The sequence below is a fragment of the Podarcis raffonei genome, chromosome 3 (genome assembly GCF_027172205.1).
Source record: "Podarcis raffonei isolate rPodRaf1 chromosome 3, rPodRaf1.pri, whole genome shotgun sequence".
Taxonomy (NCBI): Eukaryota; Metazoa; Chordata; class Lepidosauria; order Squamata; family Lacertidae; genus Podarcis; species Podarcis raffonei.
This window is the reverse complement of record NC_070604.1, coordinates 51155387-51220726: the sequence shown is the minus strand read 5'-3', so window position 1 is coordinate 51220726 and position 65340 is coordinate 51155387. Positions and strand designations below refer to the sequence as shown.

General features: G+C 40.5%; 1 protein-coding gene across 3 annotated transcripts; it reads left to right on the top strand.

Moving 5' to 3' along the window:
• Positions 1-4870: 4870 nt before the first annotated feature.
• On the top strand, positions 4871-38204 carry HACE1 (HECT domain and ankyrin repeat containing E3 ubiquitin protein ligase 1). Of its 3 annotated transcripts, none has more exons than XM_053381548.1 (24): positions 4872-5136; positions 6287-6341; positions 7133-7222; positions 8162-8266; positions 8777-8852; positions 10398-10529; positions 11232-11314; positions 12627-12723; positions 14307-14408; positions 15129-15235; positions 15778-15928; positions 17617-17954; positions 19503-19571; positions 20005-20092; positions 20912-21023; positions 21111-21208; positions 21919-22006; positions 23183-23332; positions 23859-24055; positions 29450-29581; positions 30170-30268; positions 30505-30575; positions 36393-36506; positions 37049-38204. In XM_053381548.1, the coding sequence occupies exons 1-24, from the start codon at positions 5061-5063 to the stop codon at positions 37149-37151; spliced, it is 2733 nt and encodes a 910-aa protein (XP_053237523.1). In that variant the 5' UTR covers positions 4872-5060; the 3' UTR covers positions 37152-38204. The 3 variants fall into 3 exon arrangements, with proteins under 3 accessions (XP_053237521.1, XP_053237523.1, XP_053237522.1); XM_053381547.1 differs by having other exon boundaries at positions 15778-16024; XM_053381546.1 differs by having other exon boundaries at positions 4871-5136; positions 15778-16024; positions 20912-21208.
• Positions 38205-65340: the final 27136 nt, after the last annotated feature.

The window sequence follows — 65340 nt, the reverse complement described above, 5'->3', positions numbered from 1 at the left end:
GATCAAATTGCAATTAGCAGGATCCATTGACACAAACATAGTCCATATGAATTGTTAATTGTGTAGAAAGGTCCCATTGACTTTGGAGTGAAATTGCATTGATTGTATTTCAGGCAAATCGATTTCTAGGTGGGCTAAACAAAAAGAAAAAAGAGCTGAACTTGCATTTTTCAGATTGTCAATACTATTGACAGCAAGATTAAAGGCAGATTTTGAAGGAAACCCATCTGGAAGAACAAAGAATTGCATAACAATTCTGTTTATCTAGTTTATATAAAAAAAACACAAACTTATATAGGTCTATGAAGAAGCTTTAGAAGATAGCAACAGAAGTACCCAAACATAGTCTACTGATAGAATTCTTGCTAATATCAAGTGATCATCAGATTTTACATGCCCCTCCCATTGAAAAGGTTTTTCATAAAATGCTGGACACACACACACACACACACACCCCACAGGCCAATAGATAATCCATGAATTGAAGGGGTGGAATATTCTTCCAAGACATTGTTTATGGAAGAATAGCTCACCATAAAATCAGTTTACAGATACTTAGCAAGATATCCTCTCAGTGACTTGGATAATTTTATATTTTTTCTACTGTCCTATTATTTTCCAGTGCTTAAATTGGATATGATATGAATCTGTAATTTGAGAGAGACTGTAGACTTTTCAGTCTGACAAGATTGTGTGGGTTGTGTAGATTGGTGATGCCCATAGGCAGTAAACCAAAATCAGGCTATATATAGCCTTTCTAACTCCATACCAGTCCTATTGCCAAGGCCAGATGCGGTCTTCTCTCTGAAAAATTGCTATATTAAAGGGGTAGCTCTGTAGCTTGGAGTTCTGCTCCTTGTTATTAGAATGGCAGTTCCTCATGGGGTTCAGGCAGTATTCAGTGTGATCTGGGTTTCCGCTATTGGGACCTGGTGTGGTATCAACCAAGGGGCTATTCTATATTGGGATCATATGGACGAGAGAGTGGTGTCAGATCAGATCAAAGGCCCAGATGGTTCAGGATCTTGTTTCCCACACTGGTCAACCACTTGCCTATGGCAAACACACAACTGCACATACATTCAATGGCTCTCCCCTGTTTTTTCTCTCCAGCAACTATTATTCAGAGGCATAGTAAGGTAGTATAGAGCCATCATGACGCATAGCCCCTGATAACTTTATTCTTAGTGAATGTGTGTAAAATAAGTCATGATCATCTAAGTTTGTGGCCATTGTTGCACTGACACATTGTCGTGTCAATTAATTCCATGGTTTAATCAGCCGTTGAAAGAATTTAGGGGAGGAAACTCATTCATTTAAAAGATCCTATTACTGGTAATTTCATTGTTCCTTTTCTACTGGAAAGTCAAACTAAAAGAAAATGAAATACGTCTCCTTCAACTTGCTTAATATAGGATTTTAATTTTTATTAAACTGAAACAGTGACTTTTTATAGATGTGAAGTCATCATGGGACAAATGTGTGTTTTGATGCAAATATTGCAGAAACAGATTCACTTTGTCTTGGTTCACCCATCCCACAACAATAATGAATAATTCACTTCCAGTGACTCTCAGTCTCATATACATTCAAAAGCCTGCCAAGTCAGGCTACATCCACTTACCTAGGATTAAGTCTCATTGAATTAATTCTTATTTCTGAGAAGACATATATAAGATTGAGCTGTTAGTTTTGTCTTTGGTATTAAATTGATAGATTGGGATCTTCTGGTAGATTTCTGTGTGATCTGAAGTACGTCAGCAAGTATTTCAAGTTGTTTTGTGTCTCCCCACCCACATACTGTGTTATACTGCTGAAGTGAAGAAATTGGAGCACAGTAACTAGGAGACAGTTTCTGTATGGCAAGACTGTGACCTCAGTTCATTTCTGATATTTAGAAGTCTTACTTTGTCTGTTGCACAGGGCTATAGTTGGTGGATCTTGGATTCTAGTAACAAATTACGGTATTTTTCGTCCCATAGGACGCTCTGTCCCATAGGACGCACCTAGTTTTTTGGGGGGGAAATAAAGGAACCGACCCCTCTCGCTCTCCAAGCTTCAGCGAAAGCCTGCATTCGCCCCATAGGACGCACCCAGATTTCCCCTTCATTTTTGGAGGGGAAAAAGTGCGTCCTATAGGGCGAAAAATACAGCAGATAGCACAAATTTCCCCGCCCTGATCTTAATTCAGATGCTCAAAGTGAAGAAGAACTCTTTCTTTTTTCTTTTCTTTATAAATATTCAAAATTTCACAGCTATGTGTATGTTTTTAATACAGTATTCCCCAACAACAATTTCTTTTTATAAAGCAAGGGTGATCCATTACAGTGAATTTCTGCAGCTGTTAAGTCCGAATAAGGGACATACCACGAGCAAATTCCAGAGGGGTATTCATGATGGTCTGTTGTAGTAAAGACACAAGTCTTGTACCATCTTAAAGACTAACAAGTTTATTGTGGCATGAGATATCATGGACTAAGCAAACTTCATTTTCTTATGTCAAAATAAATCATAAATATTTATGATGGCATAAAGTTTTTTTTTTACATTTTAAACATATTAGCAGATGGCAAGCACCTTCAAAATCTTAATAATTAGATTTTGGATCAGGATGTGACTGTGAATTTGCATTAGAATGGCAATGGCTTATCTACCTGTGTTATTCAAAGAGTTTTAGGTCCATTAGCAGAACTGAATTATGAAACTTATCTGCAAGGCAAGATAGAGGATTATGTATTGACATTACATTGTTCATTATTTTTGAGCAGACTGTACAGGTTAGGATTTGCTATTTAATTCTCAACAGTACTGGATGCTTTATTGAAAGGTCATTGAATTACTTGCATGAACATGCAGTGCAATCTTTTATATATTTCAAAATTCAATAAACAAATGTGGATGAAGGCAAGTAGATTACAGTGTATAAGCATGATGATGTTTGAAATAATCAAAATATTCCTAAAAAGGAAACCTCAACCCAAATGTTAAATGTCATGTGGGTCGGATAATAGAAATAGCAGCATGAAATGGATGAAAGGGTGTGGGAAATCTACCACGGCATCATCTCTATGTTTGATTATCCTATGTGCAAGCAGGGAACTACATTGTTCATTTGTGACCAGTGCAGTTACTTTGGGATGAAGCAGCTATAATATAAAATCCCTCCGTGATACAGTGGACCCTGGCTTTCTCCTGGTTTTGCAAGTGAAATAGCAGACATGCATACCAACAAATTGAAAATTGGCAACCAATCATGCCTTTCCCCAATGGCTTTTGTAGTTTTAAAATAACCGCATGACTGCCCATATGGTTCTCCATTTATCATTGTCTGCTAATGCATAAAGAAAAGGAAAAGCTTTTTTAAATGGACAAACCTGTTCCAAGAATAAGGAGTGGGGGCAGGTTTTCTGGGTGCCGTAGGAGGATCAAGCCTATCTGTACCATGTACAGCTGCTTTCTGCTTGAAGCTAGAAGAACCCTTTCTACTCCCTCCCATCCAATCCCTCTAGTGAAGAGAACTGAATGTTTGGGTAGAGAACGCCAAAGATGTTTCCAGAGCAGCCCCACTGCTTTAGAAACATTCTTATAGGTGTGCGCACAGGGTGTGCCAGGTGAACCCAAGTACACCCTAATGTTGTCTGGAGTGGCAACCCAACTGCCTCAGCTGTCACAACCCTATGTAGAATGGAGGAGGGTGGAAGAAGGTAAGAGAGATACACAGGCAGAATGGAAGGAATAGAGCTGCAGTCTCTGCCTGCATCTGTCTATGGTGGTGAATGGGGCATGGGCCACAAGCTGAAATAATAAGAGTGGAGGAATGCGTCTGTATTTTTTATTTTTTATGTAAAGTTTAGTTGTTAATTTAAAAAATTAAGCTTTGTTTGAATAATAAAAACAATGCTCTCTTTGATTGTGCATTCAACCACTTTAAAAGAAAAAATCCCTGAGTGCACACCCTAATGAATATCAATGATGATGGTATATATTTTAAGAAATAACTGTTGAAATACAGTACAGTACCAAGAATGTGAAACAGAAGGGTGGAGGAGTAATCCAGGGGAAGGACAATCTATCTATCTATCTATCTATCTATCTATCTATCTATCTATCTATCTATCTTGTCAAGTCCCGACCACTGTTGTGAGTCGCAAAACAGTGGAAGAATAACAAGACTGAAACAACCCGTCCCCGTCCCCCCATGGATGGAAGCATGGGCGTAGCCAATGGGGAACTGCGCCCCCCATCAAGTGAAACAATAGAAATACTCAACTAACTGACCAATCACGTCGGTTCTGCCCCTCCCCCCACAAAAGTCCTGGGTACGTCCATGTATGCAAGTTAATATTCCAATCGCCCCCGCACACACATTCGGACCCATTTGCAATATAAAGCCCCTTATTCTCTGAGTAGACGTGTACTGTAATAGGATTGTGCTGATAAAATACTTTTCAACCCAAAAATAGTTTTCTGTTGCATTGCATTGTTCTTTAAAGATACTGTAGAGCCTGGGCATTTTGTAAACTGCTCCATCATATACCTGAAACATAGCTGTCAACTTTTCCCCTTTCTTGCGAGGAATCCTATTCGAAAAAAGGGAAACGTTGACAGCTATGACCTGGAAACCAGTATATAGAGGTTAAAATAAGGAAGAAGTGCCTTCAGCATGGCGCAATTGCGGGGCCGGGCAGCGGTGGCAAGCGGGAGTGTGTTGAGGCAGTCAATACGCCAGCGCAATAAAAATCAAACTCGGAAAGTATTGGCAAGCGAAGGGCATAAGCTTCCGCCGAGCGTCGTCTCCCGTCTGAGCATGCGCGCTTCCCGCGGCGCTTCATGTCCGTTTCCCCCTTCGCTCTGTGGCCTGCTTCGGGAGACTGGCGCATGCGTGCTGAAGAGGAAGCGATTCATCCCCACGGTTCCAGGAGCGGGACCCGGACCGGGTGCGGCCCCGCCGCTGGGGCGATGGGCTGAGCCTGAGCTGGGGAAGTCCGCAGTTGCCGGCGGGCAACGGGCGGCCAGGCGTCGGCGGCGTCGGCGTCTCCTCCTCGTCCTCCTGTCCGAGGATGGAGAGAGCCATGGAGCAGCTCAACCGCCTCACCAGGTCCCTGCGCCGCGCCCGCACCGTCGAGCTGCCCGAAGGTGAGCGGAGGGGGGCGGCAGGGACGGGGGATTGGCGGATACCGGGGAGCAAGCGCTGGGTGGAAGGCGGCGAGCGGTGACCTCGATGAGGGCTGGCAGCTTGGATAGGAGGAAGCATCCCCTGGGGAGAAGAGAAAGGACGAGGGGACACTTCCTCAGTCCAGGAGCCTCGAGGCTTTACGGGGCAAAAGTTGTGGCCTCTAGCCTCGGAGCCCTTTCCTCCTAATCCCGGGTGTACATGTAGGGAGCCTACTCTCGCCGGCGTTGCTTCTTTAGGAGGGGGATGCACTCTGTGCGTGCTCAGAGGCGCTCTGGCGACTGTTCCCGGGTTCCAGCCGGTGGTGATCTCTTGAGAGCGAGCCCAGAGCAGAGCTGGAAGCATGTGTGTGTGTGCGTGCGAGATGGATCTGTTTCCAGAGGGTTTCTCTTCGAGAGCGGCCGGAGTGTCGCTCCAAGAATCAGGGTTTCAACAGGGGATGTGTTTCTGGTGCCAGGTTTCAGGGCTAGTGGCACATGTGTGGTATATACAGTAAGGTTTTTGGGTCCGGTCCTTGCTGTTTTTTCAGACGAGGGTGGACAGACTTCAGGCATGCCAGATCTGCTTGGTTTGTTTTTGTACTAAAAACCCAGGACCTACCAAACAGTTAGGCGCAGAAGACAAGCAGTTCTACATAAAGAACAGAGTGCCTCTGAGCATATTCTGAACCTAGGAATTTTCTTTCCGTATCAGAATGGGACTGAGTTTAGTCCTTTCACATACATTCCAACCCTAGTTTGTTTTCTTCATTTCAGTAGCCTAGTGAAAATGTGTTTTATTAATGCTGCTGGGAAACAGTGTTGTTAAAGGGCTTCCTAATCTGCCTACAAAGTATAAGCATCATCCTAGCAACTGTGAGCAACTGTTTTCCAGGGCATGCAGGGAATAGGAGTATGTAAGGATGCAGTCTGGGTTTCTTCTAGTAATCAATATTTAATAGTATGACTATTGACAAAAATCATGCTGATGTGTTCTATGAGTTACAAGCTTGAGTAATGGTCAGGTGGTGGTATGGGATGTTAGAAGGCAAGTGAAAGGTGGAATTAAGAGTAGAATATTTTGCTAAGTTTGTGCCTCCATATGTGACATAATTATAATTTAATTTCTACACAGATAACGAAACTGCTGTTTACACTTTAATGCCAATGGTAATGGCTGACCAACATAGGTGAGTCTTCATATCTAAACAGTGGATCTACAGTAGCACCATTTTTTTATAGTGTGGTATATATATACACATTTGTTTCATTTTGAAATCAGGTCAGTTTCCCCCCCCCTAATAGTACCAGGCCTGAAACTTACTGTTTTTCATGAGCAAGCATAAACAAGCTGGATGAAAGGCTTTTTGGCCAAGCTGAGTTCAGAAGAAACACACATGTTAAATCAACTGTGTTTCTCTAGTGATATTTCTCCCAAAGCAGAGCAATTCTTTCTTAGTAACTACACACACGGGGTCAGTGTATAGCCCTTGCCCAATTCCCTAGTACAGGATACAATTTACACAAGGATGATTCGAACTCATTTCCAAATAATAAGTACCTATTCGATTTGAGGGAGAAGAAAGAAATTGAAGAAGAAATAGGAAACTAAATTAGAAATAATAATTTTCTAGTGAATACTTATGTTGTACAAATTGACTCACTTTTTTTAGGATTGATGTTTAAACTTCAGAGGCTTAACAGGTAATGCATTCAATAGTGACATGAAAATAGATTGTTTTCTTTTTAGAAAGTCAATTTTCCTAATTTCTATGTGCAGCTATGGGAGCATAAATTCTCTTGAAGTATTTCTACTGAAGCTATTTGAATTTGGCTGGGTACCTGTGTTTATATTGTGTAGTAGGTTGGAGTTTCTGTTTTCTTCTTCAGTGATGTGGCACACACAGCAGACATCTGCCCGCTATTACGAGTAGTTGAAAACACAGATATTTTGCTAAATAAAATGAACTTTTTGCTTTAGATCTGTTTCAGAGTTGCTGTCAAATTCGAAGTTTGATGTCAATTATGCATTTGGACGTGTGAAGAGGAGCTTGCTTCATATTGCAGCTAAGTAAGCCAACTTTCCAAAGCCCGGGGAATGTTACAGTGTAAAAGGCAGATTTACATTAGTTTTCTAGATTGCTGTTTCTTGCTTTCAGTTTATTACTATTTTTGCCTGTCATGTTGAATGTGCTTGGCTTGGCAGTAATGGTGCATATAAAACATAAGAAAGAACCCTGTTGTTGCCATAACAAATGCTTATCTAGTACAGCACTTTGTGATCCCAGCAGCTGGTATTCAGGACTAATCCAGCTATCATTCCTAGTAGCTATAGATGGTGTTACCGTCCATGGATTTGTCTAATCCCTAAAACCACAGAGCCTAGGACTTGCCAATCAGAAGGTCAGCGGTTCGAATTCCCGCGATGGGGTGAGCTCCCGTTGCTCAGTCCCTGCTCCTGCCAACCTAGCAGTTCAAAAGCACGTCAAAGTGCAAGTAGATAAATAGGTACTGCTCCGGCGGGAAGGTAAACGCCATTTCCGTGCGCTGCTCTGGTTCGCCAGAAGCGGCTTAGTCATCCTGGCCACATGATTCGGAAGCTGTACGCCGTCTCCCTCGGCCAGTAAAGCAAGATGAGCGCCGCAACCCCAGAGTTGTCCACGACTGGACCTAACAGCCAGGGGTCCCTTTACCTTTAAAGGCTACAGTGTGTGGTTCATCTTTTCCACTATATAGATTAGTTTCCCCCAACTTGGTGCTCTCCAGACAGTTTTGGACTATGGTAATTGATTAGAGATTATGGGAGTTGGGCTATAATTCCCATCATCCCTCACCATTGGTGAGGTAGATGGGAGGTGACTGCGGTAGATGGGAATTGTAGTTCAACCTTGGCAGGGCCACAGGTTAACATTGATTCTGCTTTACATAATGCTGTTTGTATTGGAAGTTATCTTTTTCTAGTCAAGCTGCTTTAACCTTTTGTTAAAACCTTTCTAACCTCTTTCCACAGCTGTGGATCAGTTGAATGCCTAGTTCTGCTGTTAAAGAAAGGTGCAAACCCTAACTATCAAGACATTTCAGGGTGCACGTCACTTCATTTGGCTGCTAGAAATGGGTAAGAGATGCAGCTTTTTACATTTAGCTTTTTATTCCTAAATTGAATAGTCTTTCAATAATAGTAGTTCTTCTGTCATACAGAAGCTCTGTAGCCAAGCAAAAGCCACATTTGTTTCATTGCTCCACAGACTGAATTGGGAGTCACAAGTGGCTTTTGTGGCTATGAGTGCTTATGCCCAGCTATGGTTAGCTGTTTGGACCAGGAGAGCCTGGTCTTAGTTGTTTATGCTCTAGTTATCTTTTGCCCTGATATACATTTAATAAACAACATAAGTTCAGTTTGTGTAATTTTTTTTAAAATGAAAAGAATAATGAAAGTCAGGTCTCCAGGTACACAAACCACCCTACGGAATGCCTAGCTTGCAAAATATGTAATTTGCTTTTTAAGGGGGCACTCGCTAATCATGCCATGTGCAATAAATTTCCAGCCCTAAGAAACTAGGGAGGAAGCTGAGGAAGTCTTGTTCTATTGGGCTTGTGGCCAATATGTAATTTGTTTTCCGCACAGCCAGAAGAAATGTATGAGCAAGCTGCTAGAGTACAGCGCTGATGTCAACATTTGTAATAATGAGGGCCTGACAGCAGTAAGTCGTGCAATTTTGTTCCTATTACCCTTCACTTAAATATTGCCATTCTATGATCATCCCTAAACTTGCTTATTTCACTGCTTGACCTTCTTCCGATAATCAAGAAATGTAATGAGCTGTACTTACAGACCTTGGTAGTTAATGGAAATAATACATCTTGTGTTCTGAAAATTGTATTTCTGGCTGGTGATGCTGAATTGCTGTTTAATCTGTAAAATATGTTCATGTGCGCCGGGTTGTACTATTTAAAAATGCAGCCTTCTGCAGTGAAGCTTAACTGCTACTGGGCAAAGGCTCTTGAATGGCCTTTGCCCAATGATGCTTGGGCAAGAAGTTTCTCTGTGTGACTTCTCTATTACACTGCCCCCTCGTCTTCAGCAGCAGTCTCTCTTGGCAGAATCCAGGAGAGAGTGGCGGAGAGGATGGGGGGAGCAGTGGATTGGCAGAATCTTCTGGTCCCAATAAGCAGTAACACCACTGTAAGCAACAGTGCAGTGCTCAACCTCCTGCATTGTGACTACAAGCGAGCCTCTCCCACTGTCCCTTTCTGGTCTGGAGCTGGAAAGGTTGATGGCTGGGCCTTTTCCTGGTCTGGCTGCCAAGCTCCAGCCTTCCTCCCGATCTCGGAACTGCAGAGGTGGCGGGGATAACTGTTGCAATGATTTCCATCCAACTCTGCAGCTTTAAAGTTGGGTAAAGTTTGCTCATCATTCTCCCCTGCCTTAGCACTGCTAAGGAATAGAATAGGCATGCTGCTGAATATTAGTTTCCTTGGGTGGGGTAGCAAGCATTGTTGGAACAGCTGGGCTAGGTAGATGTTCGGTTTTACCTAGCAAGGACTCTGTATAAAGACAGACAAGGGCAACTGCAGAAGTTGGATGTCATTAAACTCTTGCTATTCATTCTAGATGAAAAGAGTTTGCAATGTGAGTATGGGCATTCAAAGAGCCTGTGTGGCATACTGGATAGCGTGTTGGACTTGGGAGAAGCTCACATGAAGTTCACTAGGCCAGTGATCTTAGGCTAGTCACTGTGCCAGCCTAACCTAACTCATGTTACTGTAGTGTTCATAAAATATTGTGCTTGTGTAGAGAATACCATGTACAGCAGGTTTGGAGAAAGGTGGGATATAAAATTAAGGTAATTTAAAAAACAACCCAATAGTGTTCCTGGAGTATCCCCTCTTTCATCGGGTATGTCTTAGATTGCAACCCTCTGCATGCATGTTGGAATCTGGATGTCCTGTGTTTCTGGTATATTCGTTTTCCTAAAGGAAGAGGAAAATGTGTTCCTTGCCTGGTGCAGGTTTCTGTGAGTCCCTCTTTCATGCATTGTTGGAAATTTCAAGTTATTCAGAGTGCTTGTTTATTCAGTACTCATGAATATTAAGCCATTGATTGGCACCTAAACCCCTTTTATAGGATTGCAAATAACATTAATACTAATATTTCCCTTTCCCTCAAATTTCATTATTTAGATTTATTGAATTTACTTGCTGAATGTATTTCTCTCCCTGGTTGACGTTTTGTTTTTCATATCCAGATCCATTGGCTTGCTGTGAATGGGCGAACAGAATTGCTTCATGATCTTGTACAGCATGTTACCAATGTAGATGTTGAAGATGCGATGGGGCAGACAGCACTTCACGTGGCTTGCCAAAATGGCCACAAGACGGTAGGCTGATGAGCAAAACTTTCAATTTTAAGGGCTTGCAATGTAAGTATTTTGTGGCAAAGAGGCCCATTAACAGGAAACATCAAGTGTTTGGACTCTCAGCTGATGGTACACCTAAGGAATTGCTTGTTCTTGTAGTTCTTTTGTTTCTGCTTAGAAACGGCTTTATAGTGCAGCTGGTTCCGTAGTAGGCTAATGAGTTACTTAGGAGATGACATATTTTTCTGCAGCGTTGTTCCATGAATGCTTTTTACAAAAGTTAATTAATTGGGACCAGTCTAATAATTAGGAATACATAGTTAATTTTAATAGGCTTTGGTTGGAAACTAGATTTATACACATACTTAATGACGTATTCAACAAATTCAGTTGGGTGAAATTCAGTTCCTAATTCAGAATTGGTCCCCTTGAAATTAGTGAATAATAAATCTCTGCTGTTAAACTTGAATATGTAGGTGGGAGAGAAATTAAATCTGTAAGCTTAACTTTTTTAAAAAAATATGCCGATGTAAATGATATTTTTTCTGCTTTTTTGGGGGGGTAACTTAAAGAAGTAACAGTACAATCCTAGATGTGTATACTTGGAAGTAAGTTGCATTGAATTCCCCAGGGCTTAATCCTAAATAAATAGGATAGGAATGCAGCTCAATACTGCATATTTGTAGTTTAACTTCATTCAGGTTTTTTTTCCCTTCCCAAAAGACAGTTCAGTGTCTTCTGGATAGCGGTGCAGATATCAACAGGCCCAATGTTTCGGGAGCAACTCCACTCTACTTTGCTTGCAGGTGCAGTTTGTTTTTGTTTTTAAATTATTTTATTAAATGTTGGAAGTTCATAATATCTGAGGAAATCAGGGGAATGTTGCTTTAGGTTTGCAAAATCTGTTTTTCACCACGAGGATCACTGAGTAACCTTGCATTAATCACCCCCTCGGCCTTCTTGAACCTGTTAATCTTGCATGGTACTGAATCAGGCTGGTGGCACACATAGCCTGGTAGTGGATGCTCTGACTGATGCAGGGGTCATTCTTGGCCTTGCTAACAGAGGTTCTTTCAAATGGAGATGCCAGGGTTTGCTGCTGGGACCTTGTACATGCCAACCAGGTGCTCTGCCACTGAGTTAACTGAACTATGGTTCTTCTTGGCTGGAGTTTAATTTTTTATTTAATGCCATAATCAAAGTATGATGTAGACCATGGGTAGACAAACTAAGGGCCGCGGCCCGGATCAGGCCCAATTGCCTTCTGGATCTGACCCATGGATCTGACCCGCGTGGCTTGCCAGTGCATGCGTTCTTTACCTCTCCCTCATGCTGGTGCCTCCTCCCTCCCTCCTCCCGGCTTCTCTCCGCCCTGCCTAGAGGAGGAAGGGGGCTGGGCTTTGTTGGTGCCACCAGCAGCAGCACTTGAGCGGCTGCCATTTTAAGCAGCCCCTCTCCGGAGCCCTTTTGTGAGCCGCTCATCGTCCCTCCGCTGCTGCCAGCCCCTGCCGCTTGCAAGACACAGGTACACAGACACCGGGGCTCATGGTGCTCTTGCATCACCCCCCACCCAAAATATAGTCCGGCCCACCACAAGGTTTGAGGGACAGTGGACCAGCCCCCTGCTGAAAAAGTTTGCTGACCGCTGATGTAGACCATTACTGAGGATTTATAAATATTATAAACATTGAATCAGTGCTCACTCAGTGTTTTTCATTGTATTCTCTTCAAATGCAATAAACTTCTTAGGGGCTGCAGGGGTGGAATATGGTATCTTCTTTCCCTCAGTCCAAGGTTTAAACATCCCAAGAAAATCATATCTAGGACGTCTTGAAGCCTTATGTTTTCTTCTTTTGAAAATATTTATTTCCCCTTCCTTTTGGTTATAAGTACCATTTATATTTGAAAGCGAGACAGAATTTATAAACACCTTGCTTCTATTTGCTGATCCAAACAATTCCCTTCCTGCTTCTGATTTATATTTAGAAAATCTTGAACATCCTTCAGTCAAGTGCCCTTAATACTTCTTTCATTTTTGAAATACTGCGTGGATTCAGGAAGGAAGGCTAATAGAACATGCACTGAATGAATCTTATAACTTCTTTATGATTTATTTAGCCACGGCCAAAGAGACACTGCACAGATCCTTTTGATGAGAGGAGCCAAATATTTGCCAGACAAAAACGGGGTCACACCACTTGATCTCTGTGTACAGGTACAAATTTGCTTCAGGTTTACATATCTTGCTTAAAACTACTGTTGAGTGCCATTGTAACCTTTTCCTGTTAATTGAAGGGTGTTGTTGGAGGGTGGTGTTGTGCGTGGCTGTTGTTTCCTGTTTCTGTGCAACAGTAAAAATTATGTCTCTTCTCCGCTTTCCCCTTTGCCCAAGCAGAATGTGTAGGTTTCTGATGCAAGAGGAGCATATTCATTGTACCACATGTACACATGCATGACTTGCCCTCCATGTATTACTTTGGGCCTGGAAACATGGAAAGAGGATTCATGAGTCACTTGTGCATCATGTGTCATTTCCACATCCTAATATACAAAGCCCTAATTAGATTATATGCCTCCAGTTAGAGGCTTCTGTGTTCTGTGCACTGCCTGTGATATTAATAAATCTAAGCAGATGCTAAATTCTTATGAAGTAACTCTTAGAACTCAAATCTGAACGCTGGGAGTAATTGTGTGCAGAGTTCTGCCTTGAATGATATTTCATCTAATCCTAGTCAATGAAATAAATGATTACATGGAAATCAGGTCCCCCCACCAATGCTGAATTCAGCCATTAATGTATTCATTAAAAAATGCCACACTGGAGTTTTAAGTCCAACATTTTATATTAATTAAGCTTTTTATTATTTTAAGGCATTTATACTGCTTTACATATACACAATATCCAAAGTGGTGTACAGTCGTACCTCGGAAGTCAGAACAGAATCCGTTCCGGAAGTCCGTTCGACTTCCAAAACATTCGGAAATCAAAGCATGGCCTGCAAAATTAGTTCACAAACCGGAACAGTCACTTCCGGGTTTGTGGCATTCGGGAGCCAAAACGTTCGAGAACTAAGCTGTTTGAAAACCAAGGTACGACTTTATAGCACTATTAAGATGTAGCATAATCAATAAAATCATGTAAAATCTTAGTACAACCACAATCACAATAGTAATCACCATAAAACAAAATCTTCAGTATCCTCTAGTTGGCAAATGCCTGGATCAACAAGCATGTTTTTAGCATGTGTAGAAAACATAGACATCATCTGCTGTATCTCCTTAGGAAGGCTGCTCCACATTTCCTAGGTGTTCTGGAGATGAATTTCTAAGGGTTGTGGTACCACCAAGAGGGCCACACCTGCTTATCTCAGTGCGCAAGCAGGTCTATAAGTAAGGTGTGTTTTCTTTGGGGAGCCAAGTTGTTTAGCTTTCACAATAGAAAGTTCTATAAGGTAGAAGTAGAAGTTATTTATGTGGTAGGAAACAAGCACAAATTGTGCTAATGGGTCCTTGCCTCCTCTTCCCACCCTAAAATACATTATTTGATCTGCGCCTCTGTATTCTCTCACACAAATGGACTTCCCTAAGAATTGAAAAGGGAAGCTTCAATATTGAGATGTGAGTCTAGAACACTTACCCCTATTTTTCACTTCTATTGTTTTTTTTTAATTGATCTTGCTTCCTTGCAGCATACCCCTTTAAAATTGTATTTATGTTTGCATTTCATTTAATAATGTATTTCAGTTATGAAGGATGTAATTTAAATTATTGCTTAAATAAAAATCCTCTCTTTTTCAGGGTGGCTATGGAGAGACTTGCGAAATCCTGATACAGCATCATCCTAGACTTTTCCAAACAATTATTCAAATGACACAGAATGAAGAACTTAGAGAAAACATGGTGAATTCAGTTATCTTCTGATGTTTAGTCTCCAACCCAATGTGTTAATCAGTTAGGTTTTACAAATTACAGCAGTTTTTTTAATTAAAAAAAAGGTTTAATGGTTTTTAAACAAATACAAAAACAAGAACTATTAACCACTTATCCAGTATTACATCTAATAGTGTTTGCTCTATCCATTGACTTTAGACATAAGCTTACAGATTCAGTGTCCAAACATATTACCGTATTTTTCGCTCTATAACACGCACCCGACCATAACACGCACATAGTTTTTAGAGGAGGAAAATCCGTAGGCATGCCACCCGTAGGTATTCCCTCCATAACACGCACAGACATTTCCCCTTACTTTCTAGGAGGAAAAAAGTGAGTGTTATGGTGCAAAAAATACGGTACTTATTGTAACCTCTCCACCAGGAGGATTGAGCAGTTGGTATAATAGGTCTTGATTTTGGTCGTTAACATAGTTAAAGAAAGAGGTCCACAGTTCTTGGAAGATGTCTCTTTTAGTTATGCATTTAATTGCCCTCGTGTGTCTGGTGAGATGCTCAAACATTGCCGCATCCCATATAATACTTTAAAAACTATAGCAGTTTGGTGATAGCCCTACTTGTGTTAGAAATTATTGGTTGACATTGGTTGGTTGATTTAACATTTTAAGTTACTGTCTGGTGTGTTCAAAAAATTTGTGACTGTTCCCCCCCCCCACCCTGTATCTAGTTACGGCAAGTCCTAGAACACTTGTCTCAGCAGAATGAAAACCAGTACCTTAAAATTTTGACTAGTCTTGCTGAGGTGGCTACAACAAATGGTCACAAACTACTCAGGTAAGTTGGGCCCTCACCACAAATAATTTATTCTCTTATGTTTCCTCTATGTGTGTGTGTGGTTTTTCTCCTGCGACAGAATATTTTAACTCCCACCAAAGCACATTTACTTAAACATAGGTTGAAAGGTGCTAACTAACTTGCTTAACCTTCTTAAGTCTTTGCTGCTGTCAGCCAGAAGAAACAAACCATGCCCACCGAATGTGCAACTACATTGGTGGCATTTGTGTACGTGGATACGTAAGATGTACCGTTTATGCCTGTGTCACTCCCCCTGCCCCATGGTCATTTGGAAAGGGAAAATAGTATGGCAGTTCATTGGGTGGCCTGCTCCCATGACCTAAATTCCCTGTTTATAAAATGCGGAGTTGAGGGAACAAAACAAGACGTCTAAACAATTGATAGGCTGAAGAGCAGAGCTGCGGTGCTGTGCCAGTGGAGAATTGACGGGTCTGTGGCTGTAGCTATTTTGAAGATTTTGATTTGGGTCATAAGGAAGTCTCTCCATTATACTGAAGCATTTCGTGGCTTGTGCTTTCCAGCTTGTCAAGTAATTACGAAGCTCAAATGAAGAGCCTGCTGAGAATCGTGAGGATATTTTGTCATGTCTTTCGACTTGGGCCATCCACTCCAAATAATGGAAATGACATGGGGTACAATGGAAATAAAACTCCAAGAAGCCAAGTGTTCAAGGTCAGAAAAGTAGTTGACGTTATTAGGAAGATAGACCTTAAAGAGATGAATTTCACAAAGCATGCATTCATTAATCAGGCATCTCATGAGGAGGACGTAAGTTTATTGATACCCATTTTAAGTTGGGACCACTTGCTTTTTCTTTATAATCAATGCTTAACTTAACTGATTGCCATATATTTCAAAATGTTTCTCATTTTATTTCCCTCAAGATCATCCTGTGTAGCATGATACGGAGTGTCCTAGAAATTGCATACCCCAGTCCTAATTTTATAAATATCATTGCTTCTGCTGAAGTGTGATTGATATGATAGCCTTACTTTAGGAAACACTTGGAATTTTGTGTGCTTGATTTTTCTGAAAACCCCTCATGTTGTGTTTATAGAGAGACTGAAGAAGTGGGTCTACTGAGGTCATGACCTTGTTGCTAAACTGTAGACCTTTTTAGTTATGGATCTCTTTTTCCCCTTTACATAAAATCTAAGGTCGTTTTCTCGCACATGTATGAGTGGAAGGAGAGCTGCTGCTCTTTGCAGCGTCTGAGAGATGTGTGGGTACCACAGCCACATGGACAATCTTTATCACAAGAGTTTTCTTACTCAATAGGCTTCAAATACTGTCCCCATATTTGCTATGGTGGAAGTCAATCCTCTTTTTGCCTCTTTCCCTGTTATATTTAGTGACACATAAGATACAAGTATGGCAACTGCAATATTTCTTCATACAACCGTTAATATGGATATAATTATAGGCCACCAAAACCTGTTGCCAAATTTGTCTATGGGGACTACACAGTTTTTGAGCACACTCAAAACATATGAACTGCTATGTTAGTTAGTATTACATAGGAATAAGCTTATCATTAGGTCAGCAAGACTCACGGGTGGCAGATTATCTTGTCTGCGAGTTTAAAATCTTAGGGGGGGAAAGAGAAAAAACCAGCAAGGGAGGGAGAAAGTAAATGTAAAAAGTTACACCGTGCAAAACTATAGGAAAACAAGAGGAATAGGCAAAAATAACTTTCTCCTAGAAACACAATTGGATAGGAATTCGATAAAAAAATGGTCTTTTCACATAAAAAATTAGAATTTTGTTTAGGAGTGAATACCGAAGAAATCTGAAGTATAAAATAAGGAAGCTTACATTCCCCTCTAAATCTTTAAAGTAATGTTTTCTGAAATTTTGCTCTGGCATTCTTTCTGCGAAACCTCAAGCCTATTCACAGAAAAAGGGAAATATTTAAAGTGGTAGGAGTTTGTCCTGGTCACTTCTTACCTTGTGCTAACTTTAAGTTCTGGTCTGTGGTCTATTCAAGGCTATGACAGGATTCTGGCTCTCATCTGGTGCAGGGCGTGGTGTTCATAAAACCAGCATAACCCATAATGAAGACTTGATTTATACCTTTGGGGATCTCTGTAGCCTGTCTAACTGCTTAGTAGTTGTCTGCGTACTAATTATTAGTAACAATATGAAATGATTTTTTTTGGCAAAACCATAATGTCAGCATGGCTTTTAATCAAATTGACTATTTTCCTTTGCAGATGCTCCATAGAGATTGAGGATATGGGAGAAAACTTGTTTCATTTTTAAAAAATATAGCTTTACTAGAATCCTAATAGCTTCCCTATAGTAATCTGCAAATACATCTATTGGTCTGCTTTAAATTCAGTTTCTCTTGTGCTTTGCAGCCTCTGGAATTACTCTGGCACTCATTAGATGAATGGTTAGCTCTAATATCTGCAGAGCTGATGAAAAACAAAAGAGACTCTGCCAATATCACTTCTATTTTACTGAAGCAAAAGGGACCAGATCAACAAGATGGCACTCCTACACATATATTTGATGTTGCCACATCAGAGAAGAGCACAGCATTACCTATGGACATGGGGGACCCTAAAATGTATGAAGTTGGCAGTACGCAAGAAGCTTATGCAGATTGCCAGGATGTTATTTCCGTGACAGCAAACCGGCTGAGTGCTGTCATTCAAGCATTTTATATGTGTTGCTCCTGTCAGATGCCTCAAGGGTAAGAAGCCTCAGGCTTGCACACCTTTTCTTTGACACATTCCAGATCCATAATGCTTTCTTTAAAAAAAAAAAAAAAAGACTGAAAGGTTGGCTGTAAACCTGAGGTTAGAAAAGGGATGGGAAGCCAAGTTCTAGATTTTGTTGGACTCCAGTCCTGGCCAGTATGGCTGGTGTTCAGGGATTATTGTATTTATAGTCCAACAACATCTGGAAGGTCACAGCTTTCTCTTTCCTGGGGTACAATAGGCCTTCATGAAGCTTTCAGCAATCATGGTGTAGCAATAAGTCATTTTGTGCAGGTTCTAGTAGCTTCCTGCAGCTTCCTACTTTTTTGGACCAGCCATTCCTAACAATTCCTACCATCCATCACAGCTTTCCAGATTCTAATTCTCCCCAAATTGGCTGAACCTCATTAAAGTTTTTCATTACACTGGTTGTTGCTTCATGGACTATAGTTTTTCCAGCACAGGCACGAGACAGGACCTTTACAGAAAGTGTTGTGTAAGCTGAAACATTGGTTCTGGCTTTTTATTTGAGAAGAGAAAAAGGCACCTTCAATAAAAAGCTGGCAGTCCAGCAAGTAACAGCCCTCTTTTATGGACAGCAGGTATCTTTGACAAAAGGAGTCATCGGATAACTTAAATTACAAATTGGCTTGTGTAAACTTTTACTGTTACTACAAAGAAAATGATAGTTACACTAATTAGCCTTTCTCATGTAGGACCGATCTAGACCAATTATGAGACTAAGGAAATGCAGGCCTGACTGCATAGGAATGTGTTAGTGATTTTTCACTTCTGCAGTGCCTCAGGGAAAAGTATGTATCTTCCCATTTTTTCATGTATTGTGGAAAGCTGAGCAGATGGCCTTTCTGTTATCTATATCACTGGAATGCAAGGTCAGAAAAACATACTCTGCATATCTGCTCTGTAGATGTTAGGATTCCTGTACTTCCAGGGCCCAAATTAGAACCATCCATGTATGTTCAGTCGAATGTGATGCCAGCAGAATTCTAGAATATTGTTGGAAATAAAAACTAGCGCTCAAGGCTTTTTTGTTTCATTTTTTTGAACAACTTTCAGGGTTCAAACAATTGGCTGGGGTGGATGGGAAGCATTTTTAAATTTTAGTGGTTTAGTGAAGGAGAGTCACTAAACCACTACAATTTCTGGTCCAAATGTCTGAAGCCATAGTAACTGGAGGCTACAGGAGACATTTGCACATTGTTTTCTCTCTAAAGAACTCAGTGTGATTTATGTGGTGTTGGTTCCCATTGCATGCTCACTATAATCCTGTGTTACTGTATTAAAGTTTGAGACTCTGTCTTGTTCAGGGTCTGATGCTTGATAAAATTATATCTTTTGTTTGATTGCTGCAGGAGGTTGAGCCCCCCCTATAAAAACAGCTTCTCTAATCTGAAATGAGTGATTTTAAGAAAGCTGCTGCAGACTAAATTGTTTGGATTGCCTCCTGGAAAAGATAATTCTGTGACGGGTTGTTGTCTTTAGATTTGGATACTTTGTTAATCTGATTTTTTTTATTGCAGAATGACATCTCCTCGCTTCATAGAGTTTGTCTGCAAACATGACAATGTTCTTAAATGCTTTGTAAACCGGTATGTCACCAGAAATTAACATTTTCATGAAATATTTCCCATGAGATTAAAAACTTCAGTCTAATGGACTGAGTTTGTGTAACTTGGTGTGTTGTATAAAACACCATGCTTCATATTCCAGTACTACTCCATACATTAGTCTGCTGATCTGAATGCTATAGTTCACCATAGGGTAGCATTGAATGTGAGAGTTATCATTTTCGTAATATGTGCACTACCATTAGATCTCTTATCACATTTGTTTTATATTCAGGACGAAACGGAAGTCAGCCACTTCCGTCTATTTCTGTGCTATTATTTCATTTGTGAGCACTTACTCTTTTGGAATCACAGGAGTGATATTTGCACACCCTCCGTAATGTGTGCATGATTAAGTGGAATCATAATTTCTTCAAAACTGGGCACGTTTCTTAATCTTAATCTTTTTTTCCAGAAATCCCAAAATTATTTTTGATCACTTCCACTTTCTTCTTGAGTGTCCTGAACTCATGTCCAGATTCATGCACATCATAAAAGCACAAGTGAGTGTTGAAAACATATTTAATGTGTATTACAATCTGTGGCTCAATTTCTAAAACATATATATTAAAGGTACATATTTCAGTTTGCAAAAAACCATGTGGGTTAGAAGCCAGAAATGAAGGTAAATTTATAAATATGCTATTCACCTTCATTTAGGTTTATTGGTAAATCTAATCCACTGATTGCAAAAATGATGACTGATAACAATAGTTTAATTTTATTATTTACATCTTGTTGAGAGAGAGAGAGAGAGAGAGAGAGAGAGAGAGAGAGAGACTATTCCCATTTCACACCTCTGGGAGACTGAGCCATATTGACTTGCTGAAAAGCTAGCCATATCTATATTCTGAAGTAAATTTAATTTTTAAAGCATATATACTTCAATTCAAATGAACAAAATTCTTTACGGTCCTGTCTTTCATTATAATGTTGTGTGAAAGAAAGCATTGTAAGTTACATGTTTTTCCCAGATGAGGAACCTTGGTTGAGAGAGGAAGACTTGTTATTCAGTGAATTATCCTGACCTGAGATTTTAATTGAACTGGATTCAGTGTACTGCATGCCTACGGGAGCTTTGAGCATCAGCCTGCTATACCACTAGGAAAATACCTTTGTAAACTGAGGAAGTTTTCAAAAGTATCTTTGGCCTATTGCTATCCCAAGTTGTTAAGAGAATCAGTCAAAAATTCCACTGGACTAACACAAAGAAAGGCTCTTCTGGATCCTGGCCTATTACTCGGTTTAACCCTTTAATTCCTTCCTGTTTCATGATACATCTGACACACTTGATCTTGTGTGTGTGTTTTTCCTCCACTTAGCCCTTTAAAGATCGCTGTGAATGGTTTTATGAGCACTTGCATTCAGGGCAGCCAGACTCGGACATGGTTCATAGGCCAGTGAATGAAAATGATATTCTGCTGGTCCACAGAGGTAAGGAATTTCACTCGAGCCATCCTCTCCATTCAAAACCCTTCTGTGCAGACAAAAGTAAAGGAATTAATTGGTTTTCATATTTAGATTCTATTTTTAGGAGCAGCTGCGAAGTTGTATCTAAAGCAAATTGTGCAAAGCTGAAACAGGGAATTGCTGTCCGTTTCCATGGCGAAGAAGGCATGGTGAGTGTAATTGTATATAATGTGTAAAAGCATCGTTTTTATGAGATGCATTTTAAAATAGGATAGCAGTTCTGAAACTCTCATAGCAAGTCTAAGCTAAGTAGGGAGGAAAACCTACCTGGACCTGTTTGCTCACTGATGGATATGCCAGGCTCTGATGTAGGTAGATCAAGACAGGAAAATGTCTGAAAGCAAAGACCTTGCAGAGTAAATGCTTATCAGAAGAATAGTGTATCACTTTTAGGGCTTTTGCTGTTGGTTGTGAACAGCACAATTGTTCGTGATAGTAGTTTGCAGACCCTTGCGAGTATTGATTCACCATTTTCTATACCAGTCACCCCCAAACTCGGCCCTCCAGATGTTTTGGGACTACGATTCCCATCATCCCTGACCACTGGTCCTGTTAGCTAGGGATGATGGGAATTGTAGTCCCAAAACAGCTGGAGGGCCGAGTTTGGGGATGCCTGTCCTATACCAAGACATACAGAAATGTGCTGGGCAGGATAACACAGTGTAAAAATTTGAGCCATGTTTCTTAAGAAGGATCACAAGACCTGATGGGCTTTTTTTCTCTTACAAAAATACATTATATGAATTGATATTTTTAACAGAAAAGTATAGGACAGAAAAAATAGGACAGAAAAAATAGGACAGAAAAACGAATATACAAAACTCTATCTGAAGTATTTCACCTTGTGTTTTGCATCCAGGGTCAAGGCGTGGTACGTGAGTGGTTTGATATCTTATCCAATGAGATAGTTAACCCAGATTATGGCCTTTTTACTCAATCAGCTGATGGTAGGTTGGAATCTCCTTTCTCTTACAATAGCTCGAAGCTAATCATGAACAGCAAACCAAGACTGTGCCAGAAATAATCTAAAACTCTCAGAATTTTACATTTGGCTCTCAAAAAGTGTAAGTATGAGCCTTTTAAAAGAGTTCACTTCCTAATGTATAAAGGAGAGGGTTTTGAGATTAAACATTCATCCGTGCTAGATTTATATTTTTAAATTTTTACATGTATTCAATTATATTCCTTACTTTTTTTCTTTAAACCGCAGCTCACCACGGTTTCCCAAAAATTGCTGCTTTAACACCCTACAGTTTCAAGGTCAAATTGCCAACCTTCAGCCAAAAGCTCCATTTGGCTTATTGATCAATTTCCTGGACTATGTGTTCTCGGTCTGAAGGTGGAACAGATAGTTTTGTGTAATACCTAATAAAATAATTCTGACACTAGGATCGTTTTTGTGAAAATGGAGATGTAGGAGAAGGAATAATACGTTGGCAACAAGCAAACATTGGGTGATGTCCAACAAAGTTGTTCCATTAATGTGAGGGCTTCTGGCTAAGCAATGAAATGTCCTCTTCCTATATTTCCCCACAGTCTGTTCTGGGGTTCCCAAAATCCTCCAGTGCTAATTTGCAGAGCACATGTTGGGAGCAGATAGGGAGGAAAAGTTCTGTTGCACAAATGAAAATCATTGTACTAACATTGGATACTGCCGATTGTTTTTAATAAAAGGTATCTTCAGAGTGAAATTAAATTTACAGTAGTACCTTGGAAGTCGAACGGAATCCGTTCTGGAAGTGTTCAAAAACCAAAGTGTGGCTTCTGATTGGCTGCAGGAAGCTCCTGCGGCCAATCGGAAGCCCCAGCGGACATTCGGCTTCCAAAAGAATGTCTGGAAACAGGAAAACTTACTTCTGGGTTTTGATTGTTTGCGAGCCAAAATATTCGAGAACTAGGCTGTTTGAAAACCAAGGTATGACTGTATGATAGAAATTAAGGTTATATTTCTCAAATTTATTTTATTTAATTTTTAACTGCATTTTTTTTAAAAAGTGGAATTTTGCAGGCCACATTTTCTTTTGTACTGATGCTGAATTACAGAAAACAAATCAAATGTTAGTGTTTTAGACAGCCTGAAAGCCTGTAAGTGAAACCTAATACTTACATTTTTTTGACAATAGGAACCACTTTCCAGCCAAATAGCAACTCTTCTGTAAATCCTGATCACTTGAACTACTTCAGATTTGCTGGACAGATCTTGGGCTTAGCACTGAATCACAGACAGCTGGTCAACATTTACTTCACAAGGTCATTCTACAAGCATATTCTTGGTATGGTTCCAGCAGTCTTGAATCTTCTCGTGATGTGCAGTGTATCATGCAGTCTGGCTAAAGAGATGTCTTGCACTGTATTTAAATTTCATTCTTACCCCGTTCCTGAGCTCAGCAAGAGTTAGGTTGTTATAAAGACCCTCCTGTACTAACAGGGATGCTGTGGACCTGAGCAGCAATTTGCAACGGAACTTTTTTTTTAAAAAAAATGAAAACATGCTTCATGTCTGCCCCCGTCCTCCTTTTAGATTTGTTTTGGCTTTTTAATTTAACTTGCTAAACTATTGGGTCAAATTCACACCTTTTGGAATGAATGGGAAAATCAGAGCAGCTGCTAAATTAACAGTTTACCAGAAAAGATTTGTTTATGGATTATATGGCTGTTATATATCTGCTATCCCTGCTGTCCTGCACTGTTTCAGTGTGTCTGTAGATGGCAGTGCTTTGCCACAAATAAAACAGAACACAGCAAAAACGGTTCCTGAACTAGCAGGCATGAAGGGATTTTTCTTTGCGTTTTTCCAAGGCATTCCTGTAAACTACCAAGACGTGGCATCTATTGATCCAGAGTATGGCAAGAACTTGCAGTGGATTCTAGATAATGACATCAGTGACTTGGGGCTGGAGCTGACCTTTTCTGTTGAGACGGATGTGTTTGGAGCAATGGAGGAAGTGCCTTTGAAACCAGGGGGTGCAAGTATAATTGTCACACAGGAAAACAAAGTGAGTAAGATATTTGCATTTGATGCCTCTTGACCCTTTCTAGCTGAGACCTGTGGCAGCAGGCTGGTTTTCCATGAAGTACAATGTGCCCTGAGTAAAACAGTACCTATTACTGAGATTGTCCTCCTGTCCTATTTTGACCTCTCCAGAAGACTGAAGCAAAGCAACATTGGAGGCACAGGTACATAGTATGATCTGAATTTCTTGAAGCAAGCCCACTGGATGAGCCTGTAGCAGCTTGTTCAGAAACATTTCTATACCACTTGCCACATTCATTAAAATCATCATCTGAAACTCACATGCCACAGATACAATCAGAAAATATAGGACAACTGAAGGGAATCATTGGGGGAAGTCTGAGTAAAGAGAGATGTTTTTAACAAACATCAGAAGAACCCTAGCACATTCTAGAAAAGCTGCCAGTGTAGAGGGCTTAACTTCATCTGGGCCTTGCTGTGGTTTAGTTAGGGACTCTTCATGTCCTTAATGTGAATTAAGAACCTCTGAGCATGCACAGAGTATCTCTACTTCACTACTGAGTAACCATACCCAATGCACACAATCGCTCAGAAGCAAGTCCTATTGAGTTCATGGGACTTACTCCCAGGCAAAAGGGCACCATGTTTTCTGCCTAAATATCCTTCTCAGGAAGATCTCTGTGCGTGGATATCCATTTTGGTTTTACATTTCCATGCTGAATCTTTTTAGAATACCCACCTGACATGTTAGCCAACGGCCACTTGGTGTCACTTGGTTGTGTTTTTGGCGCTTTGGATGCTTTCATAATGCAGGACGCTAATTTCTGTTGAAACAAAAGAGAGTTTTGTGCAGGTAATACCTGTTTGTGCTATCCTGTGCCTTGATCTTTTTAACATTTTATGGTAGCCAAGTAGACTACTATTCCCCACATTGTGCATGAAGATGAATATTCCAGTCGTTGAAGAGTTACGTTGTAGAGTACCTGGGAAAAAAGTCAAATATTGTCCTTGCTTCCAGTATTTATAAGACTGCATGTTTGTGAGGAAGGGTGAATGTGGTGCATCAAACTACCACTACTAGCCGCTGCCCGTGATGTCTATGCTCTACCTCCACTGTCAGAAGTAGTCTGCTTCTGAATATTGGTTGCTGAGCATCATAGGTGTGTAGAGTGCTGTCACGCTCAGGTCTTGCTTGCTCACTTCCCAAAGGCATCTGGTTGGCCTCTGTGAGAACAGGATGCTGGACGAGTGGGGCTATTGACTTGGCTTCTGTTCTTAACAACTGGACTTCAGTGTTGCCCTTAAATTCTAAGGGTGGAATCAGGGGGGGAGGAAGGGGGGTGCGGTGGGTGCGGTTCGCCCCAGGTGTCACCACTGAGGGGGGTGACAAAATGCCAGGCGGCACTCACCGCGGCGCCTGCAGCGAGCCTGAGCCATGTGTCTCTCCTGGGAGAGACGCGGTGGCTTGGGTGTGCTCAGGCTCCGCGCTGCCAAAACTGTTTGCCCGCTGCCTCCCCCCCAGCTATAGGGTGGCTGAGTGGGAGGAGGCAGGCAGACACTGGAGGCCCTGCAGTGTGCCCCACCCCTATGGGTCCCTGGCGCCTGAGTGGCTTCCTCCGCCACTGGGCAGAATTCAGTGAACTTCTTCTCTTACTGCAAGGATTTTCACTTGGGCAGTGGGACATTGTCTCCCCGCATGCAGCCTGTGCCCTGTGCCCTCCTCAGATCTGCTCTGGAGGGTTGGGGGAGCCTCTTGAACAGATTTAGGGAATGTGTGGGTAGGGGAAAGGATGTAAATTCCTTTGTGCAAGTGGAAATTCTTGCTGGGACAGAATGCGTCTGTTGGATACCAACCTTAGGGTCTGTATAGTTGTTGGGACCTGTTAGTAATGTGACTCTCAGCACTGAAAGACTTCTGGAAATGGCCTTTATATATCCCTACAAACATCCCTTCCATCCTATTCTGTTTTTAATCTGTTGGGAGCCGCCCAGAGTGGCTGGGGAAACCCAGCCGGATGTGTGAGGTATAAATAATAGATTATTATTATTATTATTATTAATCTCACTGCAGATTTGAAGATTCATATCTTGCTGTTCCGCATGGGTGGTGGCCTCCAGTAATAACTTTAGTGCTGTTTGGATCTGTGGTCGCTGACTATGGTGGTTGTAGGCACACCAGATTTGTATAATGTTCAGTCTGAACGCAGTAAAATCCTAAGCACGCCATTTGCATTTTAGCAGTAGGAACCTCTGTACAATTTTTGTCTCATGCTCTTTTGTAATTAGCTGTTGGACCAAGCTACTGGGGGTTGTTGCTATGTCACTGCCTGATAAAGACATCGGTAGTTACATTCACAATACTTGAGGAAGCTTAAATTGCAATGACTTGTAAATCTGCAACACGAGGAAGAGAGGTGTTACGTGCATTATGCAGCAGTAGCAGAATAGATGAGGAATACTTGTCTCTGTTTCAGTATTTGCTTTCCCCTGAAGAACCTGCCTCATATATAGGTCAGATGCAGCAAAAACGCAGCATTAAGTTCGGCATGGACCCCCATAGCTTTAGTTCAGCACTTTTGGCTCTGTCTTTATCCTGCCTCGTGATTCTTTTCCTTTGGAACTTATTTTGGGCATGGTAAAAAGGAGTAAAATATTTTTAAAGTATAAGCCAGAATTGTATGACTTCAGGGATTTTCATATCTTTTCAAATTAGGTCCTGCATACCTTCAAATAGCTTGCCTCAGCACCTGTTAAGCTGTTCAAATATTTTTTCAAAAGTGTTCACATTTTTAACAGGTTTGAAATACAGATGTTCTTAAAATGTGAACATCCTGTTGATTATAGAACTGGGCCTCTGGGGATCTCCACAAATGTTCAGAACATGGTATACTTTTATGACAAAACAGATAGTGGTTGAGTCTTACAAAAATGCAAATAGGTATATGTGAGCTTGCATGTACAGTACATGCACCTTTGAGCTGCCAATGCATTTATCTGGGTCTATGGATAAATGTTACATCTTACTAGAATTTTGTATGCCTTTCCTGCTGTATGTGATTAATTGGTTTGTTTGGGGGTAGGCGGGGTTAGAAGATAATTTGGCTCATCTGAAGAATAGGGTAGAAAATATGCTGCTCAAAAAGAGGAGAGAGTAATATTTGGGGTTCCATGCAGGTGTTTGTGCGGATAAATCCTTTCATGAGTTGATAGGGGAAAGGGTGAACCAATTATATGAGTGCAACTTGCCTAAATTCACATTCAGAGGATGGGCACAGAACCCTGAGACTGGTGACTGGGCCTCCAGGACCATATAACACTGTTCCTTAAGGATATTCACTGGTTCCCAGTACGTTTCCGAGCACAATTCAAAGTGTTAGTGCTGACCTTTAAATCCCTAAATGGCCTTGGCCCAGTATACCTGAATGAGTGTCTCCACGCCCATTGCTCAGCCCGGACACTGAGGTCCACCTCTGAGGGTCTTCTGGCAGTTCTCTCACTGCGAGAAGTGTAGTTACAGGCATTGCTTTTCTCTTAAAAAAATGTTTAGAGGTACTCTCATTTTGACTCAAGAAAATCACCATTTTATACTGTAGTTCAAATCGGGAAAAGTAAATAAAGTAAATGGACAAAAGTACAGAGATTCACAAAATGTTTAGGGGCATGTGTACCCCTGCATCCCCCCAGAAAAAAAGCACTGGTTACAGGGATCCAGGCAGAAGGCCTTCTCGGCAGTGGCGCCCGCCCTGTAGAACACCCTCCCATAAGATGTCAAGGAGATAAAGAACTACACAACTTTTAGAAGACATCTGAAGGCAGCCCTGTATTGGGAAGTTTTTGATGTTTGACGTTTTATTACGTTTCATATGTGCTGTAAGCTGCTCAGTGGCTTGGGAAACCCAGCCAGATGGGCAGGGTATAGATAATAAAATCAATAATAATAATAATAATAATAATAATAATAATAATAATAATTCTATACTACCTGTACAATGGAATTATTTCTGAAAAAGCCAGCTTACACATCTCTCTCCGTTATGCTTTGGTTGCCTGTTCCTTCCATCTCCTCTGTTGGAGCTTGGGCAGTAAGCTCTTTTAATGCAGCTGCCTTTTAAAGCTTACGCTGCTTTGTAAGCTCCCCATACATTGCTGTTATTATTACAGTGCCGTCAGAGTTACTGTGCTTTGTTTGTGACAAGCGTAAATGTTCATGAGGACACAGTAAACCTCCTCAAATTGATATAATTCTGCTTGCTTCAAATCAAGCGCTTTCCAGGTTTATTAACAACAAAGACCCTTATAGAAGAAAGGGAAGAACCGCCCGTTCATTAGGCACTGGGGACCAATCTGCCCACATCAAGCTAGGCTTCAGTGCTGGGTTTCCGACTGGCCACTGAGAAACTTTCTACTCTAAGACCCATCAGGCAGTGGTGAGAGGTTTGAGCAGAGGGGAAGAGAGAATTGGGAAGTGTACAAACGGAACTTGGTAGAAAACAGTGCGAAAAACTATTTAATGGCGTCTGTGCAACTGAAGCTCTACACATGTGCAGAGAGAGAAGTATAATAGAACCATAAGTATGCTAACAATCATAGGTATGCAATACACTCACCAAAGTTTTCCCTTCAGTATTCTGATAATTGGATCATAACTGCTATGTACAGTGGTACTTTGGTTTAAGAACAGCTTAGTTTATGAACAACTTGGATTAAGAACGCTGCAAACCTGGAAGAAGGTGTTTTGGTTTGTGAACTTTGCCTTGGAAGCAGAATATGTTCCACTTCCTGTTGAGTGTAAATTGAGTCCCCCGCTGCTATGGGAAAGCACGCCTTGGTTTAAGAACGCTTTGGTTTTTAGAACAGGCTTCCGGAACAGATTAAGTTTCTAAACCAAGGTACCATTGTAGTTCATTGTAATTTTTTCTAAATAAAATTCTAAGCAATATATATATATATATATATATATATATATATGCACACATATATATAACTATATAAAGTTATCACTTATGTACACAGATGAAATCAGCAAAATAAAAAAAAAACTAAATTGCATCTTGAAAGTCTTCAAATAAAAGTTTTTAGCAGGCATCTAAAACAGTATAATAAATGTTACTGTCTAAATAGTTGCTAACCATGTTGTTAAATAAGTTAATGTTTTAATTCCAAAACAGTTATAATTCCAAAGAAGTCTGTAAATACATGTCAAATAAGTGGGCTTCACAAGACTTTGTCCCCCAGTATTTAACGGCCTTCTTTGGAAACCTTGTACCAAACACATTCTTAATTTTTTCCTCTAACTTTTTCGCCTTTCTAGATTACAGATTGACCAGAACTGGTTTCAGATGAGCGAATAAAGCACTGAAATTCTGGTCAAATTGGATTTGATTTGTATGTGTCACATAACTATATACCTTTTCAGGCAGAATACGTTCAACTTGTTACTGAACTTCGAATGACAAGAGCCATTCAGCCTCAAATAAATGCATTTCTCCAAGGCTTCCATATGTTCATTCCACCTTCTCTGATACAGTTATTTGATGAATATGAACTGGTAAGTAAAATGGTCCATCTAAGTCGTGTCAGATAGCATTCAGTGTGATAGAACAGCCATAATGTCTGTAATTGGATGGTATTGAAGCTATCTGGTTTCAGGATTGCATCCAGCCGTGTCGCTCAGCTGGTAGCAAGGCTTCTGTTCGTAGAATGGGGAAGAGAGCAGTTTTAATCTATTTCCCTCTGCTCGTGCACTGCAAGGTTCCCAACCCCCTCACCTGATAATGCAGGGGGCTGGCATCAGCTGACTGACCATTGAAGAAAAGCATGGTTCAGCATTTCACTTAATTTTGTTAGAGATGGGTACAGTGTTTTATGCAACTCGGTTTTTCTTTAAACCCTCAAAATCTGGTTCAGTTTATGTGACTCTGAACTTCTGTATCCATTAATGGAAACATTTATTTGTTTGCAATGCCCCCTATTTTGGATCATAGTAACAATATTTGAAATAGTATTGGAGCTCTTTTTTTTTTAAAAAAAACCCTCACCCAGCTTAAAATTGTATCAGGTTAACACCAGCTGTTTTCAAATTAAAATTGCCTGGCAAATTCACAATTTTGGTTTGGTTATCTTCTTTTTTTTGAAGGAACTGCTGCTTTCAGGCATGCCAGAAATTGATGTCAGTGACTGGATCAAAAATACAGAATATACAAGTGGTTATGAAAGAGATGACACTGTTATTCAGGTAAGATCTCCATGAACTGGATACGGGCAATTAGATAACAATTGTGTGTTTCAGAGACTAACTTTTGGGTTAAAATAGTATTGTGAGAATGATGCATAACCAAGTTATTTGAATCAAGCAGTTATTAATTTCCATAACTTAAAACATCAAATGTATAAGCATGTCCATCTTTTGGCTAGTGTACAGTTGAAAAAGAAACTAGCTTAGATTTTTTAAAATATGTTTTCTTCATCTAGTGGTTTTGGGAAGTTGTAGAAGAACTGAGTCAGGAGGAGCGAGTATTGTTGTTGCAGTTTGTCACTGGGAGGTGAGTACCCTTTTGTAACATTTATTGGTAATATTTCAGATAGTCATTCATTGAAGATACTTTATAATACACAGAGTTGTGTCATATAATTCATTCAGTCATATCTACTCAATGGCATATTGATTGTCAGGTCTGAAATGTCCACCATCTTACTTACGTGCCAACATCATGGCTGATTAATCCTTAGTCAAGTGGTTGAAAATTTTCTGCCATCAACTTTTGTAACCCCCATGGATTAATTCTGCATCATATGCATACTTAACAGCTTTTCTCTTTTTTGGAGTTATTACCAATCCTGTTTCAACAAAACCAAGTTCTAGTTTTAGTATTCTGGCAACTGAATAAATGTGCTTTGGGGCCTCTTCCTTGAGGAACAACCAAATATTTGGTTGATAACATGCTTTTCACATAGCACTGAAATCCTCACCATGTCTGCTCAGACATAACTCCTATTTACTTTAATGAGGCTTATGCCCAGGTAAGTAATATTAGCGTTGCAGCCTGTGTTACCTGCTCTTGTAGCAGTAAGAAAGGCCTTAGGAAACTTGTGAAATTTTTTCTAGACTTTGTGGCTGAAGTTGTTTCACTGCTGTTAATAGGGAAAACTGTTCTTTCAGTCTTTCGTCTTCTTGGTTTCTCTCCAACCCATAAAGCTCCATTTTTATTAATTCATATAACTCCTCTTCCTTTGGTTCAGTGGTCCACTTGCTAGCATGAAATCAAGCTTTACGTTGTTGTTGTTGTTGTTGTTGTTGTTGTTGTTGTTGTTGTTATTACACAAGCTTATTCACATTTGATGGAAAAGACTACAAGTGACTAAAGAGGCCAACCAGGTTTTAGCAGAGTGAGAAATCACTGGACCTTGGAGCCGCTGAATGTGAAATAACTTAGGGTTGCTAGGTGATATTGAAATGCATTATTACATTTCTCGTTTCTGGTCTCCTCCTCTCCTGTTGCTTTATTAAGGAGCAACTATGAGAGGGCCCATTTAAGATCACTTAATGCAACTTCCTTTCTGTGGAATATAGCAGCAGGGGGCTGGAATTTTGTAGGTTGTTGTTGTTTGCAGTTTTGTTGAGTGAGGGAAAAGAGTTAACCTCCCTTTCTTGCGATAGCCCTGGTTCTTATATACTTACACCCACCCCATGTAGAGTCTATTGGTGGAATCATGTATTTCACATACTGTCTTCTTGGGTCGTTGGTCTACTATAATTGCTTATAAAAAGCTATTTTTAAAACATGTTCTTTTGTTATGCATTTGGTATCTGAAATGTGTTAGGCATCTGTTTTCATTTAAGACAACAGGACCAAGAGATCAAAAAGGGGATTGTCATATTTCATGTTTCAAACATGAAATGTAGATCTGATTAATGTTGAGCAAGCTTTCTGTGAGGTCATTAATAAATTGACTGTTTATAAAGCATATTTATAAATCTACTTATGAACAGTGAGTTATGACTTCATTATTGATGAGGAATGAAGTTACACCCCCTATCCTAAAAATATTCTAAGCTTCCACTACGCTGAATTTGTCTGTGAAGAGGTTTGGCTTATTTTCAGTATAAGCAAAATCACATTTGTAAATCCTGTGTGTCGTGTGTGACAAGTTTTTCTTGATGTTTGTCAAGCCTGTCTTCCTGTAACCCATTTAAATTGCCTTCTAAAAGCTGTGTATGTGCGTGTTTAACTATGAATTGTGTCCAGATCTGCTATTAGCTGCTTGGCTCTCTCTGTTCAGCATCTGGATCGTAAGTTTATCCTAAAACCTGAGTAAACGTTTAGTGCCACTTGACAGAGCAATCAAATTTCCTTTTGCAGCCAGAAACCATCAAATTAATTTTATTGATCTATGATAATAACAATGATAGGAATTATTTTGCAGAAGTGTCCTAAGCATATCTTGTGCTTCTCTTTCTTTTAATTTTTGTTACGTCACATGTAATAAGAGTGTAATTCCACTGTGGATATAATAGTAGCATGGGGATGCATTTGACTTTAGAGTTTTAGAAGGCTGCTCTGTTTCATATGCATTCTGGCATAAGTTTGCTTCCTCCCTATAAATGTCAGCAGAAGATATCCAGTAGCCTTTGGTTATTTTTTGCTTTTTGGGATTTTATTAGTACCAACTAATTGCCTAGTTGCAATGGTATTGTGGGTTTTTTCTTCAATATGGTGCTACAAACTCAAGTTTCCTTTTGCATAGCTACGTGTTAACAGTTGGTGCATTTAGCTATGGAGTGGAATTTTACAAAAAAACCAACACCTTGATCAGTGACAGGTGAAAGAAACTGTGTACCTGGCCAGGTGATTTGGCTTATGGTTTCATTCTCTCAAGCCCTCTGCCTATTGCAACCCATCTATTAAACAACAGAAAAATCAAAACATAAGCTAATCTATATATATGGTTGCAAATCTATATATATAGTTGCAAATTTAGACTGTCTTTCAGAGGGGGAAAAACCTTCTCTTGGGTTTACTCTGAGCTATGCTGAGTCACCTGGATTGTCTGGGCCCAGTAAACTGTGTGTGGATTGGCCCCTCAAACCGACCAGTGATGTGTTGAAAAGAATGACAGCTTATGTACAATTTAAAACTAAAACAAATGTCTCTGGATGAATTAGAATTGCAGGTTGTCTTACCAGCACTGTAGTTTGTAGCATGCCTAATTACCCTGGTTGTTTTTTTTAAAGAAATAGTTTTACAGTGGGGAAGGGTTAGGGTTGGAGATGTGGGGCATGGAACAAAAGACCCATGGCTTAGTTTCCATAGACCATCCTCTAACAATGACCTGCTGTTTGTACATGACTTCTAATGTATGAAATAGGAACCTGATTGAACTTCTGCTACTAGGTCACAATGCAATCCAGTGTGGGATGCTGCTGCTGCTGCACCACCACCACCATGCAAATATGTGGTAAAAAAAAAAATTAAGAAAAGGGCACCCAAATGCTTGTTTGCATTAAAAATGAAATGCTTAAGGATTATTATAATAGACCATTGCCTAATAATGCCCCCCACCCAAGTGTTGTGACTCTTTAAGCATCTGTATAGCCAGCAGAGAAAAAAAAGGAAGAAGAAGGTAATTGCTTCTAGACAAAAATAGCATTAAAAGTGTGAAATAAGCAAGGCTTGTAGAACTGGGGATGAGGAATCTTTGTCATAGTGGAAAGATTTTATTGGGTTATGCTGTAGAACAGGAACGGGAAAACTTTCCCCCTTCCATGTCAGGGCCCATATTCTCTTGAGGGTATTCTGTCAAGGGCTGAAATTGGCAGTGGGGTGTCTTCTACCTCTTTCTTTTATTGCTCCATCCCTTTATTTCACTTCAGGTTTCCCCTATTTGCTTGAAAAATTTCATGAGGACCACAGGTTCCCTGGGCCTGTCTTAGAAAGTGTAAGGAGGTGTTTTAGAAAAGAAGCAAAACACTCTCTCTCTCTCTCTCTCTCTCTCTCTCTCTCTCTCTCTCTCTCTCTCTCCCCCACACACAAACACACACACACCTTCAGCTCCTTATCAGATTTCGGCATCATCCAGAACAGATAAACTTGCGGAATATATTTTTGCTGGCACTTCTCAAGAGAAGGAATGCTTGAATATGTTACTGTTTTAGAATGAATATATTATGTGGTGAATTGGAGCTGTTTATTGGGAAAGGCTGTGGAGGTTATTTAAAGTGCCTGAAATAAAGGTTGAGATAAGAGAGACTTGTATCCCAATTAGGAATGCACACACACATCCATATCCATAAAGGGATGCCAGAATGGTGATGAAGCTGTAAAACCGTTTCAAAGTGAACATCTTCCAAATGGGGATTAAACACGGCACATATGGCAACCAACTTTTTCTCAGATGCAACGTAAGCCAGGAAGGAATTGAAAAAGCAAATTCATGTAGATCATCTTTTTTAAAAACCTCATGATTGGAAGCAAGAAACCAGACAGATAGGAAATAAAAGCTTTTTATGACAACAGGTATAAAAGGGAGCACCGAAGGAAAATGAGGAGATTGTAGGAAAGCACAGATGATGCTTGGCTTCATTCTTTACTAAAAAAAGATACTTGTAGTGTATCCACAACTGAATTGTTGCTTTCTGGCAGTATAACTAAAAGGGTAATCAAACAGACAAAACAGGAAGTTCTGGGACTAAATCATGTTCAGTTTGGAACTAAACTAAACCTTGCTGTATTGTTTTATTTCAGGTTTTATGTGAGTGTTTTCAAACATTTTATTTTGCTACTGTGTTGGATTGTATGTGTGTTGCCCTGGGCTCCCTTTGGGAGGATGAAAGGACCACAAACATAACAAATAAATGTTGGTTGTGCTGTGGGTTCTGATCCTGTCATTCTGTGCATATGGGACAGTGATGAAAAATAATCCTATGTTTTATCTGTGAGCCAACATTTGAAAAAGTGGCACAGACATGTTTTTAAATAAATACAAAACCCTTTGTGATGTGTCAATTAAGGTAACATCTCTAGGAGCCCTGGGCTCCTAGAGTGAATGATGTAAAAATACCGTAATTAAAAGCATCTATGAGATGCATCTGTAAAACTAAATATACAAAAGCAATACCAGCTGCTGAAATTCCAACTCTTCAAGAGTTCAGATATGAAACCATTGCTGAACTTAACTAAAATAAGTCATAGGAGGAGAAAACTGCAGGATGCCTAATGCAACATTTTTCTTAAAAGAAGACTTTGTTGATGATTAAGGGTGAAATATTTCTAAATATTTCTTGTGAGGAAAACAAATACCCAGTTTTTATGTTTAATTCTGTATGTTCCTAAATGCATCTATGAGGTGAAAATGAAATCCATTTTCAGTCCTGCCTTGTGAACTCTCTTGCAAAGTTTATTGCTTTGCTGCGTTTTTTAAAAGCAAGCTCATGTTAAAATTTAGTTTTGAAACCTGGAAATCTTGCATTCCAGTTTCTATTTCATGTGAAACCTTTGCATTGGATACTAGTTAGTACTTCACTTCGGGGGTATTTGAAGGTCTTATTTGTTTGCTTGCAGTGATATAACAGGATGCTTAGCTAACTTTCGTAGTTCCGCTGGAAGCTAAAATGTGAATTTTAGCTCTGTACAAAACCGAGGCCTTTGCATAGGAAATTATTAGGAATCTGTTGACTGGTTTTAATATAATGAGGGAATGATAATAGGTTGACCTGCATATGATAAGGAACACAGGGTTGCCAGCAAAAAATAGCAATCTCTGTAAGGTTCCCTCTCCTGGGACATTATGTTCCCCACCCCCACATTCCTGAAGGCTACTGAGAAATATAGCTACGCATTAGTTTGACATCAGGTTGCTATTTTTGCCTCAGCTAAAGATGTACTCAGGCATTTGCTCTAATTTATTGGGGATACTAATTTCACAGAGGACTCTACTCATGTTCAAGCGCTTTGCACATCTCCTTTTTTTAAAAAGGGGAAAGTTAGGATCTGAGTTGAGGGAGTAGGAGCCCAGTGAATGTAGGACATATGGGGCAGGGCTTCTGCATATGACCTTGCCTCCATCCTAACTTTGAGCACCCTTCTGCGCACCTTTCTGTCTAGTTCTCCTCTTAGCGGCCTTGATCCAGGCTAGCCTTCCCCAGTTTGGTGCCCTGCAGATGCTACAACTCTCTGTCTCCAGCCATTTTGGGGGGAGCAGCAGTTTGGGAAGGCCGACCCACACACTGTAACTTGTATTGCAGAAACAGGCTGCAATTGACAGAATTTTAATACATACTGATAGTATATCTAACATGCATACTCGTAACTACAGTAAATAATTTTTTAACATCAATTTTAATGCCTTATTTGTGTTTCTAGTTCCAGGGTGCCCCATGGTGGCTTTGCCCACATAATGGGTGGTAGTGGATTGCAAAATTTCACAATTGCTGCTGTGCCATATACCCCAAATCTTCTACCAACATCAAGCACATGGTAGGTTAAATAGCCTCATTTAAATGCATTGAGAACATCCCTTTGTTTTTCATTTGTTTTCCTTTGGTTGAGAGTGGCAAGAATTCTTCAAGATCAGAATTATATCTTCGTATAAGCTCATCAGAGAAATGCCTCTGGTCAGTATCATTAGCCAAAGCAGATCTGGTTGTTCTAGTCATAAGCTATAGGTGTTTCAATTATTTCTTCCACACTGTTGAAGAAAGAAATCAAACTTGTTGTATAGTTTTAATGGGCAGCAGTACAATCTCACTAAAGGATACTTCATGTTAAATTGCTATATTGCTTTTCTTTTTCTTTTAAGCTAAGAGAAATGTCTTTTCCCCCCACCTGGAGAACATCTGAATACTAAGGGGGACTGCAATGCAGCAGCGCGTTTTCTCCCTGTAAACTTCATTTTCAAGGCTTTGGGATCTGAATGCAGATTTGAGAGTGCGGTGTTTAGCGTTGATTATCTTGTGCAAGACAAATGTTTCCTTCCAGATTGCATATTCTTAAAGGGATGCTTTCTTCTTTCGTTTTAGTATCAACATGCTGAAGTTGCCCGAGTACCCCCAAAAAGAGATCCTTAAGGACAGGCTTCTTGTGGCGTTACACTGCGGAAGCTACGGTTATACGATGGCATAATGAAGTCAGACAACCCCTCTGATTACCGATGTGGAATTCAGAGTGGCAGAAATTAATCTAACAACCTGTCAATAAGAAGATGATGTTGATTGGAAAACAACTTGATTTCGCAGTCCGTGAGCGGGATTGACTTCCATTGCAATTCATCCAGTTTTCCCTCTTCCTGTATCTCATCCTGATCTTGAGATAGCTGTTTCATGGTATACCGAGTACATTCTAGCTTCACTTTTTAAATGGGAGTTCTGTATTAAGCATGTCATACTTTTCCCTTTCATCTCTCAAATATGAGGTTTCCCCCATTATGATTCTGCCTGCTCTTTATCAGATCTTTCAACTTGGTGCTTTCCCTCCTACTCAAAGGCCAATTACTCATGAGGGCTGCAATCTGGTATATACTTGGTGGGTCAGGATTTCTCAGACGTGGCCACCAGGAACTTTCAATGCTGCCACTCAGTCACTAGTTTGCGCCATAGATTTGTATTGGATATGTACTTCCTGTGGCCTTGTCTATGGGTCACAGTTAAAGGGCAGTTTGAGAGCCAATGCACTAAGCCCAATCTATTTCATTGAAATAAAAATAATAAGCACGGGGGGAACTGGTGCAAAATCTCAGCCGCTGCCTTTGACCATGCATTATCTTGCATGGAAAAAAAAATGCCATTTATTTATTTTTCTCTAGGGAGCATTGTACAGAAAGTTCAAAAAACTATGATGCAAAATACCAAATCTGATGTATTTTTTGTTCTGTTTACCTTAATGAAACTGTCACAAAAAAAGTTTTTTAGCTTTATAGTATTTTAATACCGATCTAAACATTTTTAAAAGACTGTTCTGTTGTCAGCAAAGAAGTTTAACTTCGGGGGGGGGAATATAATTTATATTCTACACTTCAGATGTACAACACTATTCAAGCACCACTGAAGCGTCAGTGACTTCATGCCCCTCCAGAGTTTGTATATATTTTAAAGGAATGAATCCTTTTATTTGGACGATACATTTCTCAGGCCTGAGCTGTGTGAAAAGTATGCATTAAAGTTAAATATTTTATTGTAACTTACTACTGATTGGTCATGTTTGTGAGTCTGTCCATGCTTATTTAGATGCTCTTCAAAGTTTCATATCTGCTTATTTAAATAAACAGACAGGTTTTGAGTAGTTTCTATAGCAGAGCACAAAATAAATAAAGGCCTAGGACCTAACAAGTGTTTGACACCTTTCTCCTGATATCTTAAACATATTAACCAGAAAGCACATTCCCTTTGTGTCAGTGGAATTTACTTTCCAATAAATGACTTGGGGTATAAATGGTGCTGTTAAGTCAGGACTTTGGGGCAGGTGACCAAGACTGCACTTGGAAGAATGAGTAGGATGGTTCCCAAGTACAGTCGTACCTCCGTTTATGTAACCCTCTGGTTATGTAAACTTTGGGATGTGCGCGCGGCAAACCCAGAAGTATTTTACCGGGTTTCGCCCTGCACGCATGTGCAGAAGCAGTCTGCACATGCGCAAAAGCGGTCCTCAGGTTGCGGAAACCTCGGGATCTGAGCGGACGGAGAACGGATCCCATCTGCAACCGGAGATACCACTGTAAGAGGACTTTAAGATGGTTGGATGGCATCTTGTATGCCTTCTTCCTTCAACTCCTGCCACCAAGCTGGTGCCAAATGTCGTGCTCTGCTTTCCCTTGGACCACATCTGTGAGGCCTCCATACACACTGCCTAGGATTGCACCCTGGGAAGGTCACTTCGGTGCTGCTTACACAGCGGTTTGACTTCACCCCCCCCTGAAGTCCACTCCATTGTCTCTTGAGACAGACGGATGCCAGCAACAATTTGTATCTTTTTCATAGAGAATTGCTGCATCTTTCTCTAAACCAGCTTTCCCTAACTTGCGTGTTCTGCAGCCTACTGAGGTTCCAGTGAAATGAGCTGCTATGGAAGAAAGGTTTGCACGTCAGTTGCTGGATTCTGGTACCTAGACTTCTGGACTTTTCATTGCATGTTGACCACTGGTTTCTAATGGGCTCACTAGTGCTGTGCAGTTACAAACTGGTGGTGGTGAAACTGCTGCAGGTAGGGAAGCCTGTAACTTGTTCCTTTTCAAGAAGAATGCAGAATCTTGTCCTGTGGGAAGCCTGAGGGATGGATGACATCCTCCAAGAGACCCTATTTCCAGCTCTTTGCCTGCACACTGAATGAACTTCTTTAAGTTATTTCAGGTGAGTGGTTTTTCTTAAAAGTCATAAGATGTCATTGGTATTTTATATGTATCACAAAAAGCTTATCTAAGTACTCACTGGGGAATAGAGATACAATTAGGCAACCTAGATTTCTAATGACTTTAGAATTTCAAACCAATATGCGTTTTCAAAGTGACTTTTGGTTATGTAATAGCCATGCATAAAGTGGACTGCATCTAGTATATTGACACATGATTAATATAGGATTTAATTGTATTGAACAGGGTATTTTAGAACACCTGTGTCCTTTTAACAACTGAGGACAAGCTTGTTGAGAAACTATAACTTAACTATATAAGCTTATAGTTTAGAATGTTTGATAGGTTGCTATCCCTTCCACATATCATATTCTTTGCTATGTGTCTTACCTAAAAAAAGAGTCTTGTCAGACCATAGATTGTATTTATTCATGAACTTCTATTGAAATTGTATCAAGACTCTTTTAGATCTGAAAGCTTTGCATCTAATTTGCAAAAGCACTAAAGAATGACTCATGTTCTACATGCCATATCGAGAATCAAGGCTTGGATAGAGCGACAATAAACTTTGGTGGGTGTTTCTTTTACAACATATCAGTTGCATTGTTACTACAGTGGTACCTCGGGTTACATACGCTTCAGGTTACATACGCTTCAGGTTACAGCCTCCGCTAACCCAGAAATATTACCTCGGGTTAAGAATTTTGCTTCAGGATGAGAACAGAAATCGCACACCAGTGGCGCAGCGGCAGCAGGAGGCCCAATTAGCTAAAGTGGTGCTTCAGGTTAAGAACAGCTTCAGGTTAAGAACAGACCTCCAGAACGAATTAAGTTCTTAACCTGAGGTACCACTGTACTGTTGACACGTTAGTTAGAAAAATCTAGTATATATTAAAAAAAGAGCAAGTGTGAGAGAGAAATACCCAGTAAAGAGTTCTGAAACTGGGAGTCGTTCCAGATTATGGCTCAGGTCAGTGTGACTTGGATATCATGTAGTGCATATTCCCAAAGGAGGCAATTCCCACACACAGATCACACCCATTTTTAGGCAATACATTCAAATTCCAGTAAGGTCTCCATTGCACGTTATCTTCTGAGCACAGAAGCCACCCCTGCAGCATGGTTCCTTCCTTTGCTGTGAAGGTTAAATCTGACAGCCTGGCCAGCATGAAAAAGATCTCACACTGGGTTTCCTCCCCATACGAACACACTCTGTCTTCAGGTTAAGTGATGCTGACATGGGGAAGAGCTCCAGGATAAATGATGCTGGCTTGGGTGTGCTACTCCAGTGTGGCCCACAGCTTCTTGCGCAGTGTAGGAAAAAGCTGTTCTACATAGGGCAGCTCACATCTGTGGTGTCAAATGCAAAAATCTACGTCTTTACACCCCCAGCCTGCAAAATATATCACTCCAGCTGGAACCCCCCAAATTCTTGTTTGAAATCTAGCTGGGCTGGCCTGCTGTGGCATTTCTATAATATTTTAATGGATACCTGGTGGGCTCTGTGGGAACGAGACCTGGGCTGCTTTGCCCACCTCAGCTTTAAGTACTTGTGACATCCGGTGGCGAGAGTTCAATGGTTGAGTTTTCTAGAGAGCACAGCTATTCATCAGGATTATTAGGATTCTCTGGGGATAGCTTCCGTATACTGATTGTCTTTGACACATCAGTTTGCTTAGATTAAAAGAAAATTGCTACTGTCTGGTTGAATTTTAAACACTTCAGAGAGAGAGAAAAGAACTCTAGAACTGTTTGGGCATATAACGCACCCTTCCAAATGTATCGGGAGGTGGAAAGAAAACCGATTGAACAGTAATACCTGATAACCACTCGGTGTAAATTTGTGGGTGTACAGAGTTGTGCAAATATTTCAGCGCTGTTTATTTGTAAGAATGTATTTCAATAATCTGTTCCATATTCTGCGGCAGCTTTATTGATTTTGATATCTAATCTCTTATCACCCCAATAGTTTGATGTGGACAGAAATGTCTTAAATAAGCCTTGGATAAAAGATGTTATGCATTAGATCAGCTACTTCATATTGAAACAAACTAAAAGTAGCCCTGTTTTTGTTTTGAGCCAGCCTTGCCCCCCTAAAAAAGGCCTTGGGAGAAATGTGGAGTATGGTCCTTCAAATGTTTTTGTCTACCACTCCTTACTCCTGCTTTCTGCCGATGCATTTCTAGCCCCTGAGATGCAGTTCAGACCCAGTGTAAGGTTTCTTATTCCTCTAATAAGAGCCAGTGTCTGGTGCAGTGCCAGGGAGTGCCTGGGAAACCAGGGTTCAAATCCCCACTCAGCTATGAAGCTCCTTGGGTGACCTTGGGCCAGTCGCTTCCCCACAGCCTAACCCTACCTGCCAGGCATTAAATGAGGAAGGGGAGAACCATGTACGCCACTTTTTGTGTAAAACAAAACAATTAGGAATTCAAGGCAGAATGACACAGGTATGAATGGTTGGTCCAGAAGTACTAAGCTTCTTAAGACTGGGGTGCAGGTTAAAACACTTTCCCAGCCCTGAGTCCTCACAGACCACAACCCTCACCATCCTCAGCCAGCATGGCCAGTGGTCAGGGATGATGGGAGTTGTAGTCTAAGCTTCAGGAAGCCTGGGGCTTAAAGAAAGCAAGGGCTGTATGAAACTGCAGCATGAAAGTGTCCATAGCCAACAAGACAATCTCAGCAATTACTCTCAGGACCATCCATCAATGCAGAATAGGCAGCCCCTATTGACTCGATGTCCTCTCTATCATACAGAGCAACACTATTCTCGCCACATCCTTCCTACCATTTCTATAGTTTGTACCAATGGAAGTGTATGTTGTTATGTGCATTTCCCTATTCTATGATCAACATAATTTTATGCTTGAAGTGGGCTCTGTATGTGTCAAGCATGATGACATCCCACTTTTCCATTATTATGCGTTCCTCTGAATAGGAAAAAGAACTTAATATGCAATTTCCCATTTCCGCAGCAGCCTGTGTTGTCCACCATATCTAGCTTCACTCGAGATGTATCTTCATTCTACCATATGTATAAATATTTACAGTGAGCCTTTGTGGTAGAACAGTGCGGGGAGGGGGCTGTTAATTTGGTGATCTAATTGAGGTTCGAATTTACACATTAGAAACTCAGGGAGCAAAGTAGGCGTGGGAACCCAAGGCACTCCAGTTTTTGCTAAAAGCCCAGCAGCCTCCTTCAAAATGACACATGGTCTGGGATGAGTTGCAGGTTCTCCACCTTGGAGGATAAATAGGAATAGAGATCACAGACTCAAGATGGTAATTGAAATAAATCTGTTGCCTAATTGCTGTTCAATGCTTTATTCAAAACCTATCTATAAGAAGACTATCTTCTTACTGAAATAAAGATATTCTGACCTTTGAAGCAAAACAGCAACAGAAAGCAATTTAAGATAGCATATAGTACTTAGAAAATGATGCGGATTAAGAATGGCATAAGGCTAGCATTATAATTGCATTGGCAAAGCAATCAAGGTGGTTGGAATGACAATCTTCAGCTTACTATTTTCTTCTCTAATTGAAGATTTGGCCCCCTATCGCTGTGCAGTCCACCACCAAACACCTTTTACTTCAGGCTCATTACTTAACTAGGCAAAACCATGTAAGTTGTAGACCGTGGGTGCCCATAATCTAACTAGAGAAGAGTGTAACTGGGATCCTTGCTTACCTGGCATTTATTCAACTTTGAAACATTCCTATTTTGACAGTGTTATGATTCCATATTTGCAAAACAATCTTGCATTCTTTTTGTGCACGTTAGCATCTTATCATGCTGATATTATGTTTTTCAAGATGCCATTATGACTGCCACTGAGAGTCAGCAAAAAGTTCCTGCACAAAACAGCACAGAGCTGTATTTTTCTATCCTTGTCATCAACATTGGTCCATCATGGTGACTTGCTGAAGTTGATGGTTCCTAAGACTTAACAGGGATGGCCATGATTTGAAGGAAGGATCTATTTTGACTTCTTTAGTGTACTTCAAATTCAAAGCCCTAAGCTCAAAAACTTGGCAGTCAACAAATGTTGCTTGTTTTAATTTATTAAGTTTAAGTGGATAATGGGACTAGTATTATTAAAATCTTCTTGCACAGGTTCTTGTGGTACAATAAAAACAATTTGCACTGATAACCAAAAGTCACAGGTTATCATTATCAAAAGCAGCTGGAAATAATATTGGTGTATTAACTGCAACTGCCTTATAATGTGGAAATATATGACTTTATAATCAGTTGTCATATTTTGTCCCAATACTGTGATTTGAATTGGTATAACATTACATTAATTATAGCTCTTCAACTCTGCATGGTCATAAATAGTATAAAAGAGAGACTAGATTTAGTTCAGATTTATTAGCCAGGGATCCTTCTGTCACTAGACAACAAAAGGCAATAAGCTACAAAAGAGTAATAGATTTCTGAAATCTCTTACTATTACCACTATTACTGTTAATAATGATTATTAAAAATATTCTCTGAGTGGCTTACAAGAAAGGCAATGCTAAAACACAATATAGAATAATTTAAATTAATAGTAAAAAAGTATTGAGAATAAACTCATTATTAGTTTACATTCATTTGCACAACCCTTTTTCAGAAGAAAAACCAGCTTTTAAAATGTGTTTAATCCTTTTTAAACGTTCTACCTTTGAAGTACAACAATATAAACAACAACAAAACTTTAATTCCTACCCTGATCCAAAATACAGAATCATAGCATCTGTTACATTCATTCTGGGTGGTATCACGCAGTCTCTCTGATGGCAGAAGGAATCTATCGCTAGAATGAGAGGGGAATTTTTCAGTGATTCATCCTCACCCTCTCCACACACATTCCAAATCTTCTCTTGAGGGCCCTCAACAATCCAAAAACATATTTAGGGATATGTGTGGAGCTGCTTGGAGGAGAAGGAATTACCAAAAAGTGCTCTCCACCCGGCTCATTCCACTGACAAGATTCTTTCCATTGGATACCACCCTGTGAGCAAAACACAGGAATGGAACTTCACAAAACAAACACACATGCAACTATGCACACACTGTTTTTTAATTATTCCCTCTCAACTAAACAACACAGTTATTTTGAAACCTGTCAGATATGCTCATGCCTTTCAGTACAATTCAAATGCTGATACATTACGCCCAGATATAGTTGGTTTTAAGGTGTTTGAAAGAAGTATTAGCCATTGAATTAAGTTTTGAAGTAGTCTCCCCTTCCCACAGGTGGCGCTGTGGGTTAAACCACAGAGCCTAGGACTTGCCTATCGGAAGGTCGGCGGTTCGAATCCCCGCAACGGGGTGAGCTCCCATTGCTCGGTCTCTGCTCCTGCCAACCTAGCAATTCGAAAGCACGTCAAAGTGCAAGTAGATAAATAGGTACTGCTCCGGCGGGAAGGTAAACGGCATTTCCGTGCGCTGCTCTGGTTCACCAGAAGCGGCTTAGTCATTCTGCTCACATGACCAGCTGTACGCTGGCTCCCTCAGCCAATAAAGCGAGATGAGCGCCGCAACCCCAGAGTCGGTCACGACTGGACCTAATGCTCAGGGGTCCCTTTACCTTTACCTTTATCCCTTCCCACAGAAATGTCAGACTCTCTTGTTAAATTTAGCATTTAAAATGTAAAATACCTTTCTGGCAGAATCTATTTTCCACAGGTTTGCTAGTGTCGCCAATACTCAGGAGTATGTATCGAATAACAGTCATTCAACTGATATGCTGAACAGTTTTTGGCTTAGTGAGTCTCTCTGACTTTGAGGTGTGGAGGAGACATTGCACACTTAGCTAGGTAGCTGGAAAATGTAAAATGCTCCTTTTTTCTTCAGAGCCATCAAAAGACTGACAAGGTCAGGAAGACTTTTGTTCATTCATGGGAAAACGTACATTATAGGCAGCAGCAAATCACTTGAGAAAAGAACTCCAGCGCCTGCAGTTGGGACCTTGCAAAATCATTCAGTAGGTTGGCCAGGTGGAAATATATGCCAAACATCTGCCTCTGTTAGCTTCAGGAGAAAATGAATTCACCCCTAGGTATTCCAGCTACTTGCAGCAAATGTTCACATCTGGGTTTGAAGGACACATCAGCTAAATTTGCCAAGTGAGGAAGCTCTGATGAAGTGGTAACAAAGCCATGTTTGGAAATGTCAGCTTTCCTATCAATGACATCTAGGTGTACGACTCTGGTTTGGAAAGCGAGAAGAGTTCTCGTTCATCTTCTAGAGAAGGTCCGAATGTGGTGACTGCACTGTTTCTTTCTTGCCAAGGTTTTTGTTGGATTTTAGATTCTGAGCAGCTTAATGTTGATTTTCATGGAGACACATCACCCGAGTATCTTCCTTTGACATGCCCAAGACTCTGACCAGGTACAGTGGTAAAGGTAAAGGTAAAGGGACCCCTGACCATTAGGTCCAGTCGTTACTGACTCTGGGGTTGCGGCGCTCATCTCACTTTATTGGCCGAGGGAGCCGGCGTACAGCTTCCAGGTCATGTGGCCAGCAGGACTAAGCTGCTTCTGGCGAACCAGAGCAGCGCATGGAAACGCCATTTACCTTCCCTCTGGAGTGGTACCTATTAATCTACTTGCACTTTGACGTGTTGTCGAACTGCTAGGTTGGCAGGAGCTGGGACCGAGCAACAGAAGCTCACCCTGTCGCGGGGATTTGAACCGCCAACCTTCTGATCGGCAAGTCCTAGGCTCTGTGGTTTAACCCACAGTGCCACCTGCATCCCAGGTACAATGGTACCTTGGGTTAAGAACTTACGGTAATTTGTTCTGGAGGTCCGTTCTTAACCTGAAACTGTTCTTAACATGAAGCACCACTTTAGCTAATGGGGCCTCCCATGGTGGCGGTGTGATTTCTGTTCTCATCCTGAGGTAAAGTTCTTAACCTGAAGTACTATTTCTGGGTTAGTGGAGTCTGTAACCTGAAGTGTCTGTAACCTGAGGTACCACTGTATTGCCTTAGTAATCCACAGTAGTAGCCCTATTCACAGAAATCTAAAACTAAGCACCATGGAGATACTAGTGAACCTGCCCAGCTATTGTACAAACTTATATTGCAGTACTTTGTAGAGGTTGCTTTCTCATTGTGCATTACTTTGTGCAGTTTTTTTTTTAAAAGTCATTTGTAAATTTAATAAACATAACCCATCCTCCCTATTATGCTGGAACTCAAAGTATTCATGTGACTGGTGTAGTTTTGCCCCAGTTCAGATACTTGTGATCTCTAAGCGATTTATCTAGCTCTGACTTGTGGCCTCGTTGCCCAGTCATTTCTAGTTTGTATCAGTAAATTGGGGATGGGGAACCTGTGGGAGTCTAGATCTTGTTGGGCTCCCATCAGCCCCAACCATCATCAGGGATGATGGGAGTTGTAGTCCAACAATTTATGGAGGGCCACAAGCTCCTCATTGCTGCAATAGACACGAGTAACAAACAGGCTTTCAAGTGGAAGTGTAGGCCCATTTCCCTCAGTTAAGATCTTGGTTAGCCCGACTTCCTTTCATCTTGAGTTGTGAAGCAAAGTTTCACCAAGGTTGCAGTTCTCTTAACCTTCAGCAGAGCGATGGAACAGGCCAGCTGTTTCTGTTTGTTAATCTTTACTCACTCTGCAAAGCAACTGAATCCATAGCAAATGACAATAATAAAGAAACGATGCCTGACAGCTTTGTCTCTCTTCAGTGCCAGAGAGGGGAAAACAGCAATAATCAGGCTTTTCGCATGACAACCTAGAGAGGTCAGCCTTGTTGACAGCCTTTCTGCATAGCGCAGCATAATTGCAGAAGGAACTGCTTTCATGTTGCTTCATTACTATCATTTTCCATGCAATTTTTGTGCCCTTTAGCAGCTCTAGTTTTATCACACCTGTTAGTGTGAAGTTCGGCATTGGGATCTGTGTCTGAGCCTTTTAAAAGACACCTGCCAAAAGTGGCATTTCAGCACATACAACTGACAGCTGCAGTAGGCGGGCATCTGCTAAAATCCTTACAGTTAGTGCTTACTATAACATAGGGTTTTTTCAATGGGCAGGCTTCTGAAGGTTTATTATAGGATGCATATGCTTTGGGGTGGAAGCTAAACAGCTTGTGATGACTACTTATAGGAAAGATAGGTAGCATGAGGCTTTCTAGGTTTGGTTGGACTGTGACCTCCATCAGCATGGCCAATGGTCAGAGATGGTGGGAGAAGGATCTATCTTGTCAAATTAAAGTTTACTTCCCTCACGTCTAGTGTCCACTCAGAGTGGCTTACAACCATTTTAATTCACAATACAATGAAAAAATAAAATAGGAAGACCACAACAATAGCATTACATAAAATTTATTTGTAACCCAACACGATCTAGAGGACCAGAGGCTCTCCATAAATACAGGGGAACTGATTCATAAGGCCGTCAGTGCTTGTGGGGCTTCTTTCAAGCAACGTAAAGAGACCTAAAGGTAAAGATAAAGGGACCCCTGACCGTTAGGTCCAGTCGGGACGTGGGTGGCGGTGTGGGTTAAACCACAGAGCCTAGGACTTGCCAATCAGAAGGTCGGCGGTTTGAATCCCCGTGACGGAGTGAGCTCCCGTTGCTTGGTCCCTGCTCCTGCCAACCTAGCAGTTTGAAAGCACATCAAAGTGCAAGTAGATAAACAGGTACCGCTCCGGCGGGAAGGTAAACGGCGTTTCCGTGCGCTGCTCTGGTTTGCCAGAAGCGGCTTAGTCATGCTGGCCACATGACCTGGAAGCTGTATGCCGGTTCCCTTGGCCAATAAAGCAAGATGAGCGCCGCAACCCCAGAGTCGGCCACGACTGGACCTAATGAATAAATGCCTTTCAAAAGAATAGCCATCTTGTTGGTCAGGATTATCAGCATAGAACCGGAACCTTCTATAGCAGTATGGTAAGCCATTACAGTTCCAAAAAGTCGCAAAGGTTGTCATGCCTGTAGTGAATGTTATAAAACTGGGGGGGGGGGGAAAGAAACATTCACACAATGTTTAAAAAGCCTGTGATGAATTGATTTAGAATCTGGTCACCTTATCATATTCACATCCCTGAATCACCCCCACAACACTTCTCCCTGTTTTTTCTAGAGTTCCTTTTGGGATGGCTGATACATTTTCCTGTGTTTTTTTTTTTTTTAGTGTATTCCTTAAAGTATTTCTATGGATCCAGGCCCATATGTGAAATTACACACAGTGATTTTGTTGCATGTGTTGAGCACATAGTATTGGAAAGTCCTTGCTGGGAAATCTGAAGATTGTCTGAAGAGCCTCAGGCACAAACAATTTTGTGGCTGTTTTCACCTTGTACAAGAAGTAAAATACTATAATATATTTACTGTCTTAGTAAGTACTGTCTGAAATGCAGAAGGCTTGGTTACTGTAATAAAAAGAAATTGTTTTCCATGGTGGTGGGGAGGCTAATAACATAATCAAACAAGGGACTGCTGTCAGGGTGAAAAGTGAGGACAAAAAAGTGGAAGGTATATTTATTTTCTAGGAGCTGAGTAGAATATCATTTGTTATTAATGCAGGGAATACTGCAGAGTTGGGAGAGCTGTGGAGATAACAATTTGCATATAAGATGTAATTTATTTACTTTCTTTCATATCTCACAGCTAGCTTTTTCCTCAAATACTCATATATAAAATAAAATATGTATGTGTGCACAAGAGTCAGGAGTGTTATTCTGAAAACATCAAACATTTTTGAAATGTTTTAGGAATAGGCTCAAGTTTGTGAATGCTTTCGTCACCCGTTTACAACCCAGTATGGCATATCCGAAAGGAATTGATGAAGCATGTTCTGCTGTTCATTGGATTGCTAAAGATAACCCAAAACACTATTGACAAAGGGAAGGGATAGCTCAGCTCTTAGAGCATGAGACTCTTAATTTCAGGGTTGTGGGTTCGAATCCCATGTTGGGCAAAATATTCCTGCATTATACAGGATTGGACTAGCTGACCCTTCTGGTCGTTCCAATTCTATGATTCTCTGCCTTTTTTCTTTTAAAAAAATTCTGATATTTAAGTTTGTTTGTTATTACACACCCTTTCCTCCAAGGAGCTCACAGTTCTCCTGCTCCCTGAGGTAGATTAGGGAAAGAGACAGTGGCCTAAGGTCATGCAGTGAGCTTCATGGCTGAGGACAGATTTGAGCTTCGGTCTCCCACATTCTAGCCCAGCACACAAAAAACTACACCACACTCCCAGAGGCGGAGCAAGCTGGCGGGGGGAGCATCCTGGGGGGGCTGATGTCACCCCCCCAGGGATGACACCCGGGGTGGACCGCACCTACAATGCCCCCCTTCCTCCACCAGTGCACACTCTTCTTCAGGGTTAAAAATAAGTTTATGGGCTTGCATCCAGTCTTCCCAGGGGCACTACTTCTGAGCATTTTGTTGGAGGAAGGTGGGAGGCGAGTTCTAGCCTGCTGCCCAGTGTGCACTGAAAAGCTGCCCAGAAAGGCTGGGGGAGCCTTCGGGGCAAAATGGGAGGTGACACTAGGAACTGTAGGGTTGTGAGGGAATGATCAAACCTGGTTTCTCCCTTTCATCCAGTTAGAGCAGAGCTTTCCAAACTCTGTGTTGCGACACTCTTTTAAGGGGTTAGTTTAACCTCCAGTTTGCTAGTAAAACTGAAATACTGTGTCGCAAAATGATGCATGTCTCAAAAGTATGTCACCAACATGAAAAGTCTGGAAAGCTCTGAGTCAGAGCCTCCTCCATTCATGGAAAGAAATTTATTGATCCAGTCCATCATTTCCTCATTTCTTTAGTGTTAATTCTTTGATTACAAATTCTAAGGCTGCAATTCTGTGATTCTTTTTTCTCTTTCTTGTGAAATGCAGACTGAGGAGTGGCAATTGAGAAAAAGGAGGAAAGCTCCTTGCTTTTCTGTTTCTTACTACAATTGCATCCTGCCTCCCCTGCCCCCATATTAGCTTGCCTTTCTATTTGGGGGAAATGTGTTCCCTGACACCCCTTCCATATTCACAGGCCTCTATTTGTGTTGCACAGCAAAGGGAATGTTCTCTCTCATCTAGGCAAGCATGGCACATCCATGAACGCCTGCGCCTTGTTTACCTCCTTTATAGAAAATTAAACTGCTCATCTCTGTCATGTATAATGATCTTCCTGATGGGTTGCTATTTGCATATAGAGTGAAGCCTTCTGCGATTTCAGTTCTCTGCCCTTTCTGCCATAGAATGTGCTGCCAATGAAAAATAAAGAGGCATCTCTTAACACTGAATGTTTGTTTCTTGTGGATAGATTTTTTTTTTCCTGAGGGGGAGAGGTAAAGAGGTCAGAAGGTGTCTGCATATATAGTTAAAGATGGGGATTGATTCTGGAATCTGTTTCCAGGCTGCCATTCATTAACTGAGCCGCTCTGTTGCTAATAATGGACTATCAGTATTCCATGTATGCTTCCTCTGTGCTTAATGTTGGTATAAATTGTATTTATAATTTATCTGTTTGAAAGTGAGCCATAATCCATTCACAAGGGATCCTTCTGTTTCAGGTAAGCCTTCTCCATGTGTTTTGGGTAGCAGTTTGAGGCTGCCATCCTAGTCACACTTACCTGGAAGTAAGTCTCATTGAACGGGGCTTGGACAGTGAGTGGGCCTCCTAAGCAGCACACCTGTTTCTGAGGTTTCCAAAGTACTTGTCTGAATTTCTAAATCTTCACTGTAACTGATGGGATCCTGGAATGTCCCATTTTTGGGTCCTGAGCTCTTGTGGGAGTCAGCTAGCCCATGCCATTTGTTTTTTTGGTCTTGCACTCTGGTGTGAGTCAGCTGGTTCCCATGAGAGCTCAGGAACAAAATAAAAATTAGCGTCCCAATTTGGATCACCCAGATGTTGGAGGGTATGAAATTTGTGTCTTAGCTGGTATTCCTGCATAGGGACGCAGGTGGCGCTGTGGGTTAAGCCACAGAGCCTAGGACTTGCTGATCAGAAGGTCGGCGGTTCGAATCCCCGCGACGGGGTGAGCTCCCATTGTTCGGTCCCAGCTCCTGCCAACCTAGCAGTTCGAAAGCACACAGTGCAAGAAGATAAATAGGTATTGCTCTGGCGGGGAAGGTAAATGGCATTTTTGTGCACTGCTCTGGTTTGCCAGAAGCGGCTTAGTCATTCTGGCCACATGACCTGAAAGCTGTACGCTGGCTCCCTCGGCTAGTAAAGCGAGATGAGCGCCACAACCCCAGAGTCGGCCACAACTGGACCTAATGGTCAGGGGTCCATTTACCTTTTACCTAGTATTCCTGCATTTCAGGGGGTTGAACTATATGACTCTTGGGGTCCCTTCCAACCCTACAATTCTATGATTCTAAGCAGTTCATCCTGAATGCCTGTTCCTTCCCAGTTACCTTTCCTTTTTGTTGCAGGAAAATGGAAACAAGCATTGGCCATATTCCCTAAAATCCCTTCACACCCCTGAGATCTGGATATGTCTTATTTTACTTCAGAGTTTATAGAGTGTGAACAACCCTGTGCTTATATTCTACTATCTTGCATAGAGTGATACGAATTGGAAGCTAATGATGCAGTAAACAAACAGCAAGTGTTTGCTTTAGAAAGATGTGCATTACTATGACTTCTAGTAATAACATGGGCAGTTTTTATCATGGTCTTTATTGTTCAGGATCAAGACCTGTGCAGAAAAGCCCTTAGTTTAATAGCACCCTCTCTGGGTTGTGTATGAAGTAGATTTTGGTGATGTGTGACCTTTCAAAATATGAGAATGTGTATTCTTATACATTCAGTGTGGAATTTCAGAAATATCATTGACAACTTCATTTTGTCAGCAAGTAGTGGTAGGTTTTCATGGTGACCACTACCTTTATCTAAGAGGACAGGTGCAGTGATTTACTGCTACTTATTTTTAAACTAGACCATAATTATAGGAGAGAAAAGCAATAAGTATTCTGTGAGGGGTTTTTTGGCAGTCTACTGCCTGCTGCTTATTCGCCCCCACCCCTTCAGACCCACATCCAATGCGACGCCTACATGAAATCAGTCAACAACAAGAATTTATATAATTACATTGACTTCTTGTAACTGCAATGGCTAACAACTTCATTTGGTATATTTCCTGCCTGAGATGAGGATATAAGTATCCATGCTTTCAAGCTGCCATTTTTATATGTATTCTGAAACCGTATTGTGCCTCACTGGTCTAATCTTAGGGTCTTTAGGAGACTCCAAACATTAGGTCCCTATTATATATATAGGATGATGAACTTAGAGTTCCAAAAGTTCAGCGTAGGTGTGGAAAAGACACACTGTATTTCACATGTGTCTTTTTATTTCTGTAATTATGAGGCAAAGATAAGCAGGGATATGACCCCATATTGGATTTGAGGAAAAGGCTGAATATATAGGCTCCACTTTCCTCATGTTTGCAGAAATCCTGAGATATTGATGATCAGAGCACAGGTGCCATGAAATGTACTGTCTGTTAAGAGCCATTCACAGGACCTACCTACATTGATTCCATGTACATAGGAAACTGCCTTACACCAAGCCAGAACATTGGTTCATCTAGTTCAGTATTGTCTACACTGATTGGCAGCAGCTCTCCAGGACCAAAGACTGGGACATCTTCATTCCTACCTGGAGATGCCAGGGAAAGAACAGGGTGGGTGAGCTATGTGGTGATTTTACGAAAGGGGTGTGCAATAACCAGCAGCTCTAACCCATAATCCACTTCCCTTGCTTGCACTGAAGTGTCTGCTATCAAGAGAACTGCTCTAAATCTCATTACCTGACCAGGCAAAATTGGAGGACTATTTTTTTCAGCTCCAGGGCGGATTGTGTAATTTTTTTGTCTTAACCCTAACTTATACTACCCTTCTGAGAAAACCCCCATCCCACCCTCCCACTATGTATAAGGGTCTGGTGACTTCTGTTTCAGTGTATCTGAAGAAGTGTGCATGCACACGAAAGCTTATACTCAGAACAAACTTAGTTGGTCTCTAAGTTGCTACTGGACAATTTTTAAATTTTTTTATTTATTTCGACTGTGTCAGACCAACACGGCTACGTTCCTGAATCTTATATGAAGTAGGTTAAACTAAACGGTAACATACATGGGCTATGCATGGGGGAGAAAATTGATTCAGTTCACATTCACAGACAAAACTGCCTAATTCACTTTCCAAGAACTGGAACACAGCCATCCTTTGAACTGTGCACTTCTCTGAACTGCAATGCTATTCTCCAGCCAAGTAATGTGCAAAAAATGCATATACTAGGATAAAGCAGGCATAAAAATGCATGTATTTAGTGAAAATAACATTAAAAAATGCATCATACGTGGGGGAAATTGTTTTACAAAAATGTGTTTTAGGACAAATTTGCACGCTCTAATCTAGAACTGTCTTCCAGTGCAGTTCAGTGGAGTCAGTTCAGCTCCCATATTCGGGGCACTTGGAAACCGAGTCCACATGAGTCTTCTACGCCTCAAATCTGTTGTCAAGTCTGTTGTCACTGTCCTATCTCTGCACACAGTCTCATATTGGGCATATTGCCTCTGTTTGTGAACTACCACAAGCAATTTATTTCCTTTCCTTTTGCATTCTTGACAACATATATTTTGTTCTTGCTGGCGAGAGGAGAATTGGTTTTTTTTTTTTGTATTTAATTAAACTCCATGAATTTGCCACGCATCCTAATGACTAGTTAAATCGTTAGCTTTAAAAGAAGGGGGCATTCAGTAAAAATGAAGTGCACCTGGAAAGCCTTTTTCACAAATAACACCCTAGGTATTTAAATGAGAGGGGTGGGGGAATCCATTGCAAAGCTTCATAGGAAGACAAACTTAAATCCTAAGTTTGGTGATCATAATTGTTGTTTGTAATTTGGTTGTCTTGATGACGCATATTCCCACTTATCTCTATTAGGGCTGTGATTAAATGTCAGAGGAGTATTCACGTCAGTTCCTGGCTTTGAAATCTACCTGTCAGTTTGCAGAAAGCACAAGTAATTAACTTCCAGAGCCACCTCTACCCTTGTGGTGGTGGGGGAAATAGGTGTTTAGAATTTATGCCATGCCACAGCGCCTGACTAGAGCCCATCCGTTGTATGCATTTACAACGAGGCTTGAAGAAGCAAGTTTCATTTTCCTGACAAGGGTTTGGAGCTTGCATCTCGAATGCTTACAATTTCAGTTATTTTTATAGGCAAACTCAGCAGGCCTATTCACAGTTCTTGGGGGTGTGGGGGTTAGAGCGATATAGGGTGCTTTCTGATGAATCGGAATTAATTTATTTGGAACAGGCTTATTTATGCAGCTGTTATTTTATGAGGCTGTGGCTTTGTTGAACCCGACTGTGACTGTTTGAATATGTATTACCCTGTCTAAAGTAAAACTTCTTATGTCATGGTCATAAGTTGTGGTTCAAAATGGTTCAGAGTGTTGTCCTTGTATAACTCATCAGAAAGGAGGATGAGGGACAAAACTAGAATTATTTGGTTTCGCCTGCCATTGGTGCTGGCTTCTTGACATCCCTGCCTTTTGCTCTACTGGTTCCAATGGGCACCAGTCAAAACTACTGGCATCTCTAGACTGCAGCTCAATATTATATCCTGCAAGCATTTGGAAGAACATGACTATTCCAGCACAATTTTATGCTTCCCTTGTAAACTATTATGTTTACTTGGAAGTAAGTTTTGTATCTGTGTTTGTATATATATCACCCTTCCTCCCAAAGGAGCACAGGGTGGCGAACACATTGTTATTTGTTTTTGCTGGATTCAACAATGTGTGCTAGGAGGAGCTAGTACAACACGACTTTCACTCGTGTGTGTGTGTGTGTGTGTGTGTGTGTGTGTGTGTAGAATCCCAGAACAGTGTGGGTGGAGGAGAGTGGAGATGGTTTTGTTGGGCAAGCTGAAATGTTTGTGTTGATGAAACAATTGAAAGAACATGAAGTTGAGTTCCTCCCAACATCATTAAAAACATACTAAAAACAGTTTTCAAACTATCATGTTCTCTCAGCCAATGATTTCAGGGCTGCCAGGAAAAGGATCTTTCGGTCGTCGAATGCCTCAGTAAACAGGAATGGCAACAATGACCCAGACAATAATGAAGGAGACAGATGCACTTCACTAGGGAGGGCATTCCACAAATAGGAAACCACCACTGAGAAAGTCCTGCCAACCAGGCAGCTGCAAGTAAGGAAGCATAAATTTTAAGAAATAAGCTCCACTGTGTTCAATGGGGCTTATTTTCAGGTAGGTAAGCATGGGGCTGCAGTTCTACAAAGGTAAATATTAGGCCAACATCGCTTTAAATACACATCCCCCAAAAGTTGAAAAATGCCAGCTTCAAATCCATTTCCACAGCTTGCTTTTAAAACCTGCCCCTTCCTCAGTAACTGTCATGCATCTCTTCTTGGTTTATTTTTTTAAACCCTATCGGCTCCCTTCCTGAAACTGATTTGTTAATCATGTTTTGGTGACTGACTTTTAGGCATATTTCCCAAGAACGTTAAGGCAGGCTTAATAAACACTAATATGTCTGCATACAAAACCAAATGATTATTATTCATGGGTGGGATTACACAGAATTAAACTTTCCCAAACTGCATCGAACACATTCAGCTAGACATGAAAGTAAGCTGAATTTCCATTTGGTTTGCTTCTAGCTGAGCCTTCAAATTATGAAGTGAAGCAAAGCCAAAAGATTAATACAATGAAAACAAAGATTGGGAAATTAAATGACACGATGCAATTTTCTGCCTCATTGGGCTGGCACCAATAATATGCAAAGGGAAGCCTGCTAAGTGTTGGTTAGCTGTTGAATAAATGCAGGACAATCAGTCTCCTTCTCAAGGGAAACTATTTCTTTGACTGATATAGCCATTGACCCTTCCAATTACTTACACTTCCCCTTGCACAGTGTGAAGCAATGGTCTATTTTCCCCCCTCTGCTGAGGGCCATGCTGCTGCCATTACTGTTTACACAGGTACATGCTTCACCACCATCACAGATACTTTAGAGTTAGCCTGGGGGCATGCCTAGGAAAACAAAGTGTTTCTTCCTCCATAATTAAATGTTAATACTGCAAGATATGGCATTTTATGTATGCTTAGAGTTGGTGCTAATCTAAATTCCCAGAACCTTTTATGTCAGTTTCTCATGTTCGGCGTATATCCCAAATTCATGCATCACTTTTTCCTTCTTGTGCCTCAATGCTCCAGATGTAATTGCTGATTTTTTTAAAAAAAAGAAATCATCTTAATATGCATTGTTAAAAGAAAAGGAGTTGTGTATTTTAATATACACGAATTTGGGTTGCATTAGTTATCTATTCAAATAACGCCAAAGGTCCACAATACAATGAAGAATGTGGAATATTTTATTATAACAATTGTCCCTATGTTGTTGTTGTTTAGTCATTTAGTCGTGTCCAACTCTTCATGACCCCATGGACCAGAGCATGCCAGACACTCCTATCTTCCACTGCCTCCCGCAGTTTGGTCAAACTCATGTTCGTAGCTTCGAGAACACTGTCCAACCATCTCGTCCTCTGTCGTCCCCTTCTCCTTGTGCCCTCAATCTTTCCCAACATCAGGGTCTTTTCTAGGGAGTCTTCTCTTCTCATGAGGTGGTCAAAGTATTTTCCCTATATGTGCCCTTAAACCTGATTATTACTCAATGTGGGAAAGATGCTGTAAACATCAATATAAATAAAGAAAGGACATGTAACTTTATGGGAAAGGGCAGATCTATTATGAAACTAATGAAGCTTAAGCTTCAGGCCCCCTAATTTTGGAGGGGCCCCAGAAGTGACTTTAGTCATGCATGTATATAACATTTCCCTAATTTTCAACCCCTTCCCTGTCAATAGCTCAAAAATTATAAGGCATTTTTATTCATACCAGTGACTTTGACATTGTGGAATTGTGCCTTGGTGTGGTCTCATCGGCATTCATCCTATGTTATAAGAAGGAACGGGGAAATGTGCCAGTTACCTGCACCTATTTCAAACTAGGGATTTCCATCCAATAATCAAACAAAATATTATAGTCATTTCAGACAGATATAAGAATATTTCAGTCATTTTTAAAAAATGGTATCTGAAGAAGTGTGCAAGCACACAAAAGCTTATACCCAGAACATACATAGTTGGTCTCTAAGGTGCTACTGGACAATTTATTATTTTTTATTTATATATTTCGACTGCGTTAGACCAACACGGCTACCTATCTGGATATGTTTATGAAATAGCATAAGCAACTGATACCTTGGAATTTCCAAATGGAACAGATGAGTAATGAAGCTATTTTTTATCCCTTCCATGTTATTTTAAACATATCTTATGAATGGAAATCCATAAGGAAATTATTTCCCCATAAATATGAAGAGACCCATGAGCAGCACAAAGCACCCGTAATTTATTTACAAAACTCTTGATCAGTTCCTCGGGGTATAAGCATGGTATCGTGTTTCTCAACAGATGATGCTTATGTGTGTCTTGCATCTTTTATTCCTTTTTTACAGGTATTACTATTATTATTACCTAAATAAACAGGTAAGCCCTGTCCTGAATCTCAATGGCTTTCGAAAGAAGTAAACAATGACTTTTAATTAGAGGTTAATTTAAATTAAGATGATTCTGCAGTAATTGTCTTAGTTGTCTGCTTCACCAGATTTTAATGAAAAAGATTGATTGGTAGCATAATTAAGCACTCAAAGGGCTACTTTGCTTATTGAGGTTAGAACACCATGATTAACCGCAAAAGTGTATTTTTAAGAAATGGAGTTGGAAAACAAAGTGTGCTTATGGCTTGAAGAGACGTGATCCTGCAAAGAATAGTCATGACTCATGTTCCCTTTCAGAACTTGAAATGGATTGGCCTTGAAGGCAAATGATAAATTTGTGGCTATAGCACTTCAAGTGATAGTTGGAGACAGTATTTAACTGAAGTTGTGAATTTGACTATGATCTAGCAAAGCAACTTGCACAGGCAAGTGAGTCTTTCCTACTGCGGACTACAGAAAAGGTAATTGTGAGTTGCCAGAATTCTTTTTGCAACAGCACATGTGGTTGCAGGTGAAACCAATATTTTTAATCCATTTCAATTAGGGTTTAGGATTCATTTTGGCATGGAAACTGCTTTGGTTACAATGTATGGTGAGCTTTGCTGGAAAAGAGGAGGAGGATTACTGATCACTCTGTGACTGTTGATACCATCAACTATGGTATTTTTCTGGAGTAGCTCTCTGAGTTGGGAGTGGGTGGCACTGTTGTGGTGGTTCCAATCCTAGTTGGGCAACCATCTTCAGAGGGTGTTGCTTGGTGAGTCTTATACGGTCTTGTGGAGCCTTTAATTCTGCAGGGTTCAATCTCCCATTCTTCTTAACATCTTCATGAGTACTGTCACCCAGAGTTTCTCACTGCATTCTCAGTGCTAGACTGATGATATGAGGTTCTATTTCTCTTTTACATCTGTAAGTGTGGCAGAAATGTCTAGTCTCAGTAATAGACTGGATAAGAGTCAATTAACTGAAGCCTAATCCTAATAAGACCGAGGTGCTCTTAGTGTTAAGATGAGAGGTACAGAGTCTCTGAAGGACTCTAGGGAACATCTTCAGATGGAGCTCTTCACAGTAATAGAACTGAGTTCACAGAAAAGAGATAGAAAATATAAATGTTGAATCCCGCTGCTACTGAAGAGGGAAGACAAAGTTAATTATTGATATTAATCAGAGCAGGAAAAGGACAGATATTACTCTGATCAAAATTATTGTTATTGCTAAAACATCAATTAGGTCTCAGCCCTTTCATTCAAATTTATATTGACTTAGCTATTTTATAGAAACAACACGTAAGGCAAATTAGATCAACTTATTAAATTGCCTTCCATCTAAGAATGTTTAGAACCTCCAATGCCTCTGGAAAAGCATTTGACAAAAGTGTGAGTCAATTTTATTGCTGAACTTACTCAAGCCTAAGAAAAGATTTGATCCAATCAGTAAAATAATTGGTTCTATCTCTAAATAGGGCTAGGCACATTTCCAATTCATTAACATTTTAGCTTTAACTCCAGGCAGATATTTATGTTTGCTTGACACACTTGTTAGCCATTGTGGCTTACTTTACATTTTCAACGTTTTAAAAATCAGTAGAACTGCCAACAACTATAAAAAGATACAATATACATTTATTTTAAAAGGGCCAGATGTCATTCTTAATTTTTTGTTTCAAAGCATTTCAACTAATGACCACCATTTTGTAAAACATTTTTTGATTATCATACTATCATCAATGCACACGTTGTAACTGCATCCCAGACTTTATGGAACACTGTAGATCTATTTGCTGCTAACAAGAGAAGCACAAGCAGTTCAATAATAAAGTAGAAAATTCAGAATGTTTGACCACATAGCCTAAAATAACATCAAGTGGAATTTTATACCCCAGACATCTTGAAACCCATGTACAAAGAGGAGTAGAATTATTTTTGTAATACTAAAAGTTCCCCCTCTTATGTTTGTTTTGACTTGCTGTGAACACTTCAAACATTTGGAAGGTGAAGGGCTATAAATCTAAATAAAATAATTTGGTTTCAGGGTTACATAAAGTTTTTAGGATACATTTGAAAGGTATAGCTCCTGCATATGGTCAGTTGTGCTTCCAGGGCTGAATTGTGAACTTCAATGAGAGTGAGATTGACGTGTGCTTAAATATAGAGGGTTGGAAAAGTCATCTTGTTTACTTTTACGGATGTACCAGAGGAATCTGGTATTCATCTTTTTGAGTGGTAAGGTGAATTCTGCTCTATTTGTTTTATAATGACAGAGTGCAGATATCTGTCTCTATCTCTTTCAATGTTGCTGTTGATCTCTAGAACAGTGGTGGGGAACATACTAAGGAAAGCCATTTTTTTAATAGCTGAATTCAAGTTTAAGCTGCAAAGGAAGGATCTTCCTTTGCACTGTGGCTTTATTCACCTGCTGTCATATACCGTCAGGTGATTGGCTGGTGGGCAGCTCCTCCCACCTGCCAGAGTGGCCCATGGAGGGTTGAGTACTTCTGGACCCAGTCTGCCAGCTAGATCCAGTTCTCCATCTCTATTATAGATGGAGAACTGTTGGACAAAATCATAATTTGTTGGACAAAATCATAATCATAATTTTTGAGACCCCCAAAATGCAAGTGCAGCACCTTAAGTTGCTAGCTGTTTAAACAATATTTCCAAATCTGGCTTTTCAACACTTCTAAGATTAATTGCATACTAATAAGATTGTGAAGAAAGTATATAGATAATCTCCCCTCAATTACAGTGTATCAATGTATTGCAAATTTTAGGTTTGTGGATGGCTCCTGCTCTCGGTGTGTGGGAGAGGGAGACCACACTTGGTGCTGAATGGAAGGGAGAGGAGGCATTGTGATTTTCTGGGCAGCAATCATACTAATTATAGTCAAGGTAGAATAACTCTGAAGTGCTATATCTTTGTCTTTCTCTGCTTCATTGTTGTGCCATCAACTGGCAAAGCTTGTACAGTTAGTAAGGAGAATTCTGATTTGCATCTAAAAAATCTCCAGCAGGAATTAACTGACTGCCAGAAGAAGTCATAAAAGATACTGTAAGTAGGCAAGCGTATCTGAATTTAGCTTTCGGCTGCCCAGTTAAACTCTCTGGGTTCCATAGAAGAAAACCACGGTGAGTGGGCCATATGTCTCCTTTGGGCAGTCAGATGCTTTTCTTTTGAATGCCATCTTTAAGGTGAGATTTCAATAAGATCTTTACACTCTCATGCATGTAAAATATTTGTGGCCCTCAGGACAGAGGACCAGTTGTTCCTGAGGGAGGGGCTTGAAAGTGTATATGCAGTTAAGAAAGACATGACACCAGCTTGAGACTGAAATGGCTACAACTTTATTGATTACAGATGTAAGATTTCAGCAAAAGCATTGGGTACTTATTCTGAACTTGGGGGTCTGGGACCTCCTGGAGGGTATTCTCAGTAAAGCACCCCAGTTGTGGAATGAACTCCTTCTAATGGTCAGGCATCAACACTCTGTAATTGTAGGGGTCTTCTGCAGGTCTGTCCCTTTCAGCAGGCCTTTAAATGTTAAACTTTTGATCAATTTATTATTATTATCAATTTATTTTTGTATCAAGTGGTTTACACTAAATGATATACTGTAAAATACTTAAAAACTGAAAAAATTGTATTTATTTGATTTGAGGGGAGGTTCTTCTGAGGTCTAAAAAGTGTAAATAAATGATTATAAAGAGAACACATAAATCACATTTAGTTAAACAGGATGTGTGATGTGCTGTGCATTATTCCCTGCACCCTTGAAACCAGACTTGATAAAGCAAGGGGAGCATGATGACATCACATCACATCACTTGTCTAAATGTTAATGAGGAAATGTGGGTAAGTGTTCCCATAACATGAAGCAGTTAGTGTCTTAAACATCTCATGGAAAGGGTAACTGAAATAGCAAGATTGCTGCTCCTCATTAACATTTCAGAATCCTACAGAATCCCACAGGTATGATGTTCTGTGTGCTGCTGCTCCTGCTTTCTCATAGCAACTTAAGATGTACTCAATATAACTTAGATATATTAAAAGTTGCTGCTATTATATATAGTTCTTATGCTCTCTGTAACATGTCTCAACTCTAGGTGAGAAGGGTAAGCCATCAGAGAACATGACCTTCCAATGCACATGTGTATCTACTCAGATTCAAGAATTATAAGCCTTACATATTTTTCAGCAGTGTATTTCTGGGCAAGTCTCTGAATAGTCATGAGCAAGATCCAGGCTATAATTACTGATGTGTAGTCCATAGTTATAAGACTTCTTCAAATGCCTGTTGTCAAATGAACGACACATTGACTCTTTCAGTATCATCATTATCTTTAATTGGCCTATTGCGTGGGTCTTAGACACTAGTAACTGTGGAGAAATAATTCCTCTTTGGCATCTTATAAAGTGGCTGAGTATAGCGAATAAGCTCTTTGAAACCTTAATTGTGACGAAAAGAGGTAACAGCTAGTCCAAGGTATCCATCTGTATAATTCCCTTGTAAATCTTAAGTGTCGCCAGATGAGTGCTGCGTCCATGTCCTTTCAAACATTGTGGATATGCCATTCGCAGTGTAAATGCTGAAATAAAAATAAAGAAAGACTAAGGTTAAAGTATAAAATTCTGAATATCTGAGTCGCTTTCTGAGTAGATGGCAAAGTAACTGGTGTGCATTTGATTAATAGTGTTGCTTTCTGTGTCTGTGGGGCAGAAGATTACTGGGGCTGCTTTGCGATTTTGTTGTGGGATTCAGGGGAGTGGGGGTCATACTCTCAGCTTGTGTGAATTTTGATAAGTTTCATATAATTAATAACAAAAATAACCCAATAAATACTATGGGCTCAAGGTCATTTAGCTGAAAACTGGAAACGGAGCTCTGAGAAACTGGATCTGAATTTTAAAATGAAAGATTGACTATAGATGCCTTGAACCCTGAATCCTAAGTTCTACATTAAAGTTGTGGGTAATGGCTTAGTGTTTTATGAGCATTTGTAGTCATTGTGGCACCCATCTCTTAATCTAAACTTTGCCTCAAGCCAAAATAAATCTTAAAGTTGTAAACTGTATGGTAACATAATTGCCTTGTTCAGCAGCAGTCATTTTTCCACTGCCCCCCCCCCCAATGTCACTAATATCTTGCTGTGGTAAAAAAATAAAATAAAAATAAAATTTAAAAAGAGGAAACCTATATATTTCCCTTTCAAATGGCAAATGGGAGCAGCTTATAAAAGCCAAAAGATTTTTGACTGCTTCTATTACAGTTTTAAAGCATTTTAACCTTAGCACTGTGCGTTGTCATTTAAATATTTTCCAGTGATGCAACCCAAGAGGAGATTGAAGTAATTAAATGACTGCTTTTAACTTTTGGGTCACTTAATTGCTGGCATTGAAGGAGAGAGAACATAATTTGGCAGTATTTTATTTGTGTGTGTGTGTGTGTGTGTGTGTGTGTGTGTGTGTGTGGACATAAGGATGTTGTAGTCTGTATTTCTTGTTTTAATGATGGCATACCTGGAATGGCATTCCAAAGTGACAGTCAGGAGATTAGAGTCAGGTTCCCAACTGGTTTCAGCCCATGGGCACAATGCATATCTACCCATCACATATTGAGAACATAGAGCAGATCAATTGAAGGGCTCGCAACATTATCTACTGATAGTTATACATCTTGGGGGGGGGGGGATGTTGTGAAAATTTAGCATGAGGCAAAAGATCCCGGCTTACTTAAGTTGCATCCTACGGTTGTTGAATAATGTTTGGGCAAAATCAGTGCTGCTGGCTCTCAACATCCAATTCATAAGTCAATATTAGTAAATTAGTTCCTAAATAAGAGAGTTTGCCATTAATGTCTGAGCTATAATCTGCTGCCACAATATTGCAATTGCTTTTGTAGCTTGTTTAATTGATGTTGATGAGAACAGTATTAAAACAGGATACTTTTTATATATCACACACTTCCTACTTCAGAAAGGGCGAGACTTTCTAGGGCAGGGGTCAGCAAACTTGTTCAGCAGGGGGCCAGTCCACTGTCCCTGAGACCTTGTGGGGGGCCGGACTATATTTTGGAAAAAAATATGAATGAATTCCTATGCCCCACAAATAACCCAGAGATGCATTTTAAATAAAAGGACACATTCTACTCATGTAAAAACACACTGATTCCCGAAACGTCCGTGGGCCGGATTTAGAAGGCTATTGGGCCAGACCCAGGCCTTAGTTTGCCTACCCATGTTCTAGGGCTACTGCTTCCCAGGGTTTGTTTTCCTTTGAAAGGAGAGATATGTGGAAACTTTGGGCATTTTGAAATATATGATTTATTTTCAATTATGCAAGTAGAAGGCATATGCAGAAGCAAATAGCACCGCAATCCTACAGGGAGCAAATCCACACTGGATCCCCAGAGAGACAGTCCTGGACCACTTGCAGCCTCCATTTTTCTCCTTGTCTGTTTCTCGGTTCCAAAAACAATTTCTACTGTTTCCTCATACATCTACCTGAAGACATTTACCTGGTGTGGGATTGTTGTTGTTTAGTTGTTTAGTCGTGCCCAACTCTTCATGACCCCATGGACCAGAGCATGCCAGGCACTCCTGTCTTCCACTGCCTCCTGCAGTTTGGTCAAACTCATGCTGGTAGCTTTGAGAACACTGTCCAACCATCTCGTCCTCTGTCGTCCTCTTCTCCTCGTGCCCTTAATCTTTCCCAACATCAGGGTCTTTTCCAGGGAGTCTTCTCTTCTCATGAGGTGGCCAAAGTATTGGAGCCTCAGCTTCACAATCTGTCCTTCCAGTGAGCACTCAGGGCTAATTTCCTTAAGAATGGATGCGTTTGATCTTCTTGCAGTCCATGGGACTCTCAAGAGTCTCCTCCAGCACCATAATTCAAAAGCATCAATTCTTCAGCGATCAGCCTTCTTTATGGTCCAGCTCTCACTTCCATACTTCACTACTGGGAAAACCATAGCTTTAACTATAAGGACCTTTGTTAGCAAGGTGATGTCTCTGATTTTTAAGATGCTGTTTAGGTTTGTCATTGCTTTTCTCCCAAGAAGCAGGTGTCTTTTAATTTCATGACTGCTGTCGCCATCTGCAGTGATCATGGAGACCAAGAAAGTAAAATCTCTCACTGCCTCCATTTCTTCCCCTTCTATTTGCAAGGAGGTGATGGGACCAGTGGCCATGATCTTCGTTTTTTTGATGTTGAGCTTCAGACCATATTTTGCGCTCTCCTCTTTCACCCTCATTAAAAGGTTCTTTAATTCCTCCTCACTTTCTGCCATCAAGGTTGTGTCATCTGCATATCTGAGGTTGTTGATATTTCTTCCGGCAATCTTAATTCTGGCTAGGGATTCATCCAGCCCAGCCTTTCGCATGATGAATTCTGCATACAAGTTAAATAAGCAGGGAGAC

Bases quoted from the DNA above. Each gene is read 5' to 3' on its own strand.
- HACE1 (XM_053381546.1), top strand. From the start codon at position 5,061: ATGGAGAGAGCCATGGAGCAGCTCAACCGCCTCACCAGGTCCCTGCGC. The intron at 16,025-17,616 runs GTAAGTTTATTG...TGTGCTTTGCAG, and splicing joins AGGCATCTCATGAGGAGGAC to CCTCTGGAATTACTCTGGCA. The intron at 30,576-36,392 runs GTGAGTACCCTT...TTGTGTTTCTAG, and splicing joins TTGCAGTTTGTCACTGGGAG to TTCCAGGGTGCCCCATGGTG.